The sequence below is a fragment of the Trematomus bernacchii genome, unplaced genomic scaffold (assembly GCF_902827165.1).
Source record: "Trematomus bernacchii unplaced genomic scaffold, fTreBer1.1, whole genome shotgun sequence".
Classification (NCBI taxonomy): Eukaryota; Metazoa; Chordata; class Actinopteri; order Perciformes; family Nototheniidae; genus Trematomus; species Trematomus bernacchii.
Window position 1 is genome coordinate 65,716 of NW_022987697.1, and position 72,089 is coordinate 137,804.

At 43.4% G+C, this 72,089-nt stretch overlaps 4 protein-coding genes and 1 long non-coding RNA gene across 5 annotated transcripts; 2 read left to right on the forward strand and 3 right to left on the reverse strand.

The window, feature by feature from the left end:
- Positions 1 to 9,152: 9,152 nt before the first annotated feature.
- On the forward strand, positions 9,153 to 10,114 carry LOC117489274 (olfactory receptor 10A3-like). The gene has a single exon (XM_034138479.1). It carries the CDS (start codon positions 9,153 to 9,155, stop codon positions 10,104 to 10,106), a length of 954 nt encoding a protein of 317 aa, XP_033994370.1. The 3' UTR covers positions 10,107 to 10,114.
- Positions 10,115 to 21,286: 11,172 nt separating this feature from the next.
- On the reverse strand, positions 21,287 to 21,684 carry LOC117489275. The gene is made up of 2 exons (XR_004556595.1): positions 21,551 to 21,684; positions 21,287 to 21,458 (listed from the first exon to the last, which is right to left on the reverse strand). It is a non-coding gene; the product is annotated as an uncharacterized LOC117489275 (long non-coding RNA).
- Positions 21,685 to 36,441: 14,757 nt separating this feature from the next.
- LOC117489284 (olfactory receptor 10A3-like) lies at positions 36,442 to 49,541 on the reverse strand. Its single transcript, XM_034138491.1, has 6 exons — positions 49,535 to 49,541; positions 49,154 to 49,279; positions 48,770 to 48,969; positions 42,277 to 42,337; positions 36,874 to 37,494; positions 36,442 to 36,485 (listed from the first exon to the last, which is right to left on the reverse strand). The coding sequence occupies exons 1-6, from the start codon at positions 49,539 to 49,541 to the stop codon at positions 36,442 to 36,444; spliced, it is 1,059 nt and encodes a 352-aa protein (XP_033994382.1).
- Positions 49,542 to 56,751: 7,210 nt separating this feature from the next.
- LOC117489285 (olfactory receptor 10A6-like) lies at positions 56,752 to 57,726 on the reverse strand. The gene has a single exon (XM_034138492.1). The coding sequence runs from the start codon at positions 57,724 to 57,726 to the stop codon at positions 56,752 to 56,754; it is 975 nt and encodes a 324-aa protein (XP_033994383.1).
- A 10,979-nt stretch (positions 57,727 to 68,705) lies between these two features.
- On the forward strand, positions 68,706 to 69,662 carry LOC117489286 (olfactory receptor 10A6-like). The gene has a single exon (XM_034138493.1). It carries the CDS (start codon positions 68,706 to 68,708, stop codon positions 69,660 to 69,662), a length of 957 nt encoding a protein of 318 aa, XP_033994384.1.
- The last annotated feature ends 2,427 nt before the right edge of the window (positions 69,663 to 72,089 follow it).

Genomic DNA, 72,089 nt, shown 5'->3' on the forward strand with positions numbered 1-72,089 from the left:
ACAACTTATTATGACAGTGGAGGGAGAATAAAATATGTCTAAAAAGCAAAGTCCTTGTCAGCTGAGTCATCTTTACTCTTCCCTCAATGGTGGAACTGATGAGTCTAACACACAGTGAGCGGATACAAGGCACACAACAACAACCACATGTCACCAAAATGGCAATAAAAGTAGCCACAGAAATCAGAAAAGACATTATCATACTTTTCCCTCTTTTGGTAACACATAGTTCTGTAGAATAAAAAATACAAATCCCTTACATTATGGGATATAAAAATAAAGTTGAAAGTTCCTCAAAAAAAAAAAAATGGATTGTTCAGACAAAGTTCCACACCGGCTATATCAACCTGTTTCAGCGGGAAATGGAGTTCCCTGTGCCGTCTTGGTTTGCCATATCTTCGTCCCCCCAGCCCGCTGACGGCGGCTTCTGGGGTGCCTGCTAGAGAGATGTGGCCTGATTGTCCTCCCCCGGCCCGCTGATGGCGGCTTCCGGGTCGATGCTGGAGAGATGTCCTCCCGATCCTCCTCCTCCGGTCTGCTGATGGCGCCTCCTGGGTCGACTGTTGGAGAGATGTCCTGATCCTCCTCCTCCGGCCCGCTGATGGCGCCTCCTGGGTCGACTGCCTTGACGAGAGCCAGATCTGTTCTGATGTCGTCCAGGGTCCTCGCGACGAGGGCCAACTCTGTCCTGATGTCGTCCAGGGTCCTCGCAGGTGTTTTTCCCGACCGCACACTGGCTCCAGTGGTACCAGTTGTCTCCCTTTCCATCTAGGCGAACGGCATGGGAGGTCCCCTCCAACCAGACGTAATCTGCTGTGTTGGCCTTGTGTTTCTCGGGTCCCCCTTTTAACGTCAGCAGCCTGTGTGGAGAAGTCTCATACCAAGCCCTTAAGTTGCTTTTGTATATGGTTTTGAAATCATCTCAAAAAATAAAAATAAAAAATCAAAATCAAAAATCAAAATCAAAATAAAAATAAAAAATAGAACAAAAATAAAAATAAAACAAAAAAGGAACAAACTAACAAAACAAAAAATAACCAAAGCTAGATTATTTTAAATGTATCAATTTCTCTTAAAAGCAACAAATAAAACAAAACAAAAAATACCATAACTAGTATTTTAAATTGATAAATTTCTCCTAAAAATGTAATAATCTCACATACATATTGTCTGATGTATATCCTATCCTTTTCCCCCTTTTACTGAAATAGAACGCCGTTAACGGTGTTCCCATTTTCAGAAATATCGAGCCTTATACATCAGTTATTTAATATCAGCTATATATTTATTATTACTATTACTTATATATCAGGCATGAAATGTCAGCCTTCTTCCATGATTGACCTCGTCTACATTATCTGACTTATATTGATACGTGTCTGTTTGTATTTATTTAATATACTGGGCAATTTATTGATAACTTTTTGAATCTCCCTCTTTTCTTAACAACTGGAGGTATGGCTATTTTGAAATCTGACTTGGTTAAGAGATGATTTGTTTATTGGTGAAAGGAACACTCTTCCCCTCAATGGTGTGGGGGTGGATATTCAGGGAGAGTTCCTTACAATCTCCAGATCTTCCTCTCAGTGTAGAGGCCATAAAACCTTTTAATGGGCTCTGTGGTCTGTTCAGATTTAGATTTTCTTCCTCTCCAGAGGTCACGCCTGTCTTTGACCCTGTATGCTGCTTTGAGTCAGCAGCACCTCAGGACCGAGAAAGGGAGATCTCTTCTCAAAAGTGTAAGTTCCCTTTTGAGGAACATAGCAACACATTTAACACTCCCTGACTTGTTTGTAAAGCGTTCTTTAAGGCCTGAATCGAGTCTTCCGTTATGTAACGGAAAATCCCATTTCCAAAAAGGGTCAGTTTAATAGCCCTTATCATATTACCGCTCTGTGCTTGCATGCTAGGACCTATTGTCTTTGCCAGAGCTGCTGCTAGTCTTTCTACATGTATTAGCTTCATATTAGCAGGGTTCACTAACATGGTTGGTTGATCCAGTTTAAGATTTTTCAATATCTTCCATTACTATTTCCAACATTCCTTATCCCTGAATATCAGGTCTAACAATGTGTTTTCCTTTAGGAGTATTAGATGGGATACTCATAAGTGGCATTTGTGAGCCCTTATCTCCTTAGGGTGGAGGTAGGGTCTCAGACATTATACCACCTTCTCGTTGCTCTCTGTCTCTCAAGTATTACACAGATTTGACTTTAAAAAAATCACACAGAGCTTCTCATACCTTATCATATCACATTCAGGCAAATTTTTATTGTGCGATGTTTATTTCAACAGATAGCGTGACTTCCAGAAGTAGGCTTCTACAATCTCCTCACGGTGATTGCGACTTCAGGTCAAGAGTTAAAAACTCAGTCAACAAAATCTCTTTATCGTCACGTTTAATGAGCCTGATTATCCCCACAACAGTTTTGTGATGAGATACGGTCGTTCCAAATAATTAGTTGGAGGTCGCGTCTCTCTCCTCCTCTATCACCCACCATATTACAATTACAGACATTTTTATACATTTAAAGCACCACGAAAGGTAACCGCATTAATCAATCTTATCATGATCTGCGGGGAATGTAACCCTTCTTTTACAGCCTTACAGTCTTTAATGAAAGCACTGTAAGGTAACCGTATTCATCAATGTTATATTGACCTACGGGGAATTTAACCCTATTTTGACACCTAAGTAGTCTTTAATTAAAGCGTTGCAAGGTAACCGCATTATTCAATCTTATCATGATCTGCGGGGAATTTAACCCTCTTTTTCTAGCCTTGCAGCCTTCGTTTTTGCTCTAGATCCAGGACTCAAATACCCTTCTCTAAGCACTATTAATCTAATTTAACTAGAATATGTATTGTATTTCCCACCGTGACTAAGAACACTGAGAACGCTGCTGACAACTCTAAAGTTTTAGTATAATCAATCACAGATTTTTGATATTCAAAACAGGTGTCTGCTCACCTTTTGTGTTATAGCGCGCTTGCAGTTGTCAACAGTGTCTCTTTGTCCTCCCCCTGGACTGGATTCTGTCCCCTGGCTGTCGGTGTTCCTTTCTAGAGATCCGCTCACAAACGTCGGGAGTCACCACTTGTAGGAGTAGAATACCTCTGCTACGCGCCGTTCGTTGGATGAGGCTGGATCTCTATTAAATTAAGAAAGGAATTGAAAACACCGGAATCAAAGTTATAACAAATTATCTGAGTTTACTTCTAGTAGGAAACCAAACACATATACAAGTTATACAGAGTACTCGAGTACTCTGGGCTTTTAGATTTGTGATGCGATGCGGATAAATGCATCGGGACCAGACAAACTCATCAAACGAGAAGAAATTGGACTTCAAGTTTGTGATTCGATGCGGACACAGATATCGGAACCAACAAACTCACCAAACCCAAAAGCAATTTTACACACACAAACGTCAGTATTTCTATCTGTCTTTGGGGCAGAGATTTGTCGATTCTTCCTTCCCACTTTTCTCCCAAGCGAATCAGAGAAGCCCTGGGGAGGAGCTGTTTAAACTGACCACCTCCTCCAAGTGTCCTGATTGGCTGGATTCGCTTCTGGCCGAGGTCAATCAGAGTTTCGAACAGAGTGAGACCCCAAACCACACTAGGTCAAAAGTCAATTCTTATCTCCGTCCCGATCTCCCCTCCCTACCTTTTCCAGGGGATCTTTTCTTATTTTACGATGTCTTTAACGACTTAGAAACAGCATCTGGCTCTTAGAGATGATAACAGCCAATGTTGGTGTGTGAAACACAGAATCTCTAAGTCAGTGAGTTTAAAAGTGAGAATAACATTCTTTTTCTAAGTGATTATCAAAACCCGTTCAAACAATACATGTTTACTTCAATACAGTGTAGAATCATATCTTCTTACTTCAATAGGTGATATATGATATATATATATATATATATAAAGATGATGATTACTTTTATGAAATAATAATTTAGAAAAATATGAGAAGTTTATGTTTAATCCGTGTATGGTTCGTTCTTTGTTTTTTCCGTTTCAAAACCGAATAGGAAAAGCTAAAAACCAGTGTTGTTTTTTTTGTTTTTCTGTTTTAACCACTTAAGCACGGCGGTCCCCCCATTGGACCCCTCCCACCGTTTTTTTTTCGAGTTAATGTCTCAGGGCTTCTTAACATTTATGAAACTATTAATGTGTAGCACCAGATTAACGGGAAGAATCTCAGCTAACTGAAGATATGAACCATTTTTACCAAAACAAAACACAAGTCTCATAAGAATGACCCCTGCGCACTGCGGTACACAATTCAAGATAAAAATACCCTTATTACTTATCGTAGCTGCACATACAATATAGCCGATTAAAGCTGAGACTCCACTGATTATTTAGGTATAGTATCATCACTGAGCGATCCGAACTTGCGACAGGGGAAGCAAACACAGACATCACAACACGTACCTTTACGGAGCTTTTACGGCAGATCGTCTCACCGTAGCTGTCAATTAGGTCAAAAGACGTGTTCAATGGCATTAAAACGAAAAAAGAAAATGCTACAACTGTTGATCCATAGGTTGATAATGTACCTGTGCCTTTGAAGAAATTATTTATAATCCATAATTCCATTTTTTATGTAAAAATCGGAGCGGAAAAGTTAGCTGCTAATGGTAGCCACCAGAGTGTATGCAGCTTCCGGTTTTGGTAACGCGTCACTCTCACTCCTTATTTGTTAACGTTTTGGTGTGTATATAACTTTCCCTCGATTCCATTGGCTCTAGCGGTTATAAAGAGATTTCATTCATCAAAATCGAGCAAGGGGGGCCAGAGATAGGTCAAATCCACCCAAATGACCCTAGAAGTGGTTTGTTTTGGCTAAATCTCTCTAAAAATGTCAAATTTAACTTGTTTTGCATCAATCTTGATACAGGGTACTTATTATATGTTGTACTTTGGATTCCTAAAGCTTTTAGTCTACTAACCCATCATCCAAGGGTAGTTTTCACTATGAGTAAAAAAGAATATTTGGACGGACACTATAATTTACAGTTTTTTACGATGTAAAATCTGAATTTTCTTTAAAATAAAAAACATCTATATTGATTCTGACTTTTCTACATCCAACTCACAGGTTTATCATTACTTTGAGAATAAAGATTATTAATTTAACCCTTTTAGAAGGGAAAATATGGTCATTTGTTCTGGGAATGTCATTTTCGAGCCTGAGACCTGAAAAACAGGCTCAGGGCTTAAGTGATTAAAACCAAAACGGAAAACCAAAAAACCGACCTTATTCTGTTTTTAAACCAAAACGGGTTAACAAGAAAGTTACCGGTTCACCAAGGAGGAAGTGGAGCACACTGGAGACAACCGTTTCATTGCAGACTGTTATGTTTATGTGGGGAAATGGCAGCGCATACATTATTTGAGATATCCGTGCCTGGCAAACTATTTTCTTATATCCTGCAACCGTTTCCAACCAATCAGGACACGGTATTAATAAAAAAAGTGTATTCCTTTCCCTGCCAATCAGGACTGCTTTCAGTTTTATTACCACGGATACAGGTTTACAAAAAAAAAGATTATTTTTTCAATAAAGTGAACATATTAATCAATTATATATGTATAAATATATATATATATATAAAAATCTCTGGCCCCCGAAAGTGTCTCTTGGATTAATTTTGGCCCTTGGACAAATGTAGTTGGTGACCCCTGCCCTAGGTGTTCCAGGCACGTCCAGCTGGGAGGAGACCGAGGGCAGACCTAGGACCAGATGGAGGGATTATATCTCTACCTAGGACGAGGTGGAGGGATTATATCTCTACCTAGGACCAGGTGGAGGGATTATATATCTACCTAGGACCAGGTGGAGGGATTATATATCTACCTAGGACCAGGTGGAGGGATTATATCTCTACCTAGGCCCAGGTGGATGGATTATATCTCTACCTAGGACGAGGTGGAGGGATTATATCTCTACCTAGGACGAGGTGGAGGGATTATATCTCTACCTAGGCCCAGGTGGATGGATTATATCTCTACCTAGGACGAGGTGGAGGGATTATATCTCTACCTAGGACCAGGTGGAGGGATTATATCTCTACCTAGGACGAGGTGGAGGGATTATATATCTACCTAGGACCAGGTGGAGGGATTATATATCTACCTAGGACCAGGTAGAGGGATTATATCTCTACCTAGGCCCAGGTGGATGGATTATATATCTACCTAGTACGAGGTGGAGGGATTATATCTCTACCTAGGACCAGGTGGAGGGATGATATCTCTACCTAGGATGAGGTGGAGGGATTATATCTCTACCTAGGCCCAGGTGGAGGGATTATATCTCTACCCAGGACCAGGTGGAGGGATTATATCTCTACCTAGGACCAGGTGGAGGGATGATATCTCTGCCTAGGATCAGGTGGAGGGATTATATCTCTACCCAGGACCAGGTGGATGGATTATATCTCTACCTAGTACGAGGTGGAGGGATTATATCTCTACCTAGGACCAGGTGGAGGGATTATATCTCTACCTAGGATGAGGTGGAGGGATTATATCTCTACCCAGGACCAGGTGGAGGGATTATATATCTACCTAGGACCAGGTGGAGGGATTATATCTCTACCTAGGACCAGGTGGAGGGATTATATCTCTACTCAGGACCAGGTGGAGCGATTATATCTCTACCTAGGGCCTGGTGGAGGGATTATATCTCTTCGCTGGCCTGGGAGCTCCTTGAATCCCTCAGTCAGAGCTGGTTGATGTGGGCTGGGGGAAATGGAAGTGTGCGGCTCTCTGCTGGAACTGCTACCTCCGCGACCCGACCACGGATAAGCGGGAGAAGATTGATTGATGGATGGATGGATGTTTTTTTTAAAACGTCTTCACAGAAGGTGGGGCACAGAAAGAAAGGCTCATAACTCACCAACAATTCATACAATCATCATACTTTTGGTGGATATTTTCAGTCCTTGTAATCCTAACCCCAACACATTCTCTAGGGGGGAGTATTAACTGAGATGTGAAAGGTCATATTTTGTAATGAATGTTGGTGTATGAGTTGCAGTGAGTTGGAATGAGTTGGAACTTGGTAAAAACCTCATTAAGAGACTGGTCAAATAGATATTAAAAATGAAAGTTATTATAATCAAACATAATATTGTATTATCCACAATGTAAAAAACATTACATTTCAAGTTGCCCTAGAAAGAGTTTAAGGTTTGTTATAGTTTATCACTATAGGTGTCACTATTTAGCAGAAGAAAGACAGGTTAACTCAGGAGTAAGCAGGAGGCCCTGACTCCATGGAAAATGATTTTAAGCTTCCAGTTTCATTTGACTGTGCAATCTGAGGCAAGTCTGGACAATCACTCCATCGGAAGATAATGACACTTATACACATAGTAGACTAATGGGTGTGCATTTACTTCTGCTTCTGCTGGTAGGATATAAAATCAGCCACAGTGAGAGGGAAATAAAGAACAGGGTTTTACTTGGTAGTTCACCATAGAAGCACTCTCGAAGAATTTTGTGTTGTAACTGAAGAGGGCAGTTATGGTTTTAACCGACGACATAAGGATTGTCTAAATATCTAAAAAAATGATTTAACCAACGACAATGATTTATCCAATTCAATACACACAAAGCTCTTATCATTGCAAACATATCAAATTGGCTTCCAGAAGCCCAGCCTAACCAGAAGTAGACCGTCATAATAGAGATGGGTGAGTCCTGATTCATCCGGATCATTAACCCGGATCCTTGTAATGACCTGGGAGTGACGAGTCTCCCCTCTCATTAACTTGAGTCCTTTGAGTCCTACACCTGGTGTATGTACAAATTAAAACTATAAATTGCTTCACTCGCTACTCTCCTTATAACATGCAAAATCACATTACAACGTACCCCAGTCCATCTGCCTATAGCCTTTAGCAAGTAGGATAGCTGCCAGAAGTTATCGTTTGGCTCAGGGGACGCGGATCAGTTAAACTTCCTGCAGACTTGTGGGGACTCAGAGCCGTAACCGTAGCAGATCCAGAGATCCAGAGATCCAGACTCATCATGCACGAGTCAACAGCAGACTCAGATTCGCAAATCCTGACTGACTGACTGAATCAAGGGAACTTCCTTCACTGTGCAAAACATAGCAGACTCGTGCGGACTCAGAGCCGTAACCGTAGCAGATCCAGAGATCCAGACTCATCATGCACGAGTCAACAGCAGACTCAGATCCGGTGAGCGGACTGAATGAGTGGATTACTCCACACAGTGCGAAACAGCAAACGGTTTCGGACTCGTCATGGTTTTCAGACTCAGTGAGTGTGAGCTCTGTTTGTGATAACGTAGATGCATACTGTGCACAGATCATTTGACGACTTCACCCAGTCAAGTGTAAGAAGCCAATACTGCAATAAACAAGCATTAAGACACAAACGTTGTTAGATCATGTTTTTGTGTGTGACAAATTCAAAATTACAAATACACAAACAGTGGACTGCGGCCCTCACTAGTATCTCTACAATTTGAATTTATTTAAAGTTGGCGACTATGTGCTCCTGTTTCACCGGTAGGATTTCTACGCTCTTGGTGACTCATATGACTCAAATGACTCGTATGATCCGGATCTCTTCAATGACTGACTCAGAAGACCTTGAGTCCGTAAAAGGATCCGGATTTGCCATCTCTACATCATAATGTGCTTTTTTCCTGTATTTTTAGAGAACTTTTACAATCTCCTCCTAAAGAGTAGATCACTTACACTTTTGGATGGAAAACCCCATGTAATTTGTTATGCTATATTGCAAAAGAATAGTTGATAAATCAAAGGAGAAAATAAAATGTTTGACCGTTTACATGTGTCAACTAAAGATTGAGCTGCTCCAAACATGACTTTCTTGATGATAGGCTGGTCTGGGTCCTGATATTAAGGGGCCTGGCCTGTTGGGTTCTGGTGTTCTGGAAGTTTTAAAGCAGCAGAAGTCTCTGCAGCTGACAGAAGGGACTGCAGCAGTCTGCAGCACAGCAGGTGAGAAACACTGCACTGTGCGTGATGTGCTCATGTTGCATTCATTTACAGTTCCTGACACACTCTGGGGGGGATTGGTAAATTAAGACTGTGAAGTTCAAATGTGCTCAGATATACTAACGTTTAACCTCTAAGAATGATGTCCAATTCAACTTCAGAAACTGTATCCTATTTCATTCTTGGAGCTTATTTGAATATTGGATATTTGAGGTACTTGTGTTTCATGATAACTGCCATGTTGTACTTTGTGATTATTGTTGCCAACACGTCTCTGATTGTGGTTATCTGCATGAACAGGAGCTTACATGAACCTATGTACCTTTTCATGTGTAATCTGTTTGTAAATGAACTGTATGGTAGTACAGGGTTGTTTCCATTCCTTCTGGTTCAGATCCTCTCTGACATTCACACTGTTTCTGCTCCGCTCTGCTTCCTGCAGATTTTCTGCTTGCATACATATGGAGGTATTGAGTTTTACAATTTAACCTTCATGTCTTATGACAGATATCTTGCTATCTGTTGTCCTCTGCAATATAACACACGTATGACTTCTAACAAAGCAGTTATCTTCATTATTCTGCTTTGGTTGTACTCTTTTGTGAAGTTCCCGATAACTTTATATTTAAACATCCGTTTGACACTGTGTGGAAACATCATTAACAGTTTGTATTGTAGTAACTATGATGTTGTGAAGTTGGCATGTTCTGACACTCAGGTGAACAACATTTATGGACTTTTTACCATTGCTTTATCTGTTATTGTCCCTTTGTTTCCAATCCTCTTCTCGTACATTAAGATCCTCAGAGTGTGTTTCTCTGGTTCCAAACAGACCAGACAGAAAGCTGTCAGTACCTGCACACCTCACCTTGTTTCCCTCCTCAACTTCTCTTTTGGCGGCTGCTTTGAAGTACTTCAGAGTAGATTTGATATGAGCGGTTTTCCCAGTGCGCTGCGTATTATTCTGTCACTGTATTTTCTCATCATACAGCCACTAATGAACCCTGTCATGTACGGACTGCAAATGTCAAAAATACGAAACATATGTAAACATGTGCTCCGTTATAAACTTCTGTCTGGTAGGTCTAATAACTAAAGTGTCAGTGAATGGATCTTAATATCTTATCTTGAAAAGTGCGGATTAAAACATTTTAATTAAATGGGAAAAATATGTACTATGTTCATACTGTTTGTAGTATTTATTATATATACACATGCATTCCAATATTCATCAATGAACAGACAAATGTCACCTTAATGTAAACACAGTGAAAATATAAACCTATATTAATATATTGCCTTTGTATACATTTAAAACGAAATGTAAAGTATAAATATATATATATATATATATAGTATATATATATATAGGGATTGATAGTACATTTAATGATGTCTCTATAACATATCATGTGGATAGTCCTCTGTAGTGTGAACTGTGCAGTGTGAACAAGCATCATGTTATAAAGCACTTTGTGGGGGGGTGATGTTTCTGGACTTTTGGTATTTGGTGTAACCAAAATGAACAAGGAAAAATAAACAAGCCTGTATCACAATTCATCTTTGTAGTGTCTATTTTATATTGTGATGAAGATATCTTCAAATGACTGTATTCATACATCATGATAACGGCCCATACTCATACATCATTTTATTGAAAAGAGCAATGTCATCAGCAAAGCACTAGCAACCGTTATTGATTCAGCTATCTCCTCCCTTATTCGCTCAATTCAAACTGGATCCATAAAGTATAAAATGATAATAAAAAATATAATTCCCACTCTAGACGTTGTGAAGGCAATCGACAAAGCAAAACTGGGCATTTCTCATAAAAATGTTGTTTCTGTAGAGTCATTTAAACAATGGATTGTTGGAAATCACGTCATGGCAATGTGTCATGGGACTTAATTACCCAGGATCCTTCACTGTTGTCCAAAGCCCCCATCACATCCTGCAAACTGATGACCCCTCTCCACATGTAGATATGGAAACTCAGCAGATAGAAAGACACTGAGCTGTAATGTGTGTTGTGTTGTAATGAGCTAAAAGGTAATGTTAGGTGGCTTTGACGCATTGCCAGGCTGAGTCCCTGGAACAATAACTGTCTTATTAACCCTACGCCGAGACCACATGTATTAAACATGGTAATTTGGGTCTGAGCACGAAAGTGCTGGGACACATCGTTTATGTAAGATGTTTAATTTAAAACGTCTTCACAGAAGGTGGGGCACAGAATGAAAGGCTCATAACTCACCAACAATTCATACAATCATCATACATGTTGGGGGATATTTTCAGTCCTTGTAATCCTAACCCCAACACATTCTCTACGGGGGAATATTAACTGAGATGTGAAAGGTCATAATTTGTAATGAATGTTGGTGTATGAGTTGCAGTGAGTTGGAACTTGGTACAAACCTCATTAAGAGATTGGTATAATAGATTTTAAAAATGAAAGTTATTATAATGAAACATAATATTGTATTATCCAAAATGTAAAAATCATCAAATTTAAAGTTGCCCGAGAAAAAGTTTAAGGTTTGTTATAGTTTATCGCTATAGAGTGGTGCAGGGATGACGTCTTTTTGTAGGCCGACGGGATTTCTCCATTCGATTTTGGAATATTGTAAAAAATAAGGTCTGTGGAAAACGAACCTGTTTGATAAATGCACGTTTCGATCAGCCGGATAATATCCACATGTCTACCCTACTTTTATAATGTTAGAATCATAAATATAATGTCCAGAAGCAAAATGCTAACGTTATGCTATAAAGGAACTACAGCCGAGTACAGCAGCACGACTTCAACGTCACGCCAACTTAAGATCCATATTCAAACATACAGATTCTAAACGGTACGAGTTGAAGCGTTTGTTTGAACAGTTTGCAGGAGGCAGGTACTTGCTTTCAAGCAGAACAGGGCAAACAAACTTAGAGGAGTGTTCACGTGTTCGGCGTAATGACGTACAACGTCCTCCAAGCCTCCCATAGTCCTATTCAGCCACTTGGTAACAACCATCGTTTTTCAGACACGTCAACTCTTCAGAAATCACCAGTGGGGTCACTGCTGATGTATTTAATGTGATCCGTCTCTTAAATTTGTGTCAACCACAGACCTTATTTCCAGCTATTTTCCAAAAACTAGTTCAAAAGACCTTTGACTCTGAGACGAGGGAACCGGAAGTGGTAAAATGCTAACTCACTTCTGGGTTTTAGGACTCGTTCCTGCACCACTCTATAGGTGTCACTATTTAGTAGAAGAAAGACAGGAGTAAGCAGGAGGCCCTGACTCAAAATGACTGAAAGCTTCCAGTTTCCTTTGACTGTACAATCTGAGGCAAGTCTGGACATTCACTCCATCGGAAGAAAATGACACTTATACACATAGTAGGCTAATGGGTGTGCATTTTATTCTGCTTCTGCTGATAGGATATACAGTCAGCCACAGTGAGAGGGAAAATAATAACAGGGTTTCACTGGGTAGTTCACCATAGAAGCACTCTCGAATAATTTTGTGTTGCAACTGAAGAGGGCAGTTACGGTTTTAACCGGCGACATAAGGATTGTATCTTAGAAGATTGTCCAGAGGTTTAAAGAAATGGTTTAACCGACGACAATGATTTTACCAATTCAATACACACAAAGCTCTTATCATTACAAACATATCAAATTGGCTTCCATAAGGCCAGCCTAACCAGAAGTAGACCATCATAATGTGCTTTTTTCCTGTATTTTTAGAAAACTTTAACAATCTCCTCCTAAAGAATAGATCACTTACACTTTGGACGGAAAACCCCATGTCATTTGTTACGCTATATTGCAAAAGAATAGTTGATAGGTCAAAGCAAAACACACCATTTTTGACCGTTTACATGTGTCAACTAAAGATTGAGCTGCTCCAAACATTACTTTCTTGATGATAGGCTGGTCTGGGTCCTGATGCTAAGGGGGCCTGGCCTGTTGGGTTCTGGTGTTCTGGAAGTTTTAAAGCAGCAGAAGTCTCTGCAGCTGACAGAAGGGACTGCAGCAGTCTGCAGCACAGCAGGTGAGAAACACTGCACTGTGTGTGATGTGCTCATGTTGCATTCATTTACAGTTCCTGACACACTCTGGGGGGGATGGTAAGTTAAGACTGTGAAGTTCAATTAAAAAAAAGTAATATATTACACTACTTCGTTACTCTCTACATAAAGTAACTCTTTACTTTACTCGTTACTTTACTCGTTACTTTACTCACAGGGCCGGCCCGCCCCTCCCTACAGGCAGATCACGCAGACTGCTAAAGTTTCAAATGTTCTCTTTAGTTCAGTTTCCATTGTCGCATAAGACTGATCCAGATAGCTCTGACCATGGCTGTCCTCTGTCTCCTGCTATCTGTATTTTGCGCAGTATATCTCTGAACGATGCGATGGTGATTCCACTGTGCAAATGGGCAACATTTCCTCTACTATGAAGGATGCTACAAGCCTGTCCATCTCTGCTTTGGTTACCGGTCCTCCAAATTCTAATTTGTGTTGCTTCGGAATCGGCGGCGGCGCACTCACAACATCCTCACTCTGGGTTCGGGGGTCCGGTCCTTAGCTATTAGCTTCACCTTAGCATGTGTTCTTTGCAGGCGTTTGTTGAGGTTTGACGTGGTGTTTGCAGCAGTGGATAACAGCTTCTGGCCTGGACACAGTTTGCACCTCACCGTCACATTCCTGTCTATTCTTCGGACGAACTCAAAATAATGGGCATACCTCCACCCCTCGAAAGTTATCGCTGACTCTGCCATGTTTAAGCAGCACTAGGAGATGTGGCCGCGCAAGTCGCGCAGATTACGTACATATAAACCTGCGGCGGAAACCCCTCTTGTCTGTCAGTGTGATTATGACTGATTTTATAAAAGTAACGAAGTAACGCGTGTCGGGGCAATGTTAGTAACTGTAGTGTGATTACTGAATTATAAAAGTAACGCGTTACACTACTCCGTTACCGACAAAAGTAATATCATTACAGTAACGCGTTACTTTGTAACGCGTTACACCCAACTCTGATCATGATAATGGCCAATACTCATACATCATTTTATTGAAAAGAGCTTGAAAGCGCCATAGTTCAAGTCCATGGGTACCTCCATTATCTGGCAGCTTGAAGTGTATATTAACTAGCTTCTCTCCTGCCAATTTGAATGTTCGATAGTGAGTTACCACGTCCAACCTCTCGTAGGTCAGTTTTTTCAGAGGTCAGGAGACAACACCCGATGGTGCGTACCTCCTCCTCACAATGGGGACTGCCGTTGGAGGTCTATGCCTTGGTTCCTGTCTTTTTAATTCAAACATTCAAACATCATAGATGCTTGCATTGACTTGACACCTAAGAGAGAATTGGCTCACTGCCCTGTCGGTGAACCCCATTTGCTTGATGCTTCGTGCTGACCCTACAAGGCGACTCAGACCAAAGTGAAAAAAAGGACAGAGCCAATGTTAGTGCTGTCCAACACATCAGACAATGTCAGAAACCTCAGTGTAGTTATGGACCCTGACCTTCATTTCAAAACACACATAAGCCCAGACAGCGCACTCTACCAAAGGGTCTCTCCGATGTTACTGCAGCTGTACTACAGGCAAGGGCAGCAAGACATTTAGCTTGCAGATTTCTACAATGCTTTGTGTTTTTGCTACTTTGAACTCAAAAGTCAAATCATCTTTAAAACTGTTTATATTAACATTAAACTATACAAAATGTTCCTACAATTTTTTGCATTTTAAATTATTAATATAGGTGTATATTTCACTGTGTTAACATTTAGATGACATTTGACTGTTTATTCATGAATATTGGAATGCATGTGTATATATAATGAACACTATAAACATATTAAAAATGTTTCCAATTTAATTGAATGTTTTTAATCAGCGCATTTCAAGACATGATATTGGGAATCATTAACTGAAACTTTAGTTATTAGACCTACCAGCCAACAGTTTATAACAGAACACATGTTTACATATGTTTCGTAGTTTTGACATTTGCAGTCCGTACATGACAGGGTTCATTAGTGGCTGTATGATGAGAAAATACAGTGACAGAATAATACGCAGCACACTGGGAACACCGCTCTTATCAAATCTACTCTGAAGTATTTCAAAGCTGCAGCCAAAAGAGAAGTTGAGGAGGGAAACAAGGTGAGGTGTGCAGGTACTGACAGCTTTCTGTCTGGTCTGTTTGGAACCAGAGAAACACACTCTGAGGATCCTCATGTAAGAGAAGAGGATTGGAAACAAAGGGACTAAGATTGAGAGAACAATTGAAAAAAACCCACTTCTGGGGTCATTTGGGTGCATTTTCCATGTCTCTGGCCCCCCTTGGTCGATTTTGATGATCGACACCTCTTTTGAACCGTTAGAGCCAATAGAATCGAGAGGGAAGTTCCTAAAATCCATCTAAACATTACCCATTGGTGAATGAGTGATGCGTAGCCAGAATGCCCAAAACCGGAAGCTGGGTTGTAGCTCTAATAGCAGCTAATATGAAATCTCCGTTTTTGACAAAAATTGAATGACGGATTATCAGTAATCATTTCAAAGTGACACAGACACATTGGATTAACCTATGGATTAACCTTCAGCAGAGTTTTTATCGTTTTAATGCCATTGAACACAACTTAAGATCAGAAAAACAACAACGGTAAGACTTATTTTCAGTTTTTGCTCCGTAAAGCTACGTTGTGTGATGTCTGGGTTTGCTTCCCCTGCCGCGAGTTTTGATTGCTCAGTGATGATACTAATACTTCTAGAATCTGTGGAATCATAGCTTGCTAGCTGATATCTTGTTTGTGCAGATCCGATAAGTAATAAAGTATTTCTACCGTGAGTTCTGTGCTAAGTGCTTTAGCATTCTTTCGCTTAGTGCTAATTCAGATGCTTGGCGTTAGAGTTGTGTTTTGTTTAGCTACAAATTGTTCCTTTAGTCAGTTAGCTGAGTTTCTTCCCGTTAAGTGGGTATGACACATTAATAGGTTGTTAAATGTTAAGAAGCCCTGAGACACAGTTTCGTGAAAAAAGCCTGCAGCCCCAAATCTCTTTTCTCATCAACTTATAATATTAGTCCATTGAATTTATATAATTACGGACCAAACAGGTGAAAGGAAACTCTAAATTATGTTTTCACACAATACTACTGCTAGACTGATTCCCCACTGAATTCTTTAAAGACATTTTAGCATCACTGTTTTCGGGGCGTTGGGAACGCATTTGGACTCCCAAGGCTTTTAACTTAAGTGGTTTTCCAGGTGTCCAAAAGAAACAGGGAGGGTGCCCTTATTTCACTAGATTGTTTTGTCTTCATCCACTCACAATCATCAACTTAACCCGCATTGTTTCTGATGTGATAAAGTAGGCACCGGGGCCAACACGGATGGCGAATACTCATGTGCAGGACTTAAAGTCTTCTTTTCCTCCTGGATTACATTCGGAAAATCCTCTTTGATGGCATTAATTTCATTAGAGAGGGTGTGGCTGTCCTGTCTGGGCTGTGTTGATTGCAGTAACTCAGGGCACCTGGGTCTGGTGTCCTGCAGCTATTTAAAGCCTCTCTGCTCCTCTCTGTGCTCTCTCTGCTTTTCCCTACAGGCCTCCGGTTTTGTTGAGTATATGCTGTTGTTACTTTAGTTGCTTTACTTTGTACCTCAACACCCTCACACATACACGCCCATGCAACCCTCACCCTGCATTTACACTACTGATACCACTGACGTCCACACCTCATGCTTTACTTATTGTTGCACTTCATTTGATTTGGCTAATTTGAATTGTTTGGTTAAAATAAACATATTTTAGTAACCGTTGACATGGTGTGTCTCCTCTTTGTTGTGGCCTTTTGAGCCGGGTCGTAACAAATCGGGGCTCGTCCGGGATGTTATTTGGTTAAAAGTTTGTGTAGTGCTCAGAGCACATGGTGTCATTGAGCAGCTAATTAGTTGATGTGGTCCAGCTGTGTGCTGGCTTGGCGCTGCTATTTGGGGGACACATCATGTCTTTTGTGTTTCAGGAAGCTTTAGTGTTTGACATGTCGTCAGGTTTTGTGTGCCAATCAGAAGGTAAGATGTTGCTGTTTGTTACGCTTTTGTAAAGAGATTTTTCCCGCTAGGCTTAAGTGGCGTTTCCCCTTGGGTTGCGTCTGTTTGTTTTTTTCATAGTGTTGTGGCGACGTGGTTAGTGTCAGCTGTTTTCGGACAGCTGTCTCTGGGGCACGTCCGCGTGATTTTGTGGTGTTGCCTGCGTGCAGGTCGCTCCATAACTTCCAGTGCGTAATTACCCGCCGCAAGCCACATGAAGACTAGGTGAGATTAGCAAGATTTTGGTTAGGCAGTGAGGGGGAAATTCTCTGTTGGGTTTTGTCTTTTGCCAATGCGTGTTGGCAGGTTAATACTTTGCTTTCTGATTGGTTATAGTGTAGTGATCACTGATTCATACACTGGGGTTACATAATCCAATCATGGAACTACAGGTTGGGGGTATTGTTTCCGCACGGACACATGTGTTGACGGTACCTACTGTGTACCTACTGTGTGTTCCCCCTTTCACTTTCTCTTGTCTCCTGTGCCTTCGACCCGACAGCATGTCGATTTCTGCTCCCCAATAAAGAGAGATTTGCACCTCCGATGCACCGCCTCCGTCTCCCTTCTCTCGGCACTACATTGGTGACCCTGACATAAGTCTCGCGAAGGATCCGAGACTGACTCGAACATGGCAAAAAGCACAGCTTTTCTCGAAATGCCGGGGATTTTTGGAGACCTCCGTAGCTGCCTCGTGCGCTCGGACTGTGGCTCGGTGCGCCCCACGGGATGGACGCGGACGACGCTCGCCATTTCCACGGCTTTTCGGCTCTGGGGGACTGCAAGCCTTCCATGGAGCTGGTACACGACCGTGCCGAGTTTATTCGGGACATGCGGCTGCGTGTCCGGCCAGCGACTACCGGCCGTCGAGACCGGATAGCCACGACTGCTAACGGCTAGCTGCTACCTACGGCTAACGACGACTGCTAACAACGGCTAGCCACAGCAGCTAGCGGTCGACATCCGACTGTTTTTTATTTTTGTTTTGTTTTTTGTGGTGCCGGAGAGGAGGTTCGATCGAGTCTGGTCGGCCTCGCGTGGATCCTCTCACAATTTCGCCCACCTGTTTTTGATCGTGGACGGGACGACCATTTTTGAGCTTTTTCTGGTGTCTGAGAGGAGGTTCGACCATGTCTGGTCGGCCTCGTGTGGACCCTCTCGCTTTATCACCACCTCGACAGCGGTTTCGGACGTCACACACGCCTGCTTCGGCCCGTGGGTGACGCGCTTCTGGACCCCGTCTCGCCTCTTCCCTCGCCTCGGCGGTTCCGGACGTCGCCCGTGCCTTCATCGGCCTGCGGGTGGCGCGCTTCGGGACCCTGCCTGGCCTCTCCTCTAACCGCGGCTCACGGTTCGCCTCGGCGGCGCCCCGTCTGGCCTCTCCCCTGTCCACGGCTCCCTCCTCCCGGGGACACGGCTCCCTCCTCCCGAGGACTTCGTGCCCGCCGCCGCTTTGCCTTCGCCAGCGGCCGGGCGGCGCTCCTCCCTGCTGGGGACCTCCGGGTGTTTCACGCCTGTCCCCACGACGCGACCCTGCTTTCTGCGGCCCCCTGACGACGGCCCGTTCCGGCCCGCCACCCGCCCTCCGATGGGGATGCCCTCGCCTTCGTTGGGGCCCCTACCCTCTCCTGCGGCCCCCTTCCGACGGCCCGTTCCATGGCCCGCCCTCCTCGGCCCGCCCTCCTCGGCCCCTGTGGTGCTTCCTCCCGGACGCGAGGATTGTGTCCATGGTTGAATTCTGGGGGGGTAGTGATCACTGATTCATACACTGGGGTTACATAATCCAATCATGGAACTACAGGTTGGGGGTATTGTTTCCGCACGGACACATGTGTTGACGGTACCTACTGTGTACCTACTGTGTGTTCCCCCTTTCACTTTCTCTTGTCTCCTGTGCCTTCGACCCGACAGCATGTCGATTTCTGCTCCCCAATAAAGAGAGATTTGCACCTCCGATGCACCGCCTCCGTCTCCCTTCTCTCGGCACTACAATAGGTAATATATTATGGCTTCTTTGTCGGCGTTTGTGGATGCACCCTCAGTGTCTTTCTTAGACGATTGCAAGAAGGCGCAGTTGGTCGAAATTGCAGAGCATTATGAAATTGCTGTTGTAGGGAGCAAACGGAAACATGAGATTAAGGCTGTCATCATATCATCTTTGTTTGAGCAGGGGGTGTTGCAGAAGAGTGAGGCTGGTGCTGCAGGGGTCGTGCCGGTAGTGGTTCAGACAGCTGGTTTGACGTTCGAGCAGCAAAAGGAGCTTTTGGCCATGCAGTTTAATCAGGAGAGGTTGCAGTTGGAGTTGAGGGGTCAGCAGGTGCTGGAGGTGGAGAGGATGAAATGTGAGGTGGAACATGCTAGATTACGGCTGATTGGAGAGGGCAAGCTTTCTCCGGTGGAGGATGGTTCTGATAGGTCGGCATGAAGTAGTGGCGATATTATTTCTTACTTGCGGTTAGTGCCAAAGTTTAATGAGCGTGACCCTGACATTTTTTTTACTCTGTTTGAACGCATAGCAGGGGCAAGAAACTGGTCAGATTCGGACAGAGTGCTGTTACTTCAGTGTGTACTCACTGGGCGAGCACAGGAGGCCTATTCAGCTGTTTGTGGCGAAAATGCTTTGGACTATGCTAGAGTAAAATCAGCAGTGTTAAAATCATACGAACTGGTTCCTGAAGCGTATCGTCAAAGGTTCAGAAGTTCTTCCGTTTTGGTTAAGGCGAGACACCCCAGGTGAATAGGGTAATTGCTTTTAACTTAAAGATATCAACTAAAAAACTCTCCAGTTAATTACTTATAATAAGGCAATTGTTTTTTGTATTACAAGTTTTCTGAAATAGCATGTTTAAATATCCAAATGAACCATTATCTCATGAAATATGCGCATATTTTAACACATTTCAGGAACCGAAATCTGAACTTTGGATAAAGCCAGGATCAAAATGATTGTTTCATTTTGTAGTCATATTAGTATCTAAGGCTTTTACATAAGGGATTTTGGATATCTCTTTGTATCACTCCATAAATCAGAAAATACTGTCAACAGCCCTAAAATATCAATTTTCACCATGTTTTTAGGTATAAAATGTTATATAATTCAGGCTATGAATTATATATGACCAAACCCTTCTGTAAAAGCCTTCATAATATTGATAGGAATATAACTGGAAGGTTTGGTGTATGTAACTGCTACTGAAGTGGAAATTTCGAACTCAGAGTAGGAGAAAAAACTCATTTTGAGAAAACGACCTTTAAAGATTGCAGTGTGACGCTTGCTAAACCCTCCTGTTATCTGGATGATAGCTTGCACATCGACGCACTCCGTGAAGGTATTTCATGTTCGGGGTCATTTGTTTTTTGTATAACCTTGCTTTGTGCAAGTGACAATTGTTGTCGTCTTCTCTGTGAACGTTTTTTTCTCCGTTATTTTGCCATTTTCAGATTTAAATTTCGAGCGGAAAGCTAACCAGGAAGTGCTTTAGCACACCACGTGACGCATCTGAACGAATCACGTTGTCAGAAATTGACACCAGCCAATGAGATTTTGTTTCTTGGTTTAAGACCCCTTTGCACTTTCACGATTGGTTGCTGATACAAAGGAAATGACCATATTTGGATCCAATGAGATTGTGCAGGAGAAACGGAGCTTTCCAACGATACCTCTGAAAACATGGTGCAAACAGCGGTCGCGGTACTTTATGTTACGTTAGAATGCTAACTTTTGGTGAATGTAGGAGAAATCTACAGACGCAAATAGACAAACTATAGTAAAATAAACACTTAAATGTGTATTTTGTACGTTTTCCTTCCAAAAGCCTGAAAGAAAACATGTTATGGAATCAAAATAGCACAACATCTCAAAATTGACCAGTGCAGGAAAAATGATGTTTTTGCCTGCCGTGTCTCGCCTTAAAAAGCCACAGGGTGTAGGATCGGGCATGGTGCCTGATAAGAAGCTGGTTTGTGCCGACTTGGATGTGGCTTCTGGTTTTGAGCCGTTCATAACGGAAGCCGTTGTGTCAGTAGTCGGTAGTGACAAGTATGTTCCGATTAAGGTGTTGCGTGACACAGCAGCTAGATACTCATTTATTGTTGAGTCAGTGTTGCCTTTTTCGTCAGAGACAGAAACTGGGGATTTTGTGTTGATGAGGGGCATGGAGATGGGCTTGATTCCCGTGTCACGTCATACAATAGTGCTGGATTGTGAGTTGGTGCGGGGGGTTGTGTCTATCGGCGTGCGTCCCGCGTTGCCAATTGATGGGGTACAGATGATTTTGGGCAACGATCTCGCTGGTAGTGCTGTGTGGGCTGGTGTGCCACCGTCTGTGGTGGTTTCCAGACCGTTGGCATCTGTGGAGCCAGATGAGAGCGGTTTGCAATTTCCAAGGGTGTTTCCAGTTTGTACTTTTACGCGTGCGCAGAGCCGTAGGATGTCTACTGACCTGCCTGTTTCGGAGTGTAGGAAAAGTGTTGTTGAACAGGTGGTCTCACTGCCTGATCCCCCTTCGTCTGTGTCAAAGGAGGAGGAAGACGAGGAGACTCTTCCTCACTCAGAGATCCAGCAGGGAAATCAGTTCACCTTTGGCAGCATTGAGAGAGAAGAATACGATGAACTGTTTGACTTTGTAAATGCCAAGAAGCTCAACGTCAAGAACAGAGGCTTCAAGGAGGGCATGAAGGGTAAGATCGACGAGTACAGCGACTCGGACGAAGACCAGCACGATGCCTACCTGGAGAAGAAGAAGAAGAAGAAGAAGAAGAAGAAGAAGATTTGATTTTTAAAACAAATTTTATTTACATTTGTTTTAAACATACACCAGGACAAACCTAATACATTACATAATCAAATAAATAACCACATTTTCATGACTACCAAACAAACATCATCTGAAAAGCATTTTACCTATTTAAAAAAAACATCCTTTACATTTACACTCTTTAAAAACAAAAACTACACCTATCCTTCAAAACTTCAATATTAGAGAGTCATTCTCCCCCAGTGAGCACAGAACCTGCCCAACAGCCCACACATCCAGAAACCCCTGCAGATGATTGATCAGCGTATAGTACACATGCTCCACCCTCAGACGCGCTGCCACCAGCCCCCTCAGACAGAGCACTACATCCGTCCATCCCACTCCAGCAAGTTGGTTCTTCCTACTTTTCCAGATTGCTAATTTTGCATTAGCAAACAAGAAATTTATCAATAGTAGGGTTTTCTTCTTCTTCAGGATGTATTTGGGGCCATAGACAAAAAGTGGTATGGAGAAAACCTCCCCGAACCCTTCCACCCACTCCTGTAACATTTTTTTAAGACCAGCCAATCGGGGACAGGACACCACTAAATGCTCCAGTGTTTCTGCCATAAAACAGAACGGACAGCCCCCCCTTGTGCCCGAGTCAAAATGAGCTCTATATTTATTAGTGGCTATTGCACCGTGTACAATTCTCCATTGGATGTCAGCCATCCGTTTCTCAACCGGAGATTTATACAGGATCCTCCAGCTGCCCTGAGGGAAAAGCCCAAGCCAAACACATCCGTCCACTTCGACTCTCTGACCGCCTGCGAGCGAGCTGAGGTTTAGCACCTTTACGCAGCTAAGGTATAGCTTCTTCCCATTGCAGGAGCTGAACGTTCCAGGTGTTAGAGTCCCCAGTGATAGCAGGAGACCATCCTCCTCTCTCCATTCCCCCACCGCAGGACCCACACTCAGGGCAGGAAAGACATACTCGTGTCCCTTTCTCCACTGGTCAGCCAGATCTGCATCCAGAGCAAAAGTCCGGTGCGATGGCGACAGCGACTGCCACACCTCATCTACCAAAGTCTCCAGAACTCGGGCTGATCGAATGCCCGTCACCTCAGCCAGTTTTTCTGTGGAGACCCCCGTCAAATGGCCAAGTTTTACCACTCCCGCTTCAATGAACGCGTTCTTTAGGGTGGCTGAAGAGAAAAAGGTTCCTGAAAGAAAACCAGTGTCAAACAGTGGCTCCTCAAACAGCCACATCCCAGGCTGGGGGTCAGGTGGTCTGGTAAAACTCAGAATCTTCCAGGCATTGATGACTGAGCAGTAAAAAGGTGTAAGTCCAGTTATCTTGTATGCAGGGGCCTTCAGCAGAAACAGGTGTTTATCAAAACCAAAGCCCCCTGCCCTCCAGAGCAACAGCCGGGCCATAGCCAGCCAGCAGGGAGAGGCACCATACAGCAGCCGCTGAGCTGCCTGCAGTCTAAAAGCAGCAGTCCTTGCAGTAATGTCCACGAGGCCCTGCCCCCCCTCCGCCACAGGCAGGTACAGGACCGATGCTGGCACCCAGTGATGACCCGACCAGAAGAAATCCACGAGGAGCCGCTGCAGTTGTTTCATGAGGCCCGGCGGTGGGGTTAACACCTGGAGTCTGTGCCACAGAGACGAGGCAACCAGATTGTTGGTGACAAGAACTCTTCCCCTGTAGGACAGCTGGGGTAGCAGCCATCTCCAGTTGGCTAATTTTGCTTGCACCTTTCCCAGCAATCCCTCCCAGTTCTGTGCCACCATGTCCTCAGACCCCAACCAAACTCCCAGGACCTTTAAACCCTTGTTTCCCCAGCTGAGGTTACCAGGAAGGCTGGGCCTATTTTCTACACTCCACTGACCTACCAAGACTGCCTCACTCTTCTCCCAATTAACTTTGGCTGAAGCAGCCTTCCTATACAAAGCTAAACTGTCCTGTAGCTCCTGGATATCTCGCTGACCCTGGACAAAAACACTGACATCATCAGCATAAGCTGATACAACCACCGGGGGGGCCTGAGCTGACTCTGGCAGACACAGGCCCGTCAACCTGTTTCTAAGTCTGCACAAAAGGGGCTCGATGGCAATACTGTATAATAGGCCTGAGATAGGGCAGCCCTGCCTGATCCCCCTTTTAACTGGTACAGGTCTGCTCAGCCCTCCCCCTACCTTCACAACACAACATGCATCACTGTACAAACACTTCACCCAGGACAAAAAATGCTCCCCAACACCAAAAGCCTGCAATGTGGCAGCCAGAAAAGTGTGATCCACACGATCAAACGCCTTCTCCTGGTCAATAGAAATAATACCAACATTTATATTATACAGTTTGCAAACATCAAAAGTGTCTCTCATCAAAAACAAATTGTCCACGATTGATCTGCCAGGGATGCAATACGTCTGATCACTACCAATAAGAAGTTCGATAAAACACTTCAGTCTGTTAGCTAAAACCTTTGACAGTATCTTATAGTCCGTACATAAGAGAGCCACGGGTCTCCAATTCTTCAGCAGGGTTAAATCTCCTTTCTTAGGCAACAGTGAAATCACTGCATGCCTACAGGAAGCTGGAAGAAGCCCTTTCCCAAAGGACTCCATCAATACGTCCAACAAGTCATGTCCTAGAATACTCCAAAAATGTTTAAAAAAGTCTGCAGGTAAACCGTCTATGCCCGGAGCCTTGCCGGAGGCCATCTATGTCACCGCAGAGGTCAGTTCCTCCAGCGTAATGTCAGAGCCCAGGGTGTCACTTTCGGCTGGACCCAGCTGTGGAAGACCCTGAAGAAGTTCATCAGCAGCTTCTACGTCACAACCTTCAGCTTTGAACATGTCCGTTTAGAAGGACACTGCATGCCTCCTCATCTCGGCAGGTTCAGAGGTTACCTGTCCATCGGGGAGACGCAGACACACCATCTGCTTCCTTTGGCCCACAGACCTCTCCAGATTGAAAAAAAAGGTGGTTGGTGCATCAATGTCTCTCATGGAAGTAAAACGGGCTCTGATCAGAGCTCCCTTGGCTTTCTCCTGTTTTAGGAGGGACTGTTCTATATTTCGAGCAGACACACTCTCTAACTCTCTGATCTCCCTCTCTAACTGCTCTATAGCTCTCCTAATGTTGGCAGTGGAGTAGGCTGTATACTGTTGGCAGAACACTCTAATCTGAGCCTTTCCTACCTCCCACCACTGACTCAGGGAGGGAAAAGACTCTTTCTTTGATTTCCAGTTGATCCAAAAAAAATTAAAATTCTCACAGAAAATCAAATCTTGTAAAATGTTTACATTAAACTGCCAGAACGATCGAGGTTTCTCTGTGTTGGATAAAACCAAATCTAAAGAAACTAGCTGATGATCTGTAAAACCAACAGGTTGGATGTGACAGTTCACTGCACGAGTAATAAAAGAAGCAGACATGTAAAATCTGTCTAGCCTGGCTGCACTGACGCCACCATCTAGCATTCTCATCCAGGTGTATTGTTTAACAGAGGGGTGTTTCATCCTCCACACATCCACTAAGTCAGCCTCTCTTATCACCTGTGACAGTAAAAGGGACGACTGAGGATGCGGCTCCCGTCCTATTCTGTCTAAAGTGACATTAGTGCAAACGTTCCAGTCCCCCCCCAGTATAACACACTCCCCCTGTACACTAGTGTCTAGCTTGTCTTTTAATAACTGAAACACAGATACACGTGCAGGGCCCTGATTGGGTGCATAAACATTAATAAAAGTGAAAAAGAACTCTAACAGTTCCACTTTCACCATCAAGGCTCTACCTGCCACTATCTCTGTGCTGGATAGAATCTTAACATTTAGAGAGGGGGAGAAAAAAACAGCTACTCCAGCACTAAGGTTTGAGCCATGACTGAGTACATACTGACCCCCCCACCACATCCCCAGTCCTGTCTCATTCAGGCTATCACTGTGCGTTTCCTGCAGAAATATCACATCTAATTTTTTCTGAATTAAAGACCTCTAACACTAAAGCTCTTTTCTGTGCACTTCTACCCCCGTTCATGTTTAAAGAAGCAACCCTTAAAGCCTGCATTAGAGGAAGGAGACAGAGAGAAAGAACAGCCAGGTACACACAGCAGAGAGGAGACACCCAGTGTTGCATGATCATGTTGACATTTTATTTAACCCTTTTCAGTTTCCTCCCTCTTTTGCTTTCTTTCGTACCTTTTTCATAGCAGTTACATGCTTCCTGAGACGATAGCGTTCTTTCTTTTCATCCAGCAGGTCTATACACTACAACTTTCTGAAGGGTGCTCACTGTATGAAGAAACTTGTTAGTGTCAGGGAAAAAGTCTCTCACTTCCACTGCATTGCCAAAAGACTTCCTCTAAAAAGACCATTAATCTCTTCCAAGAATATATCTCTGCGTTCTGAGAGAGACTATCTGCAACTGAACACAGTCAAGAATCCCCCTCAACCGTCTGTGTCCATCTCTGTCACCTCATTACTGTCTGCAGCCTGAGCCTGTGAAGCTCTTTTTGCCGCCCCAGAGCCAGACGGCAGCTCCTGCTGTGTGCCAACAGCCTCCACCTGCCCCACAGCCCCGGTCTTCACCTGTCTGCTACATCATCTCCCACCAGTTTACCTGTTTCCACCTGTTTTCCCCTCTCACACTCACCACACTCTCTACAGTCCCCATTTCCTCTCTCACGATATTCATCCCTACTTCGTCCGCAGCCCCCGGGGCCACGGCGGGTGCAGCAGCAGCCCCCGCGACACCGGGTTCCGCGGCCGCGGGCCCAGCTGCCCCAGGCTCGGCCGCTCCGGCGACCCCGGGCCCGGCTGCCCCGGCAACCCCGGGCTCGGCGGCCCCATCGGCCCCGGGCTCGGCGGCCCTAGCGGCCCTAGCGGCCCCGGCTGCCCCAGCGGCCCCGGCTGCCCCAGCGACCCCGGGCTCGGCCTCCCCAGCGGCCCCGGGCCCGGCTGTCCCGGGCCCAGCCGCCCCGGGCTCAGCCGCACCCGGCGGAGCGGCGTGCCGTCTCTGTGGACATGCAACACGTTTATGACCCGACTCCCCGCACTCAAAACACTTTACGTTCCCTGAGCTCGCATAAACCATATAAAACCCTCTTCATGCCTCACCCGGAAGGACACATCTAGTGTCTGAGTGGGACAATTCAGAAACATGAAAACCTGTCTCCGCAGAGATTGGACATGTTTAACTTTTCATCCTTACACCCCAGGAGCAACACTGCGGAAATTACTGGCAAACTTACCGAAACGCTTCAGCTCCCGTTCCAGCGCCTCATTCGGGATGAACGGAGGAACGCCAGACACAGTGATCCGCGTGGACGGTGTCGCCAGCGGTGAAACTTGAATAAATTCCTCGTTTAACATTAATCCGCTCTCGATAAGTTCCGTCACATATTTCTGGTCTTTCAAAAAGACCACGACTGCTTTGTTCATGCGGGAAGCATAGGAGATGTTTACATGACCCACCTGATCCCCACAGCCAGCAACACCTGCTCCACTGTGCTTGCGGCCTGAGCCACCAACCGCACTCCGTGTCTCAGAGACACCGGCGGCGCCCCGAAGGACGCCATCCCCGCCTCGAGGCACGGAAAAACACTAACGAAAAAGTATTAACCGTACTCGCAAAGAGTACAAATATCCCAACGAAAGATCATACAGTTAAAGAAACGATAGAAACAGAAACAAACGAAACAAAAGTGAAAATCCCTCTTGCCTCTTCAAACACACCTCCACCACAGAAGAAGAAGAAGAAGAAGAAGAAGAAGAAGAAGAAGAGGAAACCCCGCAAAGAGAGGAAGAGGAGGCAGAAGGAGGTCGGCACGCCCAAGAGGCCGATGAGTGCCTACATGCTGTGGCTCAACGTCAGCCGAGAGAGAATCAAGTCTGAGAACCCCGGCATCTCCATCACAGAGATCTCCAAGAAGGCCGGAGAGATGTGGAGGACGCTGAGCAAAGAGGACAAGGGGGAGTGGGACATAAAGGCAGTGGAGTTAAGAAGGAGGATGTTGGTTGGTCGTGGACCCCTTTGGGGCCCCATCTTAAGGGGGGGGCTGTGATGCCCCTGTGGGTCCATCATTGGAGAGGGTGTGGCTGTCCTGTCTGTGCTGCATTGGTTGCACTGATTGCAGTAACTCAGGGCACCTGGGTCTGGTGTCCTGCAGCTATTTAAAGCCTCTCTGCTCCTCTCTGTGCTCTCTCTGCTTTTCCCTACAGGCCTCCGGTTTTGTTGAGTATATGCTGTTGTTACTTTAGTTGCTTTACTTTGTGCACCTCAACACCCTCACACATACACGCCCATGCAACCCTCACCCTGCATTTACACTACTGATACCACTGACGTCCACACCTCATGCTTTACTTATTGTTGCACTTCATTTGGTTTGGCTAATTTGAATTGTTTGGTTAAAATAAACATATTTTAGTAACCGTTGACATGGTGTGTCTCCTCTTTGTTGTGGCCTTTTGAGCCGGGTCGTAACAGGGAGGAAGAAGTCTTTTTGGAGAGAGGACATGGACAAAGCAAGGAGATGGACCAAAGCCATTGACATGCATTTTTTGGGGTTTGTATCCCTGTAGGAGTTTTCAGGACCAATGGGGGACCCACTGAATCTATGTGGGATAAAAACATTACCTGACAACTCTTCCGTGCAACAAAATCTCTGGAAAACTCCCACATCATTTGCAGGAATATCCTCTTTGACAAATGAGACAACAGAATAGCTGGACTGCAGAGATCATCAGGACAGTGTCGGACATGCAAATGCACCGCCTGTTTCACAACCCTGAGCCTAATGTCAGCACTGATCAGGCAGTATTTAATGTCTTAATCTTAAAATATGGAATAAAGATCAGGGCTTCCTGTGATGCTGCTTCATCATATGCTTGGAACTTATAAGTCTTCACAGGGAAGCCTGATGGAGGACACTAGCTCCTAAAGGGGAAGCTGACCATGGTAGTAACAATTTGCAAAATCAAGGCAGGGCTCTATCATGACGCCATCATGAGGATGGTGCAGAAGGAGAATTCTGGGGCCCCTCCACCCAGTATTTGGGGACGCTCAACTACCTCCGCCAGCGTTTTTGGTGGCCAACCATGGAAAAAGACATATGTGAGTTTATTTATGCCTGTTCAATCTGTGCCCAGAATAAGGCCTAAACCCAATTTCCTTCAGGTCTGCTCTGTCCTTTGCTCATTCCTAGCCATCCGTGGTCTTGCATTTCCTTGGACTTCGTCACCCGTCTTCCACCATCCAATGGAAACACAGTCATCCATACAATAATTGACTTTTTAGACACGTAGACTGTCTACCACCTCTAACCAATCCTCTTGGAGTGCCCAACTCGCTTGGTTGGAGTATGACCACAAAACCCTTACCCAATGGATCTACAGGTATGTCCCCCTTTGAGTGTGCCAATGGATATCTCCCCTCCCCTATTCCCTGTAGAGGTGGTGGTTACCTCTGTCCAGGAACATCTGCGCCGCTGCCATCAGACATTTACAGGTTGGCCAAGGTCGAATAGGATAGATCGATCTACCTCGTGTTTCCTTGTCAATGGTGTTCAGAGTGCAATGCAAAAAATGTAGTTTCTAATTGGCAAATGACAACGAAAACGTTAAATCACTTGTGAGGACACGGCAAGAAAGGTCACACACACAAAGCATGGTACATCACTCAGGGTCTGTGATTCCAGATAAAACGGTGGGTTTCAGATATAGAAGCAGACGTTCTTTAACCTGTTAAGCCCGGCAGCCCCCGCCCCCGGTGGCTTTTTTTTCACGAAACTGTGTCTCAGGACCTCTTAACATTTAACAACCTATTAAAGGTCCCATGTCATGCTTTTCTGGTTATTACCCGTCCCCTTGTGTGTTATGAAGGTTTTTCTGCATATAAACGGTCTGCAGAGTCACAAACCCTCAAAGTACACCCTGTAGCGAGTAAATGTGAGTTTGGAAAATTGCACAGTATAAATCTATTCTAGTATACCTCAACAATGGAATTATGATCAGTAGAAATGGCCATGACATGGGACCTTTAATGTGTCATACCCAGTTAGGGGGAAGAAACTCAGCTAATTGACGATATGAACCATTTTTAGCTAAACAAAACACAACTCTAACGCCAAGCCTCTGAATTAGCACTAAGCGAAAAAAATGCTAACGCACTTAGCACAGAACTCACGGTAGAAATACTTTATTACTTATCGGATCCGCACAAACAAGATATCAGCTAGCAAGCTGAGATTCCACAGATTCTAGGGACAAAGTATCATCACTGAGCGATCAAAACTCGGCAGGGGAAGCAAACCCAGACATCACACTCAGGACGCAACTCCTCAGGAGAGGATGCTGGCCGCTTCTCCGCCTCTGTTACCCCTCTATCCTTTTCTGCATTGCACACTTTTCTGCATTGCACATTGTTTTTAATTTTAACTTGTTTTGGACTTCTGCCTCCGCTGCTGGCTGTAGCCGGCTGCCCTCACTCAGCCAAGAAAGTGCCGGGTGGCTATTGCTATCTGCTATATCGCCTACTTGTCTGTCTCCGTCCCACGCAACATCCGTGGACTCTCTCTGCTTCCTGCCTTCATCTCTGGTGTGCATTTGTCCCGTCCCGCTGCTCACATCCTCCTGCCATGTCGTGGATCTTCCTCATCTCCACAACAATCCTCCACCTCTGTGCACCTAGCCCGCTAGCCGCTATCGCTGCTAACAAACTGCTAACAAACTGCTAACAAACTGCTCCCAGCCTTTCCGCCTGTCATCATGTTGAAATACTCCATCTCACAGCTTCTGTCACTCAACAACTCCTCCACCCCGTCTTCCATCACAGTCATCAGACTTCTTGGACTCCTCCGTCGACCCCGCTACATTCACCGAAACACCCGCCGCAGTTTTGTTTACTTTCAGCACAGAAAATCCATAGCATCCATCTGCTCTAACCAACGCACTGTCGCACACCTGATGCGTCATCAGACCGCAACTCCTACTCAGAGATGGGGTCGTTACTCAAAAAAAGTAATATATTACATATGACTTATTACTTTAAAAAAAGTAATATATTACTTTACTTCGTTACTCTCTACATAAAGTAACGCGTTACTTTACTCATTACATTACTCGTTACTTTACTCGCAGGGCCACCCCTCCCTACAGGCAGATCACGCAGACTGCGGAGGGTGCTTCAGTTCGGGGGTCTTTAGCTATTAGCTTCACGTTAGCATGTTGTCTTTGCAGGTGCTTGTTGAGGTTTGACGTTGTGTTTGCAGCAGTGGATAAAAGCTTCTGGCCTGGACACAGTTTGCACCTCACCGTCACATTCCTGTCCTTTCTTTGGACAAACTCAAAATAATGGGCATACCTCCACCCCTCGAAAGTTTCGCTGTTGACTGAGCCATATTTATACACTGCATGTGGACGTGCAAGTCGCGCAAATGTTACGTAAATATAAACCTGCGGCGGAAATCCCTCTTGTCTGTCAAAGGGAGAATCCACGGCTCTGGGAGAATCTATTCATTCTTTATGTTAGTAGGGTAACTGATTTTATAAAAGTACAAAGTAACGCGTGTCGGGCAATGTTAGTAACTGTAGTGTCATTACTGAATTACTTTGTAACGCGTTACACCCAACTCTGCTCCTACTGCTCTAGAGATGGGCGAGTCCTGATTCATCCGGATCATTAACCCGGATCCTAGAAATGAGCTGGTCGTGACGAGTCTCCCCTCTCCATTAACCCGAGTCCTTGAGTCCCACACTTGGTGTGACGTACAAATTAAAACTATAAATTGCGTCACTCGCTACTCTCTTTATAACATGTAAAATCACATTACAGCGTACCCCAGTCCATCTACCTACCCTTTAGCAAGTAGGATAGCTGCCAGAAGTGATCGTTTGGCTCAGGGGAGGGGACGCGGATCAGTGAAACTTCCTGCAGACTCGTCATGTGCACGAGCATAGCCCCTCCTCCAGCACCCGGCTCCCGCACGAGTCAACAGCAGACTCGCAGATTCACAGATTCGCAAATCCTGACTCGCTGCAACACACAGCGGATCAGACTCGTGCGGACTCGGAGCCGTAACCATATAGCGGCAGATCCAGAGATCCAGCAGACTCGTCGTCATGCACGAGTCCACAGCAGACTCAGATTCGCAAATCCAGACTCGTGCGGACTCGGAGCCGTATATAGCAGCAGATCCAGAGATCCAGCAGACTCGTCCTCATGCACGAGTCAACAGCAGACTCAGATTTGCCAAATCGCAAAATAACCCTTTTTTTTGTGATCAACATTTTTTATTAAAGCAAAATACACTGTGTAGCGGAGGTTAATATAACGTCAGTTTAATAGATAGATAGATAGATAGTACTTTATTGATCCCAAATTGGGAAATTGTTGTTACAGCAGCATAAAAGGCATTTTACAATAAAACAAAACTACAAAATATACAAGAATAGAAAGAAAAATAAAATAAAATATAAAATATAAAATATACATGTCGAAATAGAAAATATACATGCAGATATTATATATATATATACAAATATATATATATATTCAAAATATATGGAATAATAATATGCTCGTGAAATGCATCAACTTTTCGGTTTCACCAATAGGATTTCTACGGTCTTGGTGATGCTGACTCATATGACTCAAATGACTCGTATGATCCGGATCTCTTCAATGACTGACTCAGAAGACCCTGAGTCCGTAAAAGGATCTGGATTTGCCATCTCTATACTGCTCCTCCTACACTCTCCCCCGCTCACCTACACTCCCAGCTGCACGGAATACCCGGAGCGGATTCCACTCCCCTCCGCCTCCCAACACATATAACAAGCCATTTCTCCCCACCATCAAGCCCCCCTCCTCTGCTCCACCGCCCCCCCTCTCGTGCCCACCCCCGCGCTGCTAACCTGGACAACCTCATACCTCTCCAGCCTACCACCACCCCTCCAACCCCCCACTTGACCAATCTTGCCCTCCTCAATATCCGGTCACTCAACAATAAAGCCCACATCCTTCACAAACTAATTCTGGACAAATCCATCGACTTCCTTCTGCTCACTGAAACCTGGCAACAACCCAATTGTTTCTTCTCCCTCAATCAAACATCCCCCCCTGGTTTTAATTACATCACTAAACCCCGCCCCTCACGCCGTGGTGGTGGGCTGGCTGTCATCTACAACCAGAACATCCGGATTACAGAACTCACCCTCCCCTCAGTACCATCCTTTGAATTCCTCGCTTTCAAAGCCCCTCCCTCACTGACAGTTATCCTCATCCTAACCCCTCCTTCCTCTCTGATCTCACTGAACACCTCACCATTGCTTCATCCCTCTCCCCACGTCTGTTACTCCTCGGCGACCTCAACATCCACGTGGACTCCCCCACCTGCAAGCACGCTTCTGAATTATATTCCCTTCTGGACAATTTCTCACTTACCCAACATGTCACCTTCCCCACCCATGATAAAGGACACATCCTTGACCTTGTCTGCTCCACCAACCTCCCAGTACTCAACCTCCACCCCTGCCCCTTTCCCCTCTCTGACCACAAACTCATACAGTTCACCATCGCCTCCCCCGTCCGCCCCCCCCCCCCCCCCATCCAGGAACATCACCTTCCGTAAATTATGCTCTGTCGATCCCCAGCATCTCTCCGACCTGCTATCCTCTACTCTCCCCCTGGACTCGAACCTCAGCTCACCCGATGACCTACTCAACCACCTTAACTCCACCCTACTCGCCTCCCTCAACAGCCTCGCCCCCCTCAAAAGGAAAAATGTCACTTTTAAAACCTCCTCACCCTGGTTCACCCCTGCACTCCGTAAATTGAAGCAAACCGGCCGCCAGCTGGAACGCCTAACCAATAAATCATCACCACAAATCCTACAAACTCCATCTCACTACCTACAGAGACGCCCTCACTGCCGCAACAACTGCTTACCTCTCCACCATCTTTACCGACCCCTCCCATAACCCCAGGACCCTCTTCTCCACCGGCAATAAGCTCCTCAAACCCCGTGCTGACACCCTCCCTTCCTCCACTTCCACTTTATGCAGTTCATTCCTCCAGTTTTTCTCCGACAAAATCACTGCCATTAATCTCTCCCTATCCGCGGCATCTGACACACAAACATCTCCCCCAACATCCACCGCCACCATTTCCTTCAAAACTGCTGCTGTCACTCCCATCCTCAAGAAACCCGGTCTGGATCCCTCCTCCCTCAGTAATTACCGCCCCATCTCCAACCTCCCCTTTCTCTCAAAAACAATAGAACGCATCATCTCCAAACAGCTCCACCGCCATCTCCAAACAAATCACCTTTTTGAACCCCTTCAGTCTGGTTTTCATCCCCACCACAGCACAGAAACGGCCCTCATCAAAGTCCTCAATGACCTCCTCACCTCTGCTGACACCGGTTCCCTCAACATCCTCATCCTCCTCGACCCGAGTGCAGCCTTCGATACCGTGAGCCACAACATCCTGCTCACCCGACTCCAGGACATCGGTATCGAAGGTACTGCACTCAGGTGGCTCCAGTCCTACCTCTCCAACAGATCCCACTTCATCACCCTCAACAACCACTCCTCTGCCACAGCTTCAGTCACCCAAGGGGTTCCCCAAGGTTCAGTACTCGGCCCCCTCCTCTTCATCATCTACATCCTCCACCTTGGTCAGATTCTCCGCCATTATAACCTTGACTTTCACTGTTACGCCGACGACACCCACATTTACCTCAGCACCAAATCCCCCCACAACCCCTCCCTCACCCACATCGACTCCTGTCTGACTGCAATAAAATCCTGGATGCAACACAACTTCCTCAAACTCAACAGCAATAAAACTGAACTCCTCCACATCGGCTCCGAATCCATCCTCAGCAAAACACCCAACCTGACACTCACCATTGATGGCACCCCTGTTTCCCCCTCCACCCAGGCACGCAACCTTGGCGTAATATTTGACCCCACCCTCTCCCTCGAGCCCCACATCCGCCAAGTTGTTAAAATCTAATTTTTCCACCTCCGCAATATTGCCAAACTCCGTCCCCCTCTCAGGTCTCTCCCTGCAGCTGAGCGACTCATTCACACCTTCATCTCTACGGCATCAGCACTACATCCCTCAGTAGACTCCAGCGTGTCCAGAACGCAGCCGCCAGACTCCTCACCCACACCAAATCATGGCATCACATCACCCCGGTCCTCAAAGAACTCCACTGGCTACCCGTTTCACACCACATCCACTACAAACTCCTGGTCCTCACTTACAAAGCCCTCCACCACCTAATAAGTCTTGCCGTTGCTGTTTTCTGATCAGAAGTTGTGTTCAATGGCATTAAAACGATAAAAACGCTGCTGAAGGTTAATCCATAGGTTAATCCAATGTGTCTGTGTCACTTTGAAATGATTACTGATCATCCGTCATTCCATTTTTGTCAAAAACTGAGATTTCATATTAGCTGCTATTAGAGCTACAAGCCAGCTTCCGGTTTTGGGCATTCTGGCTACGCATCACTCATTCACCAATGGGTGATGTTTAGATGGATTTTAGGAACTTCCCTCTCGATTCTCGGACCCAAATGACCTCAGAAGTGTTTTTTTTTTTTTAAATCTCTCTAAAAAGGTCAAATGTCACTTGTTTTGCATCAATCTTGTTACATGGTACTTATTATATGTTATAGTTTGGATTCCTAAAGCTTTTAGTCTACTGTACCATCATTCAAGGGTGGTTTTCACTATAAATCATGTTTTGTTTTTGGAAGGACACTATAATTTACATTTTTTACTATATTCAATCTGAATTAACTTTAACATTTAAAACATGTATATTGATTCTGACTTTTCTACATCCAACTCACTGGTTTATCATTGCTTTGAGAAAAAAGATTATTAATGTACACCTTTTAGAAGTCATTCGTTCTGGGAATGTCATTTTCGAGCCTGAGACCTGAAAAACAGGCTCAGGGGTTAACAGTATAACAATGTTTAACCACATTTTAATTTTAACTAGGAACATTGATAATAAGGGTATTTCAAACTTGTGAGACTACAACTGTTAAAACCTTGAGTATCAAGTAACCTGCCGACTACTACTACTAGTGGTACTAGTACTACTTTACAATCAACACTAACAGTCAGGGTTGCACTTTTATTGCTGAAATGATGTCCCGATTATTATGTTTATTATGAAGATCACAATTATTTATCTTTAAGATTCAAATATGTAGGAGACAAAATATGTTTATTGCACCTGCACATTTTGTGCAGGTGTTGAGCTCATGTACAAATATTTGCATTCCAATGAGACGTGGCAGAATCTGTGCTTTAGTATTAACACTGAGATTCTGTTCATATGAACACGTCCTCCTTCTTCAGCTTGAAGGCCGGCCTCTTAGGTTGCAGCCATGTCATATATTTGTTGTTCTTGTTTAATTTCCTTTAGAAACACGTTTTCCCTGTCTTTTAAGGAAGGATTCAGACTCATTTAGAACTGTGAGATTCTCACCCAGTTTTCCAGTCAGTCTAGTAATATCTTGTGGTCAGCAGTGTCAAATGCAGCACTGAGATCTAATAATAAGACCTTAACAAGAGCAGTCTCCGTGCTGAGGTGCAGTCGAAAGCCTGACTGGAACACATCAAAACAGTTAGTTTGATTCAAGAAGCCATACATGTTTATTATTTGATATACCAAGCCTGTTGTTATAATGTCAGGGCCGCAGGACGTGGATTTGATGTTGTGTAATGTCCTGCAGGTCTTTATCATTGATCAGATGGAAATGTGTACAGGTAATAATTTAGGTGTGTATTACACTGTATACATCTACATCTGTCTGTGGATACATGAATATTGGAATTAATGTGGAAATATAATACCTTGTTGTCAACACTATAAACACGGTACATTTTTTTCCACTTAGATACATGTTTAATCAGAACATTTCAAGACATTCATTTACTGACACTTTTGTTATTTCTGCCACCAGCCAACAGTTTATAACAGAGCACATGTTTACATATGTTTCTTAGTTTTGACATTTGCAGTCCGTACATGACAGGGTTCATTAGTGGCTGTATGATGAGAAAATACAGTGACAGAACAATACGCAGCGCCCTGGGAACACCGCTCTTATCAAATCTACTCTGAAACATTTCAAAGCCGCAGCCAAAAGAGAAGTTGAGGAGGGAAACAAGGTGAGGTGTGCAGGTACTGACAGCTTTCTGTCTGGTCTGCTTGGAACCAGAGAAACACACTCTGAGGATCTTAATGTAAGAGAAGAGGATTGGAAAGAGAGGGACAAAGATTGTGAGAACAGTACCAAAATATCCATAAATGTTGTTCACCTGAGTGTCAGAACATGCCAATTTAACTACAAGGTAGTTAGTACAATACAAACCATTTATTATGTTTTCACACAGTGTCAAACGGATATTTAAGGATAAAGTTATCAAAACCTTCACAAAAGAGTACAACCAAATGAGAATAATGAAGATGACCGCCTTGTTAGAAGTCATACGAATGTTGTATTGCAGAGGATAACAGATAGCAAGATATCTGTCATAGGACATGATGGCTAAATTACAAAATTGTATATTTACATATGTAAACAAGCAGAAAATCTGCAGGAAGCAGAGCGGAGCAGAGACAGTGTGAATGTCAGAGAGGATCTGAACCAGAAGGAATGGAAACAACCCTGTACTACCATACAGTTCATTTACGAACAGGCTGCACAGAAAAAGGTACATAGGTTCATGTAAGCTCCTGTTCACGCAGATAACCACAATCAGAGACGTGTTGGCAACAACAATCACAATGTATACAATTGTAGTTATCATAAAGTACAAGTACCCCAAATTCCCAACGTGGATATAAGTGCTAAGAAGGAAGTAGGATAAAGTAGAATTCACCATCATTGTAGTTTTAGGAGAGAAAACAATTGAACAACGATTTGCTTCTCATCTTTTAACTCTGAAATGAAGAAGACATTGTGTTTGATTAAAAAGGCATTGTTTTTTCTATCGGCAAGGCAAAATTAAATGAAAACACAGATTTGTTTTTATATTACATATCAGAATCCAGCAAAAACGTAAACCCTTACTGCCCAGTCTTTGTAAATGTGCAAATACATTTACAAAGATTATTTAAAATGACAGAGAAATATTTACCTTACACACAGCACAACATTAGTCACCAGCAGTGCTGCAGGAACTAAAGGGAGGCTGCTTCAATATCGGCTTTTTAAACCTGTTCATGACAACATGTCCAAACAGACGTCCCACAGAAGGTACCGTAGTAACCAACTAACAGACCTTGACCTTAGGGTCAAGTAGTGTTAAAAGTGGGGATGACAGAGAAAGTCAATACATGACCAAAGTACACAAAATCTTTAAAATCATTAAATAAATAGCCTTGGGTCCCGTGAAAGGTGCTTTATAAATTCCATTTATTATTATTATTATTATTATTATTATAGTAAAACAAATATTTGTTTGTCTCCACGGCTCATCACTGTGTTCAATGGCCGGCGCCATGTACACTCATCGATAGCTCTCCGTAATTTCTATCGGAGGGGGTTACATTATGAGCCAGGTGAAATGGATGGTGGGTACATTCGTGCTGAATACACAGGGAGGTGCAAGGCGTCCACTTCGAATACACCGTGTCCATCAGTAGGGTATTCTAAGTGTACGTCCTCTTCAAATACTTAACTGCAGGATCTGGGGTATTTGAAATGTAAAAGGTTATATCTCCACATTGCAAAGATACTGGGAGCTGATACTTGAATTCTTTCATGCAGCCAACCCAAGGATTCAGCGGTGTGAAAACGGAGACGTTTGGACAATGTCTAATTTGCCCGCCCTTTTTACCCTGTTAAGCACCAAGCCTATTTTTCATGTTTCAGGCTCGAAAATGACATGCCCAAAACAAATGACTACAAGTTAACTTCTAAAAGGATTATATGAATAATTTCTTTTATCAAAGCAAGGTTACATCTGTACATCTGATGTAGAAGTGTCAGAATCAATATAGATGTTTTTTATTTTAAAGAAAATTCAGATTTTACATAGTAAAAAACTGTAAATTATAGTGTCCGTCCAACGATTATTTTTTACAGATAGTGAAAACTACCCTTGGATGATGGGTTAGTAGACTAAAAGCTTTAGGAATCCAAAGTACAACATATAATAAGTACCCTGTATCAAGATTGATGCAAAACAAGTGACATTTGACCTTTTTAGGGAGGTTTAGCCAAAACCACCCCACCTCTGAGGTGATTTGGGTGAAAATGTTTTTTTTTCCATATCTCTGGCCCCCCTTGGTCGATTTGGATGGTTGACACCTCTTTCTGACCGTTAGAGCCAATAGAATCGAAGGGGGGGCTCACACACACACACACGTTGTGAAGAGAAAAGGTGGGGGCTGCGCACATGTAAATGTGCAGCAGAGTGGACCGATCTCTCGCTCTGACATTTGGAAACGAAAAAGCAGTTTTATTGCTTATGGATTATCAGAAATAATTTCAAAGAGGACACAGATACATTCGATTAACCTATGGATTAACTGCAGCATCGTTTTTTTATCGTTTTAATGCCATTGAAGACCAGTTTTGACCAAGGTAAGCCATGTTAGCGTTTCTAGCTACCTAGCTCCACATGTTATGGGGCGGATGGTGCGTAACAGGTTAAGAACACGTTCTTTCAAATAAATACTAAAGTGTTGCTCGGTTTGGCTAGAGGACTCCACTAGCCAATCCGAGCAACACTTTACACTATGTGGAGCATGAACTGTGAACTCGCCGGAGCCTCGCAGAGCCTCGCAGAGACTCGCAGAGCCTCTCAGCGGTGCGACTGTTCACGCTAACGAAGGATCACTTCTTCTTCAGGGCAGGGGAGGCTATGCAGTACGCAGGCTACTGTCCCGCAGCTGCTGCCTCTCTGTTGGACTCCGGTACTTCACATTACTCACGAGACGTTTTTAAAAAAAAATTAAATCTTGAAGTGAAACATTCAGGGCTTTTCAGATCCGGGGCTTGAGCCGAAGTAGCTACCCCCTAGCGCCGCCACTGCTTAGGAGGCTGCAATTATGTGCCTGACACCCCATCCCATTTGTGAATAAGTGTTGTAAATATGGTACAACCACTCCTTGTGTGGTGTGAAAAGACCACCTGCAATTTAGATGCTCTCAAGGACATATAAGCAGAGTTATTGCACAACATTTTTTGGATCACTCAACTTTCGGCCGCGGTTTTGTCCCAAGAGCAGCGAGGGCCCTCGGGTTCCGAGCAGAGACTCCCCCGAACTTCCAGTTGGAACGACCACATCTTGGTCGCACTAGGTCACATTTTTTAAAGTGCGCTCAATATCCAACTTTAGAAGCCTCTTGCAGACGTCAAGTCTGAGAGGACGCTGAGATTTTTAGAGCATCACTGGGAAACTTATTATCTGGAGGGCCTGTTGCGCTGACTTTTAAATATGTCTGTCGGCACTCCATCCAACGCTGGTTTCAGGTCTCCACGTGCTCCGGAAGCTCTGCTGGAACACGTACACTTGGAGTTACAAATGAATGGTGGTTCAAAGGAAGGGTAATCCCATTGTTAAAGAGTCCTCTCCTGCTGATGTTCATGTGTATATCAGTATGTAGAGTCTCTTCTTTAAAGAGTCCTCTCCTGATGATGCTTAGGTGTATATCAGTATGTAGTGTCTCTACTTTAAAGAGTCCTCTCCTGATGATGTTCAGGTGTATATCAGTATGTCGTGTCTCTACTTTAAAGAGTCCTCTCCTGCTGATGTTCAGGTGTATATCAGTATGTAGTGTCTCTACTTTAAAGAGTCCTCTCCTGCTGATGTTCAGGTGTATATCAGTATGTAGTGTCTCTACTTTAAAGAGTCCTCTCCTGATGATGTTCAGGTGTATATCAGTATGTAGTGTCTCTACTTTAAAGAGTCCTCTCCTGCTGATGTTCAGGTGTATATCAGTATGTAGTGTCTCTACTTTAAAGAGTCCTCTCCTGATGATGTTCAGGTGTATATCAGTATGTAGTGTCTCTACTTTAAAGAGTCCTCTCCTGCTGATGTTAGGTGTATATCAGTATGTAGTGTCTCTACTTTAAAGAGTCCTCTCCTGATGATGTTCAGGTGTATATCAGTATGTAGTGTCTCTACTTTAAAGAGTCCTCTCCTGCTGATGTTAGGTGTATATCAGTATGTAGTGTCTCTACTTTAAAGAGTCCTCTCCTGATGATGTTCAGGTGTATATCAGTATGTAGTGTCTCTACTTTAAAGAGTCCTCTCCTGCTGATGTTCAGGTGTATATCAGTATGTAGTGTCCCTTGCACGACTTTCCCTAAGTGAGTCTCTGGAGCTTGGTGTCCTTCTTAGTCACTGGAGCAGCGTTCTGTTTTGTGGACAGGAAAGACAAGTCTCTGCGCCCCTGTATTGGATTTTGTGGTCTGAACGACACCACTGTAAAACATAGGTAACCCCTCTGACCCATCTAACCTGCTTTTGAACTCATGAAAGGCATTACTGTTTCCTCCAAACTAGACCTTAGAAATGCCTTTGATCTGGTTTGCATTCTGGAGGGTGATGAATGTAAGCACCCCCAGTGGCTGTTATCTTGGTCATGTCCTTCGATCAGACTAACACCCCTGCAGACTTCTAAGCCTTAGTGAACAATGTACTCAAGGACATGCTGAATATATGTGTCTTTGTCCACCTGCATGATATATCTGTTTTTTCCAGATCCCAGCAGGATTGTCATTTGAGGAGGGTCCTGCTTCTAGAGACCCATGTCTTTCTGAAGGCAGAGAAATGTAACTTTAATATCCCAGAGGATTCATTTTGGGGGGGTTTTGTTCAAATGTGGAAGCTTCCAGATGGTTCTAGCCAAAGTCCATGCAGTAACGGAGTGGCTTTAGCCCAAATCCCTCAAACATCTTCAGCGGTTTGTGGGATTTTCAAACTTTACAATACGCATAATCTGGAATCCATGCGCACTTCCAAAAGGTTCAATTGACCTCTTTAATCGCTTTTATTCACTGTCTCCTACCGGCAAGGTTCAAAGAAGGCCAAACCTGATGCCTCCTCTACGCAGTTTCAGAAGCAGGAAAGCCCTGCAGAGGAGGAGGAGGTACTTCCCGTTTCCTGTGTGGTTGGTGCTCTGATGGGAAATTGAGGGTAAGGTCAAAAAGTCTCACGTTAACTCTTCTCTCCAAAAAAAGAGCTCTGTGTTGATAGTCTTCAACAGCGGGTATGTTTGAGTAGACTTAGGGCCTGTGGAGTTGAGGGGAAATGCAGGGTTTCATTCTGATGCTGTATACACTTCATGAACATACATGCACAAACAAGATCACATGCATTATTTGAGAGGTGGCAGAGCGAAGGGCTAATCAGAAGCAGATGGGGGTTCAGTGCCTTGCTCAAGGGCACCTCTGGCCTTTTGGTCCGAACCAGTGAACTTTCAGTACCCAAGCCAAGTCCCTACAGACCTGGCAGTGCAGCTGAGATCACAGATCACTCGCCTGGTACAGACTGCTATGAAAATAAAAAAACATCAATCCCCCCAAAACATCTATGAGTAGTCCATCATTAGACAGACACAAAACAAGTATGATCCCCCCCCCCCCTCATCCTCTACCCAGAGGTCCAGCTCTAAGCCACCAGTAGGAGATTCAGGGTCCCTTAAAACAGGTTAAACCGGTTGAAGCACTCATTCCTGCCAATAAGCTTATCAACAAACAGATGTAATGTATAGTTTAAATGTTGCTCATGAGATTTGTGCAACAGGTCGCCATTGTCAGTATGTTGTCTGTGTATAAGTGTATGTGCAAATTGTGTATTTGCACATGTGCTAATATGTTATTGTCTTTTATCGTGTACTTGGTAGTTTCTATGATTTTTATCTTTTGTGGAACTGCAGGACAGAGTCCAGAACTCATTTCCTTTTGGGGATAATAAAGTTTATCGTATCGATTCTAAACTTTTAGAGTCTGGAAGTTTAAACGCTTATGCAACACTTACTGACTGTTACACTCATATTCTCGTGTGTGTGTGTGTGTGTGTGTGTGTATGTGTGTGTGTGTGTGTGTGTGTGTGTGGTGTGTGTGTGTGTGTGTGTGTGTGTGTGTGTGTGTGTGTGTGTGTGGTGTGTGTGTGTGTGTGTGTGTGTGTGTGTGTGTGTGTGTGTGTGTGTGTGTGTTTGCCCGAGGGGAGGTTATCACCGGCCTCTGATTGGTCTCACTGGTCCTCGCCTCGGGGGGATAAGTGGAAACTGTTAAACGTGACAACAGGACAAACGTACATGCTGACGGCCAGCTGACCTCTGACCTCAGGGACTTCATTAATGCGGTGATGATGCAACCCCCCCCCCTCCCAATACCAAGAGAGGTTGCATCAGCTACACGAGAGGAATGTTTTTGTACTTCACTTTTCATATTATATTTAAATTATCAGACACTTTTATCTTAAATAGCTTACAATAGGTTCTAAGATCTCCAACTTTATATAATGGATGCACTGATTCTGGGCAGATACCAACGTTTCTTTTCATTTTTTTGTAATTAATCCCCAAATAATCGACTTGCCAGCTCATAGAGTCTTGTTGTGAAATCGGAAATGTTGAGTACCCCAAAGTGTTATGATATAAATCTATAGTACAGATCCCCAGCACATATGCATTGTATGGCTTCCATGTGAAAAAATGGCTTGGCTGATTTTCAATGATATTGGAGTGGTTTTGGGGGTACCTGAGAATGCTTAATACATTTCAGGATAAAAAATGACAGTTTTGTGCCAGAAAGGGCCATAGTTACTCCTGGTGGGCCGATTTGATAAATTAGGACTCGATTCTGAAGATAGGATGCTGGATTCATTGGATAGGACTGATGAGGGATGTATTTGAAATATTTAGGGTTCAGTTCAACCGGTTTCATTTTTCATATGTTCGTATATGTTCATAAAATGTTTTTTGAAATAGGCAACAAAACAAACTTCAAAAGAGTAAAATACTTTTTATTATTATTCAAATTAATTATGTGTTAGATAAGATAACTTTCTTCATAATAAATGAAACAAACATTTACACATGTTTTATATTTGTACCTTTGTTAATGGACCTCATAGATGTGAAGAAATAAGTAAATAAAAAAACGGATATTTACTGCTCATTTAAATCCTACACATGATTAAAGAAACAAATCGAAATATATTTTTTTTAATTATATTTAAACACAGTATATAATAAAATATTATGTATATCAGTATGTAGTGTCTCTACTTTAAAGAGTCCTCTCTTGCTGATGTTCAGGTGTATATCAGTATGTCGTGTCTCTACTTTAAAGAGTCCTCTCCTGCTGATGTTCAGGTGTATATCAGTATGTAGTGTCTCTACTTTAAAGAGTCCTCTCCTGCTGATGTTCAGGTGTATATCAGTATGTAGTGTCTCTACTTTAAAGAGTCCTCTCCAGCTGATGTTCAGGTGTATATCAGTATGTAGTGTCTCTACTTTAAAGAGTCCTCTCCTGCTGATGTTCAGGTGTATATCAGTATATAATGTCTCTACTTTAAAGAGTCCTCTCCTGCTGATGTTCAGGTGTATATCAGTATGTAGTGTCTCTACTTTAAAGAGTCCTCTCCTGCTGATGTTCAGGTGTATATCAGTATGTAGTGTCTCTACTTTAAAGAGTCCTCTCCTGCTGATGATCAGGTGTATATCAGTATGTAGTGTCTCTACTTTAAAGAGTCCTCTCCTGCTGATGTTCAGGTGTATATCAGTATGTAGTGTCTCTACTTTAAAGAGTCCTCTTCTGCTGATGTTCAGGTGAAATGAAACTTTATCACAACAGGCTATAGTGGCGAGATAGTAGGATGTAAACAGGTATAAGTCTAAGTGTAATTAAAATACATTAAACTGTAAAGATAAGCATTAACAGTTAATAGACACATATCAACAGTAGAAAATATAATATTTTCACTGAAAAGAGTAAAGACTAATGGAAAGAGGTGCAGTACACAATTAATAGCATGAAAATTAATCAGTGTACCAGAAACTAATATTGTCATCTCACTGAAGTCAGAAATCGCAAGGCCTGTACAGTATGTATGTATGGAATACATCAGAGACATACAAAATTACAAATTCAATGATACTCAATTCCTGAACTATACTAGACACACCGCAATACCCATATAATTGTCTTCCAATGAACATATTCTCCCAAGGACAATTAACTGTTGAAGAGGCAGGTTATAATAGAACCTTGACAAACATATGCTATGAACTGCACAAATAGCACTTTCACAACAATGACACAGGTCAATATGTCATCTAAACATGACATTAGCAACATTAACAAACATCTCCACTTATCAACATGCGGCTTATACAAACAAACCACATCTCTGCAAACTGTTGGGGTTATGATTGAAATTACTTTCCCATGAAAGAATGTACATGGGACTTTCAGCCCTTTACCATTTCTTCACTAAACGCATCTACTCAGAATGTGAGGCTATTTAGAACTTAATATACAACTGCTTCAATTGTAACAGCATGTTTACAGTGCCAATTGGTGCTGAGGCCTGTAAATCAACTGCCTCTTTCCCGCCATGGGCTCCAAATCATATGAAGCTCAGCGCAAGTTCTTTCAGGAAGACTGGGTATATACATTCACTCCGCAGCTGCATATAATCAGCTCATCACGGGCGTTCTCTATAACCTATTACATTCACCTCATTCTCCAGCAGCCAATCACTGTGCTGCAGCCACATTTTAAAATGGTTCTCCTCTCTCCTGCAGTCAGCTGTGATTTCAGGTTCTCATGCTGCCGCCTGCCTCCTCCCCATCCACCTCCTTTCATCATATCCAGTGCCAGGAGAGTTAACCCAAAGACCTCATCACACCTCCTCTTCATCCCATCTCCTCATCAAATCCAGATCTTCAGCATCATCACCAGTGTCTAGACCCCGGGGGGTTCCCTATATGCTCACGGCTGCATTTCCCCCTTTAGATATACGATTTCAGGATCGGGGTCTAATCCCCAAAGACTTAACATTTATCATATGACATGTGTCAATAAATGTTCTTTAAGCAAAATGAAGTCTCTCCTGATTGAAGTGGCGTTGCTTCACTGTCCTTGTGCGCCAGGTGACGCTTGGGAAAGCCGCAGAACAGAAGACAGAACTATTGAGGAAATAAATGGTGTTCTTGGTGAAAAAGGCAGACGAGGCCACGCAACGCTTATAGGTTCATCTGCCCACTGCTTCCTTTACCAAGGACAGTATGTGATTCAGTCATTACAAGTTACCCTGTCATAACATTACATATGCTCTATATATATATATATGTGTGTATGGTATGTTAACCATATCTTCTGTGTTGCAACTGCAGCATCATCAAAGTCATCTATAACCATTACAGGCAAATATGTATTCATCACAATTAGGATCACCCAACATCATTGCCTGAGTGTGTTTGAGTGTTGAGGAATAATAATATGAATTCTACAAATAACAATAGGTCTTCGCACACTTCGTGCTCAGGCCCTAATAAAGTGCCCTCGTAGAAAAGACCCTAAATTATAAATGAGTGTTCTGAATTACTGTTAAAATATGGTGTTTTTATATCTAATGTACTGTTAGTTATGTATTCATTCAATGACAGTTATCGGGGGTCTCATAGGTGCCGCCACACTTTAAAAAGTGATGGGCTTCAGTGTAAAAGTGAAGGAATAAAGTTGTTTCGTGCATTAAGTTTATCGCAGGTGTGAATGATAAGTGAGTATTTATCCACTGTATTGCTTGTCACTGCCTTACATCGTAGCAGTTAAAGATCATTTAAGTTGCCAATGTGGCCGTTAATTCCGAGTGCTTCCTTTGTGATCACTCATTACATATTTGTAATGCACCGTAGTGAGGTCAGCTCAACGATCTCAGTGCTTCAGATCTTGATTGGTATGTCGAGTTCGACAAAGTTATAATTTGTTCCTCTCCAAAATAAGAGCAAATAAGTTTTGCAGTTAAGCAAAACTCACATTAAGCATCTGGCACAGACCAAAATATGACCGTCAATGTTAGCATAAAATTGAGCCATATAGCCTATTACCAAACACCAGGGCTGCAGTCGAATTGTCAGTTTAGCCTAGGAACCTTCCTAACGGAGTAAAATGACCCGGAAGTACCTCAGTGGCCGCCATGATAAGAGCCGTTCAAATTCTCTAGATCAGGGGTTTTCAAAGTGTGGGAAGTTGAGCCTCCCCTCAGAGAACATAAGAACAGCCGTGCACCCCCTCCCAATAATTATTGCTATTATTATTATTATTATTATTATTATTGTTGTTGTTGCTATAATGCAGGGGTATTCAATTGCATTTCAAAGATGTCCAGTAAGAGACTGTCGCTGTCTACCTTTCTCTTTTTTGAGCAGGCCATTTGAAATGACTCTCTTCTAATCTCGTCTCTGTGTGTGTTTGAATCTATCGCGCTGACTCACCGACTGCACCGATTTGATTGGCTGAGTAGCGTCACCTCCTTAAAACATTAAACAACAAGCAGATCATCCTCTGGCTGCAGCCTTGACCGGTACTTGCTTTTGATCAAAGTAGCCTAAGTATTATTACAATTAAAATAAAGGGCGGTGCCGGCCGTTCTGTGATTCGGATGGCCAGTCCGCCCCTGAGACGCTGTCTCCTATCTCACTTTAGGTAACTTCACTAAAAATCGATCCATGTTGCCAATCGCATAAAGTTAGCTGAAGTTAACTAGCTAGATTTCACTGTTTATCGTTATTTGTTTCTCACGCTGCGCCTCCCCATAAGCCCTCTGGCGCCCCCCCCGGGGAGGCGCGCCTCACACTTTGATAACCGCTGCTCTAAATGATAGGAGGTTTGAAACTTCCTTTATAACCTCCTTTAGCTTAGGAAACACTGGACCTTGCATTACGAAAGGAAAGGAGAAAATGCTGCCCCACAATGCCTTGCGGCCGCAGCATTTGCCGTCACACAACATTCGGCCGTTCACAGAAACAACCGATTATGACCGAGTACGGTGCTTATTAAGCATTTTAAAACGTATGTGGTAAGTTGCCAAAGTGCTTTGTTTTGAACGTTCATCAGTATTATAATCAAAAAGAGAAATATAAACGTTAGTTTTTACTGAAATGATCAAATAAAGTCAACATTTCACAGTCTTTACTGAGCTGTGTGGGGTTTGTTCAACTGTTAAAAGATGTTTGAATGGTGATATACACAGTGATAGATGTTAAGGACTGACGTTTATAATAAATACATTTGTATTGATTTTAAGATCTTTTTATACAATCATACGTATTGGGATCATTTGTATTAATGTGGACCGGAGGGAGAGGGTGACGAGCATAAGTTTCACTTTCCTTTTTTATTTCAATTCCAACTTTGGTCATGAACAATATGTTTCTCTGTTGTCCCCGTTCATAAAGCATAAAACAACAGCATCAGAGCACGGTGCAGAGTCTCTAGATGAGTTTACAGTAGTCCCTCGTTCTTATTAAACATCCATGTTGTAGTCCGCTGTATAGAAAACTGTAGTTTCCATAGTTTCCCCACAGCAGCAGACGCACATTTATGACGTCCGCTGGCGCATCATAAACACGTCGGATAGTGAAAGTGCAGTCGATTCTCTAAAGTACTGCAGTCTCTTCTCCTAAATCCTTTTGAATTCTCCTATCCACTATCCCTTAACCCCGTGACGTTTCACTCAGAGGTCAAGGGATAGACGATAGGAATAGACGATAGGAATAGACGATAGTAGCTGATTTTTGGACTATTCAACCTCGACCCTGGAATTACAAAACTCAATACCTGCATATGTATACACAGAGAAAATCTGCAGGAAGCAGAGCGGAGCAGAAACAGTGTGAATGTCAGAGAGGATCTGAACCAGAAGGAATGGAAACAACCCTGTACTACCATACAGTTCATTTACAAACAGGCTGCACAGAAAAAGGTACATAGGTTCATGTAAGCTCCTGTTCACACAGATAACCACAATCAGAGACGTGTTGGCAACAACAATCACAATGTACAACATGGCAGTTATCAAGAAACACAAGTACCTCAAATAACCAATATTCAAATAAGCTCCAAGAATGAAATAGGATACAGTTAGTGAAGTTGAATTGGACATCATTCTTAGAGGTTAAACGTTAGTATATCTGAGCACATTTGAACTTCACAGTCTTAACTTACCAATCCCCCCGGAGTGTGTCAGGAACTGTAAATGAATGCAACATGAGCACATCACACACAGTGCAGTGTTTCTCACCTGCTGTGCTGCACACTGCTGCAGTCCCTTCTGTCAGCTGCAGAGACTTCTGCTGCTTTAAAGCTTCCAGAACACCAGAACCCAACAGGCCAGGCCCCCTTAACATCAGGACCCAGACCAGCCTATCTGTAGGGAGAGATGGGATGTTGGTTGGGTCAAAACACATAATGTTAAAGTCGTGACTATGGCCCCTGTGACACTTCTTACACCCCCCCCCCCCCCCCCCCCCCCCACCAGAGTCAGGGACAGTTTCATCCCACAGGCCATAAGACTATTACACACCTGAGCTTGCACTATTTTAATTTGTATTATTGTTTTTATTTATTTTCCTATTTCTTTTAATTGCACTGTTGAGGAACCTGCGACCTAAGTTTGTCTTACATTGCATAATTACACCGTAGTTGTGTATATGTTAGGACAATAAGCGGATGAGCTTATCTCCATGTTTGACTCGACATGTACCCTAATATTGGATTCTGTTGCTCCTTTTACGCTTAGACGCACCAAAGTTCTCTCAGAGCCGTGGCTCAATGACTGTACTCGTGCTCTCAGAAGCGCTTGCAGGCGTGCAGAGAGAAAATGGAAGAAGGATAAACTCCATGTCTCTCTAGAAATCCTTCGTGCTTGCCTATCCGACTACCAGACGGCAGTCAAAGCAGCCAAAAGAGAGCACATTTCTCTGTTAATCTCCAAAAACAGCCGTAAACAACACACTCTCACTCCATAAATGTCCAGGAGCGACGCTTGGTCAGGGTCCCGAGGCGTGCAGTTGGGACGCTCCTAGGCTCCTTCAGCTTCATAAACTGACGCAAATAGCTTTCAACTGATTGCAATGTATTCCCATCTGCGGCGGGATTTGACGCTCATGGAAGCACGGCATTCGTTTGTGTCGGAGGCTGTTAAAGGCAATGTGTGCGTCCATTCCCATTGGATAACGGAGAATTGTACACCCGGAATTAAGTATTCCCCTTACTGTCGATTGATTTGACAGTGATATCTCCACTACTCATCAACTCAAAACACCAGATTATCCTTGTTAATTAAACGACATTGATAGGTTTTAGTGTGTGTACAATGCTTTTGTCACGTTTTCCCCTTCAATTCTGAGAAACAAGTCGTTTTCTATGAGTTTTGGATGGCCGAAGACATTACATTACCCACAATCCTCTGTAGCAATCCTCTGTAATTTTTGCTTAAAATTTCCTTAACCTCAACGAGAGCAAGACAGAGGTAATTATTTTTGGACCCCAGCCTCCAGCCTCTCCGGTTGATATTCTGGGCTCTCTCCACAAAAACATCCTCCCCCCTGTCATGAACCTTGAAGTGACCTTCGATAGCACTTTTAAATTCAATAAGCATGTCAGCTCCGTAGTCAAAACCTGCGTTTTTTTAAATAAGACTATTGGCCAAGACCAAGTCGTTTTTATCTTTTAAAGACCTAGAAAGGGTTATTAATGCCTTTGTTACCTCAAGACTGGATTACAGCAACGCTCTGTATGTGGGTATGGACCAGGCCTCAATTAGACGCCTGCAGCTAGTGCAGAACGCAGCTGCACATCTTCTGACTGGACACAAAAAGCGTGACCACATCACCCCAATTCTGGCGTCACTACACTGGCTTCCAATTCGGTTCCGAATTGATTTTAAACTTGTTATATTTGTTTTTGTTTCTAGTTTACATAGCTGAACTCCTCCATCGCCACACCCCAGCCAGGGCTTTAAGGTCGGCTGACCAGCTGTTGCTGATAGTGCCCAATACCAGGCTAAAAACCTGAGGGGAATGAGCCTTCGCAGCAGCTGGCCCTAGGCTCTGGAACAGTCTGCCCCTACATGTGAGGTCGGCCCAGATCCTAGGGGTTTTTAAATCTTCACTGAAGACACACTTCTTCTCTCTGGCCTTCTAGTCAGAGCGGAGCATGACACCTGACATTTCCCTGTGTTTTGTTTTTATATTTCTGTTGTAAATTCTTGTCTTTTCTTTCATATGTTATTGTAGAGTGCTTTTATTACATGTACAGCACGACCAAAAATCGTTTTTAAATGTGCTCTATAAATAAAACTTGATTTGATTTGATATACCTTTGAATAAAAAAAAGAAAAGAAAATATGTCCTCAAGCCAAGGTGCTTTGGGGGAATAGTACTTTGTGGCTAGCCCCAGGCAGACACATAGACATCTCATTAGATAGTATTTTCCCCTCAAAGCCCAAGTACTAACAGAGATTGTTCATTGTGGCTGGTTCCAGGCCTACATAGAGCAATATAATTAAATATTATATTGTCCTTAAAGCCCAGGTAGTTAGGGGGTATGTGTTATTGTGTCTGATCCCAGGCTTACATATACAGGGTTCTTACACCTTTTCCAAAGTCAAATTCAAGCACTTTTCAAGCATTTTCAAGGTGCATTTTCAAGCTTTTCAAGCATCTTACAGCTGTTGTAAATTACATATTTATATACACATACTTATACTCAAATGATTATTTCCCTACCTCACATTAAATCAGATGTTCTTTATGCTATAAACAACCAAATGTGTGTTTCATAATAGCATTCTACATGAGGATGAAAAATGAAAAATGTTAGAAAAGAAAACTAAGTTTAATATTTCAAAATGTGTGACCCATCTGTACGTAGACTGGGCATCCCATATAACCTGGCTGAGCCAATATAAAACAATCAGCCAAATAACTTTTCAATATATTATTGATTACTATTTTTGAGGTACTTTTAGGTTGGCAGTAAACACAAGTCAGAGGTAAATGGTGTACTTTGACTCCACTACATGTATTTAATACCTTTAGTTACTTTACAGATGTGGATGAATGATGTGAAATATAATCAAGTGTTAAATCAGACTTTAGTTCCACCTGGAGTAAATTCACAAGCTACTCTGTAGTATACAAAGTCATTCAAACTAGCTGCAACTTTACCAGCTTTGATAACACTTTCATGATCAATCATTATAAAACATATCATATACAATTATTAGGGATGCTCCGATCGCCAATTTTGGAGCCGATCGCCGGAATCAGTATCGGCCGATACCGATATCGCTCTCTTTTCCTCTCTCCCCCTCTCGCTCTCTCTCCTGACAGCCCGTCAGTATCTCCTGCAGCTCACTGATCCAGTAATGAGTGACCCGACAGTGAAGAATAAATATATTTATAACTAGTTTAGCTTGTTCCAGAGGTAGATAAAATAGCTAAGTGTGTTAGGTCTAACTCTTAATGTGTGTTCTGCTCCGCTCACCGGTCCGTCACAGCGGGTGGAGCTGCAGGATTTCTGCTTCACACACACGTTGCATACCGCTATTTTATTGTCATTTTCGGACACTTAAAATACTGCCAGACTAGTGAAGCCATTTTGGCGAGCTTGTTTTGCCGCGCACAGAGAAAAGTGTCATGTATTTTACATGCAACGATAGCCTAATCTAAAATGTTCTACTACAGCGTACCTTTGTGTGGTGTGTGGCTCGTCAGCGCAGACTCTTGCATCGTTATTGTTGCACACTTTGCAGGAGGCTACTCTTGGGCTTCGCTTGGTCTTAGCCATGGCTTGTATTTGTCTTCTGCTAGCCAACGCTCGTTGAAACGGCAACCTCCTGTCATACTGTCATCTATCACTCTCATCAGAATGCCCAGGTCACACACGTAACAAAAACACTTGCAGGTCACGCGCATAGAAGTCGGAAGGCCGGAGCGGAGCTGTTTTATGTAAAAGCGAAGCAATTAAGCGCGCTCCGACTTCTTTATTTTCTTTTAATCTAAAAAGCGAAGTAAAGCATTTACAATTTCAAGCACTTTATCCTAAATTCAAGCACCATTCCCAAAATTCAAGCACTTTTCAAACCTTGAAAACACCTCGTACAATTTCAAGCATTTTCAAGGATTTCCAGCACCCGTACGCACCCTGCATATAAGTAGTGTCACCAGTCAGTATATTGACCTCAATATATGGTAATTAAGGATGGGTCATGACCAAAATAACAAAATTGCGGGTACAACCGGACGAAATGGGCTAGCATCTCCCTTAGCCTGTAGTGGAAAACTTTATACAAGTGCATACTTAAAACTTTATATGTAATGGCAAACTCTATATGTAGTGCAAACGCTATATGTAGTGCAAACTTTATATGATGTGCAAACCAACTTTATGTGTTACCTAATATGGTAAAATACTATGCAGTAGTTCCATGAGGATGTATTTTAATTCATGTCCTCTGGTCAACATATGACTAACCTTAAGAATGTCTGGGGGTGAGACACAGTGTCGTGAGCAAAGGGTGAGGCACAGTGTCTCGAACAAGTTCCTGTGTTTGTTCCTTGTCCTACAATGAGTTCCTAAATTCTTAGTTATATCTGTCGTAACCTTACAATGAGTTCCTGCTGTCCTCACTTGTACCTGTCTTTGACCCACAATGTGTTCCTAATTTCAACACTTCCATCTGTCTTAAACCAGTTCCTGTTTGTAGCTAGTTCCTGATTTACTATATTGCCAATGTATGGTTTCTGTTCCTCTGGAAAGCGGGCGTAGCTTATCTATCCATCCAGCCCTGCCATAGTGACAGGTGACGAAGTGTTGTTGAACTGTCAAGATCCTATAAAACCTATACGCACTCTTGCCCCTGTGCGCACTCTTCCAGAATACTCTGTACTCCGTGAGACCTGTGCCTTATTTGAAGCTTCAAATAAAGAACCAGAAAGACAGCTCTGTTTCCACCATTTTATTGATTGATCATTGTGATTGTGTATCTCCAAAGTATTGACTAGGTCTAAGATTTCCAGAACAGCCTGTTAAGCCCGAGAGACCCCGGTAGCGGGGCACTCCCGCAACATCTTGCAGGAAACAGTGTCTGAGGGCATGTTCATTTAATAAACTATGAATGTTTTATGTCCATGTAACGGGAAGAAACTCATCTAACTGATCATTTTAATTATTTTTTCAAAAAGAAACCCACAATGCTAACGCTGAGCCTCTGAATTAGCAACGAGCGAAAAATGCTAACAGATTACTGCACCAAAATTCACTCACAAAACCTTATTATTGATCTTTTCTGCACATCCAACACATCGTTTCACATCGTGAGGTGACACAGAATCGATGGGTACCTACATTATCACTCAATGATACGAACTTGCGACTTTATAAACGAAAACAGACATCAAAACATGTGGCACTAGGTAGCTAAAAACGCTAACATGGTTTACCTGTGTCGTAGTCTGGTCAAAAGTGATCTTCAATGGCATTAAAACAATAAAAACGCTGCTGAAGTTAATCCATAGGTTAATCCAATGTGTCTGTGTCCCTTTGAAATGATTTCTGATAATCCATGAGCAATAAACCTGCTTTTCCGTTTCCAGATGTCAGAGCTAGAGTATAGGTTCGCTCTGATGCAAAACTGCATGTGCGAAGCCCCCACCTTTTATTTGTACCATGTGTGTGAGAGAGGAGATTCCCCTTCGATTCTATTGGCTTTAACGGTCAGAAAGAGATGGGTTCCAGAGAAACGGTAAAACCCCCATTTCCACCCAAATCAGTTGTTTTTGCTAAATCTCTCTAAAAAGGTCAAATGTCACTTGTTTTGCATCAATCTTGATACAGGGTACTTATTATATGTTGTACTTTGGATTCCTAAAGCTTTTAGTCTACCTTACCATCATCCAAGGGTAGCTTTCACTATAAGTAAAAAATAATTTTTGGACGGACACTATAATTTACAGTTTATTACTATGTTCAATCTGAATTTTCTTTAAAATAAAAAACATCTATATTGTTCTGACTTTTCTACATCCAACTCACAGGTTTACTTACTTATTACTTTGAGAAAAAAGATTATTAATTTAACTCTTTTAGAAGGGAAGATATGGTCATTTGTTCTGGGAATGTCATTTTCGAGCCTGAGACCTGAAAAACAGGCTCAGGGCTAAACAGGTTAGGGATAAGTGACATACAGTGGGCATCCATGTAGTCCGCTGTATAGAAAACTGTAGTTTCCCCACAGCAGCAGACGCACATTCATGACGTCCGCTGGCGCATCATAAATACGTCGGATAGTGAAAGTGCAGTCGGATTCTCTAAAGCACCGCAGTCTCTTCTCCTAAATCATTTTGAATTTTCCTATCCACTATCCCTTAACCCCGTGTCGTTTCACACAGAGGTCAAGTGATAGACGATAGGAATAGACGATAGTAGCTGATTTTTGGACTATTCGACTGCGACCCTGGAAAATATCCAACATATTGTCCTTGATGCAAGTTAATAAATTCCGCAAATACGAGTAGGAAGGCTGAAATGTATTAAGAGCTTTAATAATAAATAGAATATGAGTTTGACACATTGCAGTGACATACAGTGGGCATTGGGAGGGTTCTGAGGACCAGCCCAAATAAAGAGTTCAATAATTAAGGCTTCAAACATGAGATTTATTTGTTGATATCCCCAAAAGTCCCAACACCAACATCCATATACTTTGTATTTGTTAGTTATCTTGTTTTTGCATATTGAAAATGTAATCTATGATGTTGTCTGATTCAAGAGACATAAGGGCTAATTTCAACACTAATTCTGACACTTCTTTACTTCTGATTCACTCAGTTTGATACGCATATCTTAGCATATGTCATTATTAAGCCTCCTTGCTTTCTGATCCAATGTTATCTACTGCATTATGCTGCTAATACAAACCCTGCCTGTGTCCATTTCAAATGAAAAGCTCTACATTTCAGTTGACAAAGTCCCTTCATTCCTCTTTTCATTCTTCTTTGTGAATCATTTGCAGCAATATGTTGCACAAACATTCAGTCATTTGCTTCTACTTGAAATGCAGACGCTGCCATCTTGTGACGCAGGCATGAAACTACAAATGCAGTTTGTATGCACACATACCCACAGAGAATGAATAGCACAGCAACACTTTGGATATGTAATCCATAACAGTTAAGGATTTATGGAGTGCACAAGAACCAAATAGTGTTTATTTTGAATGATATAAATTACATAATCTCTTAACCTCTAGGAATAAACCTAATCTCTCCTTTGCTGTGTTAGTGTTGATGATGAAAGGGCTGGCTGGTTGCCTAACTCAGATTCATCAGGTTGAACGCTGCAAATGCAAAGAAACATTTGATTTAGCTTTGGCATTTGCACCCGATTGAAGTCAGTAGGCTCAGGACTTTTGTTATAAATGTAATAATAAAGAGGTTGGTGGCCAAAACAAAAACAAGAAATCCAATCAACTAGTCCATATTTCCCACACGGCCCTCTTTAAGTACACATTTTTCCGTGTTCTAAAATGTATGATCTTATTTCTTTATTTTGTATATGTATTTGCAAAATGAATAGATTCAAAAAAGGTCAAAAAGTGTTGTCAATGTTTTACTGACATTTATGTTATTTAATCTTTACTGTGACCAGCCAACAGTTTATAACAGAGGACATATAGGACTATGTTTCATATGTTGCATTGGAATACATGACTATAGGTGAATATTACAATGTTATTAATGTTGCAACATTTTGGGGACATTTGTTTGTGGATTCATGAATATACTTGAACGTTTTATCCATTATAAAATTCACTGCTGAAATTGTTTCTCTTCATCAGATCTCACATGATTCAGTTACTGTATTTCTGCCACCAGCCAACAGTTTATAACAGAGCACATGTTTACATATGTTTCTTAGTTTTGACATTTGCAGTCCGTACATGACAGGGTTCATTAGTGGCTGTATGATGAGAAAATACAGTGACAGAATAATACGCAGCACACATGGAACACCGCTCATATCAAATCTACTCTGAAGTATTTCGAAGCTGCAGCCAAAAGAGAAGTTGAGGAGGGAAACAAGGTGAGGTGTGCAGGTACTGACAGCTTTCTGTCTGGTCTGTTTGGAACCAGAGAAACACACTCTGAGGATCCTCATGTAAGAGAAGAGGATTGGAAGCACAGTGACTAAGATTGAGAGAGCAGTAGCAAAAACTCCATAAATGTTGTTCACCTGAGTGTCAGAACAGGCCAGCTTAACAACAAGGTAGTTACTACAATACAAACCATTTATTGTGTTTCCACAAAGTGTCAAACGGATGTTTAAAGATAAAGGTATCAAGAATTTCACAAAGCAGTACAACCAAACCAGAATAATGAAGATAAGCGCCTTGTGAGAAGTCATACGAGTGTTATATTGCAGAGGACAACAGATAGCAAGATATCTGTCATAAGACATCACGGCTAAATTACTAAATTCTACACCTCCATATGTGTACAAGCAGAAAATCTGCAGGAAGCAGAGTGGAGCAGAAACAGTGTGAATGTCAGAGAGGATCTGAACCAGAAGGAATGGAAACAACCCTGTACTACCATACAGTTCATTTACAAACAAGCTGCACAGAAAAAGGTACATAGGTTCATGTAAGCTCCTGTTCACACAGATAACCACAATCAGAGACGTGTTGGCAACAACAATCACAATGTACAACATGGCAGTTATCATGAAATACAAGTACCTCAAATATCCAATATTCAAATAAGCTCCAAGAATGAAAAAGGATACAGTTTCTGAAGTTGAATTGGACATCATTCTAAGAGGTTAAACGTTAATATATCTGAGCACATTTGAACTTCACAGTCTTAACTTACCATCCCCCCCAGAGTGTGTCAGGAACTGTAAATGAATGCAACATGAGCACATCACACACAGTGCAGTGTTTCTCACCTGCTGTGCTGCAGACTGCTGCAGTCCCTTCTGTCAGCTGCAGAGACTTCTGCTGCTTTAAAGCTTCCAGAACACTAGAACCCAACAGGCCAGGTCCCTTACCATCAGGAGGCTGGGTCAAAACACATAATGTTTTTGACCCATTCAGACCACAAAAAATCAGGACTTTCATTTTCTTTTGAAAAAAGTGACAAGAATTTTGGATTTACAGGTCACAAACTGAACCACTAATAAACTACAAGGTACACCATGAAGCAGAGTATGAGTGTTTTGCAAACGGGGCTTATATACAGATAGTGTCTTGGTTTTGGATTTATGTTTTCATTTTCCACCTTTTATTTTGAAATGTTTTCCTCCTTGTGTCTTGTCTGATCTTACTTCATTTGTTTGCCTTCCTGTCTTTAGTTTACCTGGTGTGTCTGTTTGTCTAATTGTGTTCACCTGTTGCCCTTGTGTTTCTGCCTCCCCTGCCCAGCTGTGACTTGTCCTGTGATCACCCTTCTGTGTATTTAATCTTGTCTTCCCCTGTGCTCCATGTCTGTTCGTCGTCTCATAATGTCTATGATACCTGCTTGTCTCTTCATATCCATGTTCCCTCATCGTCTATGCTTGTCCATGTTTCCTGCAGTTTTTGAAGTCCATGCTACCTGTCCGTTTTTTATGTCAGGCTCCATGTTTGTTCCTGAGGTTTTTTTGTCATCGGCTTAGGGAAATAAAGCTCAATTTCTGTTACCTGACCTTTTTAGTCCTTTACTGCATGTGGGTCCTATTTTCCCCCAACCCTGACAGTACGAACAGACCAGAATGGACCCAGCTGTTTTTTCCCCTCAAGAAAATGATCCGCTGATGTACATCTTGAATATATGTGTTATAAGTGGATGTGAGTCTCATCCAGAGGGGCCAAAGAGGCTGCCCTGAAGGAAGCACGCATGGAGGAGGCCAACAAGCCCTGGCTCTGGAGCTTGTTGCCCGAGTGGCTTAAGGTTTTTACAAACAGCCCTGAGTGCCTGTCTCAAGCCTCAAACCCCTTCCTGGGATCCGGCCTGGCCTAAGGAAATCCACGGAGTCTCCAAAAGGCCTCTAGGAGATGCAAGGCCAGGATTCCAGCCCGTGCCCCAGCAGCCATGGTTCCAGTTCCAGCCCCAGCAGCCATGTTTCAGACTCCAGTTCCGGCCCCTGCAGCCATGTTTCTGGCTCCAGTTTCGGCTCCAGTACTGGCTCCCTGGCCAACGCCAGCCCCCCGTGTCCTGTCGGCGTTACGTCCAACGCCAGTTCCCCGTGTCGTGTTGGCGTTCCGACCGACTCCAGTTCCCCTTGTCCTGTTGGCGTTCCGACCGACTCCAGTTCCCCGTGTCCTGTCGGCGTTCCGACCCTCTCAAGTTCCTTCTCTACTCCCTTCTCTAGTCCCTTCTCAAGTCCCTTCTTGAGTTCCTTCTCTAATCTCCTCTCAAGTCCCTTCTCAAGTCCCTTCTCAAGTCCCTACTCAAGTCCCTACTCAAGTCCCTTCTCTAGTCCCTTCTCTAGTCCCTACTCAGGTCGCTTCTCAAGTCCCTTCTCTAGTCCCTTCTTGAGTTCCTTCTCTAGTCTCCTCTCAAGTCCCTTCTCAAGTCCCTTCTCAAGTCCCTTCTTGAGTTCCTTCTCTAGTCTCCTCTCAAGTCCCTTCTCAAGTCCCTTCTCAAGTCCCTACTCAAGTCCCTACTCAAGTCCCTTCTCTAGTCCCTTCTCTAGTCCCTACTCAGGTCGCTTCTCAAGTCCCTTCTCTAGTCCATTCTCTAGTCCCTTCTCTAGTCCTTACTCAAGTCCCTACGCAAGTCCCTTCTCAAGTCCCTTCTCAAGTCCCTACTCAAGTCCCTTCTCAAGTCCCTACTCAAGTCCCTTCTCTAGTCCCTACTCAAGTCCCTTCTCAAGTCCCTACTCAAGTCCCTTCTCAAGTCCCTACTCAAGTCCCTTCTCAAGTCCCTTCTCAAGTCCCTACTCAAGTCCCTTCTCTAGTCCCTACTCAAGTCCCTTCTCTAGTCTCTACTCAAGTCCCTTCTCAAGTCCTTACTCAAGTCCCTTCTCAAGTCCCTTCACTAGTCCCTTCTGAAGTCCCGACTCATGTCCCTTCTTCATCGGGGGTCCCGCCGACTCATGTCCCAACTCCATGCTTTGTTCCATTGGGGGTTCCGCTGGGGGTCCTGCCAAATCCATGTCCTGTGCCGTTGAGGGTCCAGCCGACACCTATTTCGTCGGACGTCCTGCCAACACCATGTCCTGTCCTGTTGGGGGTCCCGCCGACACCATGTCCTGTAGGGCTGCACGATATTGGAAAAACTGACATTGCAAAATGTTTCCCCCTTGCAATATATATAGCGATATGAAAAAATCCAGGAATTGAAGAAAAGACAGTTTTATTTGTCTGCAAACCATCCTTTTTTGAACTTTAATGCTATATAATTGTTATTTTTTTAACAATATTTAGCCGGATGAAAGATTTTAGTCACGGACTGGATCTTAAGTTATCAGAGCAACAAACTGAGCTAGCTTGGTTATCCTGCTGTGATCTGATCAATACTGTTTGACAAACTGGTCGTTTGCTTGTGCCACAAACCTGAAACTCTGTACAAGAGACAGCTGTACAAGAGAGCTATCAAGGTTTTTGACAGAAAGCCAAATTCATACCACCACTGTACCATCCTTGAAAAACACAATTTCTTGAGTTTTGACAATTTTAAGTCTTTTAAAAGTATGTTATTTTTTTATAAATGTTTACATGGACTGCCCCCCCTCCCTTAGTGGAATTCATCCACAAAAAACACACTGGACGCTGCACTAGGTCAGAAACCAGAGGAGACTGTGAAGTCCACCATAGATGGACCACTTTTGGACAAAATGTCTTCTCCATTAAAGGCAGCTCTTTGTGGAATAGCCTCCCAACTGAGATACGGGATTGTCCCACTCTCAATAGTTTTAAAGGACAACTTAAAGAATGGTTGGGCAACAAACAGACGTGTAATCACCGCTAAATGCACTTTTATACAGGGGTATCTCCTCTTGCACTTTATATGTCGTAGCTGCTACGTAACCCACCGTTCTCCTGCGGAGGTCCCGGAACGCACCGCGGCCACTCTTATGAGGGCCGCACGCCCACGTATTAATGCTGTATTTCCCATTCAACGGTGAAATGCATTAATCTGAGCTTTTATACCAGGCAAGGTGTGTTTTCTGACAACAGCACGCCGGCAATAGCGTCTCTTGAACCCGCACAGTGCTTTGACAGCACACGGTTTATTCCACTCACGTGCACATGCCCACCTGCTGGCTCCCTATACTGGGGTTTACAGCAGGGGGCGGGGAGTGTAGGACAGTGTTCCTTCCTCTGGGGATGGCCAAAGAAGCAGCCACGCTGCGATTACTCCTTATCCCGTGAGCAAGGAGATCGATCCAAAGAGCCCTTCCGTAAACACGGGGGCTCCCAGGAGATCAACACGGTCCTCTTTGGAAAGTGCCATGCGGCGTGATCCCCCAGGGACATCACACGGCAGGCAGCGGCGGCGGCCTGTGATGAAGTAGGGTCGACCCTATATCATGTGAAGCCACCGAGCACCGGTACCCGGGGGAACCGGGCCTGGGGCAAGGCCCGTGGACCAAGCTACTAATTCGGCCTTGCGGCCCAATAATCGCTCTGACCTGGTGAGGCGGGGGCATCTCTAGCAATGAGCGAGTAGCCCACACACCCGCCGCCATGATCATCATCCAGGGAGATTAAAGCCCTGGGCGGTGGACTTCCATGGACGCCGGACCCAGAAGGAATGGCGAACGTGAATGGCACCGCCTCGGCCATATCCTCGTCCCCCAAACACTCGAAGCAGAGGTGGTGGGGATCGGCGCACGCTATTTAAGCCAGGGCACGAAGGACAGCCCCGGGTCTCTAGCAGTGGCGACTCCCTGGAGGTATGATAACTCTTTCTTCTTCTTTCAAACGTCTTATCTCTGCTTCAGTTGTTGCCCGCTCGCTGAAGAGAAAGGGATGATACTCAGGATGTACCTGCATACCTACTGCGGGGCGGGCCCTCCCGACGCCCCCTTGCCATGGTCGGCACCTGGCTGGTACCTGTCGCTGACCCGACTCAAGAGCTCCATGTCCTGCGCCCCCAGTGGTCTCGCCCCCCCCCCCCCCCCCCCTGATGGAGTGAACCACTGCAACCTGCGGTCGCTAGGGTGTGAAACTCACGCGACTGTTGCCCCGGTTCCAACCAAAGGCTCGCTGATAAATGCGAGATCGATCGCAAACAAAACTTTCATCATCCAGGACTTCTTCACGTCACATGCTGTGGATGTGCTTTTTATAACGGAAACCTGAATGTCTGCGGGTGAGTCTGTTGCTTTTACAGAGCTATTGCCTCCGGACTGCAGTTTCATTCATTCTCCCCGGACCACGGGTCGTGGAGGAGGTATAGCGACTGTCTTTAGGAGCAGTTTATACTGCAAACCCACGCCGTCTATCTCATTCTCCTCCTTTGAACTGAGCCTGTTTGAGCTGGGACGGATTAATCCTGTACTGTGTGCGGTGGTCTACCGACCGCCCAAGTACAACAAATACTTTATAAAGGAGTTCTCTGAACTATTGGCCGGTATCGTGACAAACTATGACAGCGTTTTAATTGTCGGGGATTTTAATGTGCATGTCTGTTGTATCTCTAAACCACTAGCTAAAGACTTTCTTGATGTTCTAGATGCTTTTAACTTCATACAACATGTCTCTGGCCCCACGCAAGAGCATGGGCACACATTAGACCTAGTCTTATCCCATGGTCTGCCCATTTCAAATGTAAATGTGTGTGAGGCAGCTTTATCAGATCACTGCTGTCATAGTCTTAAATCATGCGCTCCTGTCCGTCACGGTCGTATGATGAAACCTTCCACTGCTGCTAGTTTCTCCCCTGCATTTGTAAACCTAGCCCAGTCTGATACTATGTCCTCTGACTCCCTGGACACTGAGCAATTAACCTCAGCCTTTCTCTCTTCCTGCACTGGAGCTCTTGACATTGTTGCTCCCCTGAAACTCATGCGCCCCAGAGCTAAATCTGAACCCTGGCTCAATGAAGTCACTCGTGCTGCCAGGCGTGAGTGCCGGCAGGCTGAGCGCAGGTGGAAGAAGGACAAGCTTCATGTAGCTCATGACATTTTAAAAGAGAGTTGGAGAACCAATCAGACCATTGTAAAAGCTGAAAAGATGAGTTACTTTTCTGATATTATTTCTAGTAATTTAAACAAACCTCATATTCTTTTTAAAACTATTGATGCTATGTTAAACTCTCCTTTATCCACTTGTATTGAAGCTTCAACTGAGGCGTGTGAAAAATGTCTCTGCTATTTTATAGACAAGATCTCCACTATTAGAGCCTGTATCTCACCACCCTCTTTTGACCCCTCCATTGACATCACATGCACTGCTGTCTTCCAGCAGTTTGGACCTGTGTCGTTGTCATCTCTTAGTGACATTGTTGCTAAATTAAAACCCTCATCTTGTCCCACAGACCCAGTCCCTCCTCGACTTTTTAAAGAGATATGGGACACTATTGGATCTAATGTCCATACAATTATAAATAGCAGCCTAGAGTCCGGTTCTGTGCCAGTTTATTTTAAACAAGCGGTTGTGTCACCCCTGATAAAAAAAAATCTTCTCAAATTACAAACCCATCTCGAAGCTTCCTTTTATTTAAAAAATATTGGAGAAAACCATACTCTTACAGCTGCAGTCTTTTATACATGCACACAATATTTTTGATATTTTTCAGTCCGGTTTTAAAGCGCTTCACAGTACTGAGTCTGCCCTTCTAAGAGTATTCAATGACCTCCTGGTCACTACAGACTCTGGTGACTCTGCCATCCTTATGCTCTTAGACCTCACAGCTGCCTTTGATACGATTGACCACTCCATCCTTATCTCTGGTCTAGAGCACTGTGTGGGTATCAGGGGCACTGCCTTAGAGTGGTTCAGGTCCTATCTGTCCCAGAGATCCTTCTCTGTTAAGCTTGGTGACTTTGCATCTTCTTCTGCCCCCCTATCCTGTGGAGTTCCCCAAGGTTCTAGTTTGGGGCCCATTTTCTTTTCTTTATACCTTCTCCCCCTTGGACTAATTTTTAGAAAACATGGCGTTTCCTACCACCTTTATGCGGACGACTCCCAAATATACCTACCCCTAAAAATAAAAAACAGCTCTCTGATGCCCCTGGTTGACTGTCTTAATGACATACAGGCCTGGATGGCGCTAAACTTTTTAAATATAAATGAGAGCAAAACGGAGGTCATTGTGTTTGGACCAAATGGTGATGTCCCTTCCATTGACCTGGGTTCCCTGCAACAGTATGCAAAACCCATGGTCACTAATCGACAGTGCTTTTAAATTGGATGAACAGATAAACTCTTTGGTTGAGTCCAGTTTTTATCACCTGAGGCTCCTGTCCAAAATTAAACCGGTTTTATCCTTTTTAGACTTTGAGCGTGTAACTCGGGGGTCGGCAACCTTTTTGATATGAAGTGCCATTCTAAAAGAAAATGTGTATCAGCGTGCCGACGATCGTGAATTATCAACGGGGGGGGTTGAAGAGCTCGACGAAAACACTTGTGAAAAGTGATGTTTAAAACTCAGTTAATGGGGCTCATTCACTGGCGCTTCCACAAACAACAACCAACATAATTGTTACATTCAAATGAAGTAGCCTACATTATTCAAGTTTACATTAACTTTGGATAATAACACGGGAGAAATGAGCGGAAGCGCTCTCTTTTCCTCTCTCCCCCTCTCTCTCTCTCCTGACAGCCTGTCAGCATCTCATGCAGCTCACTGATCCAGTAATGAGTGACAGTGAAGAATAAATATATTTATAACTAGTTCCAAAGGTAGATCAAATAGCTAAGTGTGTTAGGTCTAACTCTTGTGTGTTTTGCTCCGCTCACCGGTCCGTCACAGCGTGTGGAGCTGCAGGATTTCTGCTTCACACACGTTGCATACCGCTATTTTATTGTCATTTTCGGACACCTTAAAATACTGCCAGACTGGTGAAGCGATTTTGGCGAGCTTGTTTTGCCGCACACAGAGAAAAGTGTCATGTGTGTTACGTCTCGCGATCGGCCTTTTTAGAGAGCACCGATCGATCGGCAGAGAGTGAGTATCGGCCGATATTGATCGCCACGCAAAAACTGCGGCATTTTTACAGCTCCTTATGGGTAATGCAATTTGTGAAGTGCTTTCCTCTGTGGTGAAACTATCAGCACTGCATTACGGAGGAAAGCGGCAAAAAGTCGCCTGGAGTTAAAGAGAGTGGGGCTGCACTGCGTGCATGGCTTCCTTCTGCAGGTAACGGGGAGACGCGCTCTGGCGGCAGTCTCGTTCAGGATCCGAAAATAAAATAAATATTTTGTACACTTATTCCTAGTGTGCCACTGGTTACTGTGCCGCGTGCCATTGGTGGCACGCGTGCCAGGGGTTGCCGACCCCTGGTTTAACTCATGCCTTTGTTTCTAAGCGTCTAGATTACTGTAATGCACTTTATGCCGGCCTAAACAAGACTTAGCTGGCCCGCCTGCAGCTTGTACAAAACGCTGCGGCTCGGCTGCTTACAGGAACACGCAAGTATGAGCACATCACACCTATTCTGGCTTCCCTCCACTGGCTTCCCTTCACTGGCTTCCCTCCACTGGCTTCCCTCCACTGGCTTCCTGTCCATTTTAGAGTTCATTTTGAGATTTTATTGTTTGTTTTTAAATCGCTTAATGGGCTGGCCCCTCAGTACATCTCCGACCTCCTACAGGTGTACACCCCCTCAAGGGCTTTGAGGTCGGCTGATCAGCTGCGGCTGGTAGTCCCTAAAACAAAGAGAAAAACCACGGGAGACCGAGCCTTCTCAGTGGTAGCCCCCAGGCTCTGGAACGACCTGCCCCCCCATGTCAAATTGTCACCCGCCCTTCAAACTTTTAAGTCCCGCCTGAAGACCCACCTCTTTTCCCTCGATTTCAAGTCAGTTTGAGCTATGTTTTATCGATTTGTATGCTTTTATTGTCTGTCCATAGCCTTGTATGTGCCTTTTATCTATTCATATGTGTGCCTTTTATCTATTATTGTAATATTATATTTTATTATAATGTTATGTCTGCTGTGACAAGGCCGGCTACGTCTACAGAAATCTCTGTAGGTGAATGCTTGCATAGAGGGTAGTACCCATAGAGTCCAGTAGAGGGCGGAGCCTGTGAGAGATATAACCCAGCTTCCGGTTTTGGGCATGCTGGCTGCGCATCACTCTCATTCACCAATGGTAATGTTTAGATGGATTTGTGAACTTCCCCTTGATTCTATTGGCTCTAACGGTTCACAAGTGGTGTCAATCATCAAAATCGACCGATGGGTTCCAGAGATTTGGCAAATACACCCAGATGACCCCAGAGGTGGGTTTTTTTTTCTAAACCTCTCTAAAAAGGTAAAATGTCACTTGTTTTGCATCAATCTTGATACATGGTACTTATATGTTATAGTTTGGATTCCTAAAGCTTTTAGTCTCCGATCCCATCATTCAAGGGTGGTTTTCACTATAAGTAATGGGTTTTTGTTCAATCTGAATTTACTTTAAAATAAAAACATCTATATTGATTCTGACTTTTCTGCATCCAACTCACAGGTGTATCATTGCTTTGAGAAAAAAGATTATGAATTTACCCGTTTTAGAAGTGAAGATATAGTAATTTGTTCTGGGCATGTCATTTTCAAGCATGAAACCTGAAAAACAGGCTTGGGGCTTAACAGGTTAAAGCATGGAGGGAGGTGGCGTCTGCATCTCTGGCCACCACAGTGATCGAGAGAGATGAGTAGGGACGGGAGGTAATAAAAATAAACCAATTAACCCCGGTCTGTTGCGAAGACCATCTCTCACTGGGCCAGAGAGCAGACGTTGCCTCGTTGCAAAGGCATGTGTTCTCCCCCCTGCCAGGGCGCACCTCTCTCATTCACCACCACATAGAAACGCCCCCTGGCGTGATGATGCATTCACCGTCCTATCGGCTGTCTGAATACAAAAGGAAAATTGTTTTGTAATTTGTAAATAGGTCAGGAGGCTCCAGTCAATGCTAGAAATGGGAGTGATAGAAGAGTTCATCACTGACTGGTGTTCTCCCGTTGTGCTGGTACGTAAAGTCCTTTCGTGGACTATCGCAGGGCTAATGAGGTCTCAAAATGTGTTGCTTGTCCAATGCCTCGGGTTGACGAACTCCTCGATCGGCTAGGCACTGTTCGCTTTTATACAACACTGGAGTTAACCAAGGGCTATTGGCAGATTGCCCCATCTCCAGATTCGAAGAAAAAAACGGCCTTCTCCACTCCGTATGGTTTGTACCAATTTGTAACACTTATTTTCGGAGTGTTTGAGGCCCCAGTCAACTTCCAGAGGCTCATGGATCAAGCCCTGTGTCCCCACTCTGCAAATGCTGCTGCGTACTTGAAGAAGATGTCATCATTTATAGAGACATGGGAGCAGCATATGCAGCGGCTGGGGACAGTGCTCGAGTCCCTGAGGCAGGCGGGGCTCACGGCCAACCCGAAGAAGTGTGCGGTTGGGCGGAGGGAGGTACGGTATGGGGTACCACTTGGGCAGTGGGCAGGGTAGAGAGGACCGCCGCCATTTCCACCTGTTCGGTGGCCAAGACGAAAAAATAGGTCAGGAGGTTCATGGGTAGTTCATCCCGTCCTTTTCTTAGCTGACCAGCCCCCTGACCGACCTGACCCGAAAGGGTGCTTCAGATCCGGTGCAGAGAACTGAGAGGCTTCAGCTGGTGTTTGAGAGGATTAAGAAAGCCCTGTGTGGCAAGCCACTCCTGTACACTCCCAACTTGTCCCTCCCTTTTGTTTTGCAGACTCACACCTTGAACAGAGGGTCCGTTTTGTCCCAGGAGGTGGAGGGGGCCGACCGCTGGAGAAGGAGTGCCTCGCCATACAGTGCCCGATCGCGCCCTGCGTTACTACCTCACTTGTTGGCCTTACAGCCTAGCAGACCAGTAGAGAATCGGCGGAGGGAGTGCGAGGTGGTGTACTCCTGAAGGAAGTCTGCCAGATAGGTGGGGACCAGGTTGTGGAGGGCTTTGTAGCTGAGCAGGAGGTTTTTGTAGTCAATCTGGTGTTGAACAGGGAGCCAGTGCAGTTGGATGAGGATGGGGATGATGTGGTCAGAGGACTTGGTGCCGGTGAGGATTGGGGCAGCAGAATTCTGGATGATTTGGAATGTATTGAGGAGTTTGATGGGAAGGCCAGAGAGAGTGGCATTACCATAGTCGAGGTGGGATGTGACTAATGCGTGAACCAGAACTTTGGTACTATATTGAGGGTTGGGCGAAGTCCGGAGATCTTTTTATAATAGAATAGAATGCAGCCCTTGTGATGTTTTTTATGTGAGGTGAAAATGAGAGGGAGCTATCCAGGATGACGCCAAGGACACTGGGACCTTAAGACTGACGTTTGTGTTGTTATTCTGGATTTACTTTGGACAATAAATCTATTTTATTATGCATAATTCCATCTCCTTGAGTTTAATATTAATCTAATCTAATGAATAGGCTGGTCTGGGTCCTGATGGTAAGGGGGCCTGGCCTGTTGGGTTCTGGTGTTCTGGAAGCTTTAAAGCAGCAGAAGTCTCTGCAGCTGACAGAAGGGACTGCAGCAGTCTGCAGCACAGCAGGTGAGAAACATTGCACTGTGTGTGATGTGCTCATGTTGCATTAATTTACAGTTCCTGACACACTCCGTGGGGGATTGGTAGGTTAACACTGTGAAGTTCAAATGTGCTCAGATATATTAATGTTTTCACCTTTAAGAATGATGTCCAATTCAACTTCACTAACTGTATCCTTTTTCATTCTTGGAGCTTATTTGAATATTGGATATTTGAGGTACTTGTGTTTCATGATAACTGCCATGTTGTACATTGTGATTGTTGTTGCCAACACATCTCTGATTGTGGTTATCTGCGTGAACAGGAGCTTACATGAACCTATGTACCTTTTTCTGTGCAGCCTGTTTGTAAATGAACTGTATGGTAGTACAGGGTTGTTTCCATTCCTTCTGGTTCAGATCCTCTCTGACATTCACACTGTTTCTGCTCCGCTCTGCTTCCTGCAGATTTTCTGCTTGTACACATATGCAAATATACAATTTTGTAATTTAGCCGTCATGTCTTATGACAGATATCTTGCTATCTGTTGTCCTCTGCAATATAACACACGTATGACTTCTAACAAGGCAGCTATTCTTATTATTCTGCTTTGGTTGTACTGTTTTGTGAAGTTCTTGATAACCTTATCTTTAAACATCCGTTTGACACTTTGTGGAAACATAATTAACAGTTTGTATTGTCATGACTATCTTGTTGTGAAGTTGGCATGTTCTGACACTCAGGTGAACAACATTTATGGACTTTTTTCAGTTTCTCTCTCAATCTTAGTTCCTGTGTTTCCAATCCTCTTCTCTTACATGAGGATCCTCAGAGTGTGTTTCTCTGGTTCCAAACAGACCAGACAGAAAGCTGTCAGTACCTGCACACCTCACCTTGTTTCCCTCCTCAACTTCTCTTTTGGCTGCAGCTTTGAAATACTTCAGAGTAGATTTGATATGAGCGGTGTTCCCAGTGTGCTGCGTATTATTCTGTCACTGTATTTTCTCATCATACAGCCACTAATGAACCCTGTCATGTACGGACTGCAAATGTCAAAACTAAGAAACATATGTAAACATATGCTCTGTTATAAATTGTTGGCTGGTGGCAGAAAAAGATGAAGTGTTTAACAATTTTGCAAAAAATATTCTTACAAAATGGTAAAAATTGCAACTGAATAATGTGGGATCTGATGAAGAGAAATGATTTCAGCATTGAATTTTATAATGAGAAAAACGTTCAAGTAATTCATTCATGAATTCACAGACAAATGTCACCAGCATGTTATTTTAATATAAGAATGTAACATTGTAATATACACCTATATCAATAATAAAAAAGGCTAAACTTTCAAAAGAAAATGGATGAAATGTATTAATTCAATGCAAAATATGTATAAAATGGTTATACAAAAGCTAAATTAACTTCTGTCTTTGACGTTACAAAATAACTTTTCTACAACAACCCAAACATTATATTTGAAACACCATATGATGCCAGACAGTACGTTTTCAAGTAAGATTTCTTATTGACTCTTCTTTTTATCTAGCTGGTGGTGAATTGTAATTAAAAATATATTTTCAAATGCCTTTGAATGCATTTTAAGCCTTTTTATGATTTTTTATGAATCAAAATGTATTGTTTAGTCTCACAGTAACCCGGAGTCCTATTCATAAGCTGTCTGAAGTGGAGGCGGCAGGTGAAGCAGGGTGACTATCAAAATCTCTCCAGGGACCTCAGGTGAAAAATAACTACTTGGCTAAGTCTGGCACATTTACAGAAACGTTGATTAACAAAATGAAATTAGCACTGACCCTGTTAGATAAATAAATAAACTTCTCCCAATTTACACATTGACCAGTTTTACCTTTAGCCAATAAAGGCCATGTTGTAAGTTCTGCAATACATTCTGATTTCACAATCACTCAATGTATCTCTAATAATTACTTTACCGGGGCATTGAATTGGTATCAAGCATTTCACTGGGGTTGGTACCACATACTTAATTTCCTTTGTCAATGTTGGAGGTGGTTCCCATTTTAGCCCATCCAGTCTTCATTTGTTTCATAGACTTACAAAAATCTTATGAATGTGAGCCTGAAGTATTGCACGAGTAACCAATAGTGTACTACAGGTGTGTTTATTATAACTTGTTGGTATTGTACCAGATACAAAATCTCCAGTCATTGAACATGAACCTCTCACTGCTGCACACTCTATCCAACAACAAAACCAATTAAAGGAACACTTAAAATAAATCAGATCTCAATGGGGAAAAATAATCATGCCTTCACCTGGAAAACCATTCCTGTTTTGGGGGTCGTCTCGTTGTTGCCCTTCTAGTGCACCTTTTGTTACTTTCACCAAAGCAGCTGAAACTGATTATCAACCCTCTCTGCTACTGAACTGACCAGATCCATATATTATATTGAAATGTATTAATTTAGGATAAACCCCTTGCAGAATTATTTTAAGTTATACCAGTCCAAAAGGGTGGTGATTTGTATTCAAAGAAATGTTCCACACTTTTAGAGGATGTTTACCTTCTCTCGTTACATCTAATCATACAATTATTTCCTTCCGGTGTTAACTTCTAAGATATAATCATTCATTCACCGGTTACATTTTTTAATTTTCTTTCGTAAAAACCTCTTCAACTGGCCCTCTTCAGTTACATAAAAAACCTCTTCAACTGGCCCTCTTCAGTTACATAAAAAACCTCTTCAACTGGCCCTCTTCAGTTACATAAAAAACCTCTTCCGGCAGAAGTCAGTGGAAGATCCTCATAGGTGGCCGGTGAAATTAAATACATAAAAAACCTCTTCAACTGTCCCACTTCAGTTGCATTATAGTAAAAACCACCCTTGAATGATGGGAAAGTAGCCAAAAACCTTTTGGAATCCAAACTATAACATGTGTTACTTTGAAATGATTACTGATAATCCATCATTCCATTTTTGTCAAAAACCCCTCAAAAACGGAGATGTGTTGTTGTTTTCATATAGTGTGTGAGGAATACAACCCAGCTTCCGGTTTTGGGCGTGCTGGCATGCATTTACCAATGGTAATGTTTAGATGGATTTTAGGAACCTCCCATCGATTCTATTGGCTCTAACGGTTCAAAAGAGGTGTCAATCATCAGAATCGACCGAGGGGGGCCAGAGATATGGAAAATCCACCCAAATGACTCCAGAAGTGGGTTTCCTTTGCTAAACCTCTCTAAAAAGGTCAAATTGCACTTGTTTTGCATCAATGTTAATACAGGGTACTTATTATATGTTATAGTTTGGATTCCTAAAGCTTTTAGTCTACTATCCCATCATTCAAGGGTGGTTTTCACTATAAGTAATTTTCTTTTGGACGGACACTACAATTTAAATTTGTTCACTATGTTGAATCTGAATTTACTTCAAAAAAATCAATATTGATTTTGACTTTTCTATATCCAACTCACAGGTTTTTCATTGCTTTGAGAAAAAACATTATTAATTTACCCCTTTTAGAAGTGAAGATATAGTCATATGTTCTGGGCATGTCATTTTCGAGCC

Bases quoted from the DNA above. Each gene is read 5' to 3' on its own strand.
- LOC117489286 (XM_034138493.1), top strand. From the start codon at position 68,706: ATGATGTCCAATTCAACTTCACTAACTGTATCCTTTTTCATTCTTGGA.
- LOC117489274 (XM_034138479.1), top strand. From the start codon at position 9,153: ATGTCCAATTCAACTTCAGAAACTGTATCCTATTTCATTCTTGGAGCT.
- LOC117489285 (XM_034138492.1), bottom strand. From the start codon at position 57,726: ATGTCCAATTCAACTTCAGAAACTGTATCCTTTTTCATTCTTGGAGCT.
- LOC117489284 (XM_034138491.1), bottom strand. The intron at 37,495-42,276 runs GCAAGGCACTGA...CTGTCTCTGCTC, and splicing joins AAGGCCAGAGGTGCCCTTGA to CGCTCTGCTTCCTGCAGATT. The intron at 36,486-36,873 runs GTAAACATGTGC...GATGTGTTCCAG, and splicing joins GTCAAAACTAAGAAACATAT to TCAGGCTTTCGACTGCACCT.